The 53,227-nt window shown below is 49.3% G+C and overlaps 1 protein-coding gene across 9 annotated transcripts; it reads left to right on the forward strand.

The window, feature by feature from the left end:
* The first annotated feature begins 2,368 nt into the window (after nt 1–2,368).
* UBE2F (ubiquitin conjugating enzyme E2 F (putative)) lies at nt 2,369–46,955 on the forward strand. Of its 9 annotated transcripts, XM_081491234.1 has the most exons (11): nt 2,840–5,828; nt 6,037–6,070; nt 7,075–7,208; nt 15,955–15,984; nt 19,582–19,647; nt 30,927–30,994; nt 38,302–38,372; nt 40,238–40,295; nt 41,637–41,669; nt 44,206–44,268; nt 46,239–46,955. In XM_081491234.1, exons 2-11 carry the CDS (start codon nt 6,057–6,059, stop codon nt 46,287–46,289), a joined length of 588 nt encoding a protein of 195 aa, XP_081347360.1. In that variant the 5' UTR covers nt 2,840–5,828; nt 6,037–6,056; the 3' UTR covers nt 46,290–46,955. The 9 variants fall into 9 exon arrangements, with proteins under 9 accessions (XP_081347362.1, XP_081347361.1, XP_081347364.1 ...); XM_081491236.1 differs by lacking the exons at nt 2,840–5,828; nt 6,037–6,070 and adding an exon at nt 2,369–2,476; XM_081491233.1 differs by having other exon boundaries at nt 2,802–6,070.
* Nucleotides 46,956–53,227: the final 6,272 nt, after the last annotated feature.

Genomic DNA, 53,227 nt, shown 5'->3' on the forward strand with positions numbered 1-53,227 from the left:
GAAGCTGAAACTCCAATACTTTGGCCACCTGATGCAAAGAACTGACTAATTGGAAAAGATCCTGATGCTGGAAAAGACTGCGTGCAGGAGAAGAAGGGGATGACAGAGGATGAGATGGTTGGATGGCATCACCGACTCAATGGACATGAGTTTGAGTAAGCTTCGGGAGTTGGTGATGGACAGGGAGGCCTGGCGTGCTGCAGTCCATGGGGGTCGCAAAGAGTCAGACACGACTGAGCGATTGAATTGAAGAATCTAGAAATTAGAACAATTTGAAACAGATTTTTAAAAGTAAGAAAGATGACGCTGTGAAAGTGCTGCACTCAATATGCCAGCAAATATGGAAAACTCAGCAGTGGCCACAGGACTGGAAAAGGTCAGTTTTCATTCCAATCCCAAAGAAAGACAATGCCAAAAAATGCTCAAACTACCACACAATTGCACTCATCTCACACGCTAGTAAAGTAATGCTTAAAATTCTCCAAGCCAGGCTTCAGCAATACGTGAACCGTGAACTTCCAGATGTTCAAGCTGGATTTAGAAAAGGCAGAGGAACCAGAAATCAAATTGCCAACATCTGATGGATCATCAAAAAAGCAAGAGAGTACCAGAAAAACATCTATTTCTGATTTATTGACTTTGCCAAAGCCTTTGACTGTGTGGATCACAATAAACTGGAAAATTCTGAAAGAGATGGGAATACCAGACCACCTGACCTGCCTCTTGAGAAACCTGTATGCAGGTCAGGAAGCAACAGTTAGAATTGGACATGGAACAACAGACTGGTTCCAAATAGGAAAAGGAGTACATCAAGGCTGTATATTGTCACCCTGCTTATTTAACTTATATGCAGAGTACATCATGAGAAACGCTGGGCTGGAGGAAGCACAAGCTGGAATCAAGATTGCCGGGAGAAATATCAATAACCTCAGATATGCGGATGACACCACCCTTATGGCAGAAAGTGAAGAAGAACTAAAGAGCCTCTTGATGAAAGTGAAAGAGGAGAGTGAAAAAGTTGGCTTAAAGCTCAACATTCAGAAAACTAAGATCATGGCATCTGGTCCCATCACTTCATGGGAAATAGATGGGGAAACAGTGGAAACAGTGGCTGACTTTATTTTTGTGGGCCCCAAAATCACTGCAGATGGTGACTGCAGCCATGAAATTAAAAGATGCTTACTCCTTGGAAGGAAAGTTATGACTAACTTAGACAGCATATTAAAAAGCAGAGACATTACTTTGCCAACCAAGGTCCGTCTAGTCAAAGCTATGGTTTTTCCAGTAGTCATGTATGGATGTGAGAGTTGGACTCTAAAGAAAGCTGAGCACTGAAGAATTGATGCTTTTGAACTGTGGTGTTGGAGAAGACTCTTGAGAGTCCCTTCGACTGCAAGGAGATCCAACCAGTCCATCCTAAAGGAGCTCAGTCCTGGGTATTCATTGGAAGGACTGATGTTGAAGCTGAAACTCCAATACGTTGGCCACCTGATGCGAAGAGCTGACTCATTGGGAAAGACCCTGATGCTGGGAAAGATTGGGGGCAGGAGGAGAAGGGGACGATAGAGGATGAGATGGTTGGTTGACATCACCGACTTGATGGACATGGGTTTGGGTGGACTCAGGGAGTTGGTGATGGACAGAGAGGCCTGGCGTGCTGAGGTTCATGGGGTCCACAGAGTCGGACACGACTGAGCGGCTGAACTGACTGACTGACTTTACAAAAGTGTAAGCGATGAAAGAAGGAATAAAAAACGTAGAGCAACAGGAAAGGGCCCACCGATTCTACTGCGGGCCCCGCGAGCACCCCGGGGAGTTTGGAGGTTGCAGGTCTTACAGCCGCGCCCCCGGGTCCCTCCCGACCGTGCGGGCTTTGGGGGCGGCCCGCTCCTCTGCATTCTGAGCACGGTGATGGGCATACAGTGGGCGCCCCATCCACCGAGCAGTCAGCATCAGCCTGGCCGCCCCCGTGGACCACGCTGCGTGACGATCAGGAGCCGCAGGCCCAGACCCAGCACAGAACCAAATGAATGGAGGCAGGAACACAGCTCGGAGACCCAGGAGCTCTGGCGCGCAGGCTCGGGAACTGACTGGGCGACCCGCCTCCCACTGTCGCCACTGGCCAATCAGCGAGGGCCTCAAGATCCGCCCCGCAGCCAATGAGCGAGGCCCCAGCTGCCGGCCGCCGAATCCAGCCCCCTTTCCGGGTGCGCTCTGCTGTTCGCGTGTCAGGCTCCAAATAAAGTTCTTCGGGCCTTTGAATTTTTTTTTTTAAAGCGCCCGCTGCAGTCGCCGCCGCCCCCGCCGCCGCTGCCGTCGCCGCCTCAGGCGAGAGCGGCCGAGTCCCCGCCCCGCCACTTCCGGTCCCGCCGTCCGGAGCCGGTGCTGGCTGTGAGGGGCCGCGTCTCGCTGCCGCCGGCCGGCTGGGGCATGGTGTTGGGCGCCGGGCCCGCCTCGTCTCTCTCGGGGTGCCCAGGTGAGAAGAGCGCGGCCCTGCGGCGGGCGGCGGGCGGCCGCGGGAGGGCGGCTTGGCTGCCTCGGCGCCGGTACACCCGGCGGGCGGGCGGGCGGCCCCGGGGCCGCCTCAGGCCGCGCCGCCCCTCTCCTCAGGGCCGGGCGCTGTGGGGGGCCGGAGGGCCGGCGGGCGCCGCGGGGCGCGGTCTGGGGAGTGCCGGGCCGGGGCCCGGGCGCTGGGCGCCTCCGGGCTCCACGGACAAGCCTGCCCAAGCCCGTGCTTATGGGGCGCGCCGCGGCCCCCCTCTCTCGCCCGCCGTCTCGGGAGGGAAGCTGCGAGCCGTATTGTCCGCGAGGAAACGCAGCGCCGAGCGGGCTCAAGGTCACCGATCCAAAGTGGTTGGAGGCGGCCGGACTCGGATGCGGGCAGCCGGACTCCTGACGTCCGGGGGAATCGGACTAGGCCGAGGGGTTGGGGAGGCGTCCCTGAGGGTGCGGAGAAGCAGGGCGGCCGCCTCGCCGGCGTGCCTGCGGCTTCCGGCTGGGGGCGACCGGGGCCGGTTCGGAGGGTCTTCCCGGGGCAGAGGATGGGGGGAGGTCATCTTGGGCCCATCCCTACGCCGAGTCCCGGCTGCTGTGGAGTCTTGGGTGTGGCCCTCCCCTCCCCGGCTCTCGGTTTCTTCATCTGTCATACGCGGGATCGGGCCCGCCCCTCTGCCTTCCCTCCAGCTCCCTAGTGGGGTCGGGACGGTTTCGGAGTGGCCGGAGGCGGCTTCTTGGAGGAGGTGCAGGAATCTGTTGCATAGTCGTCGGTTACCCGAAGGAAGAAGCAGGATGAGGTGGTGAGGGGAGGCAGGGCATCCAGACCTGGATGTCAGGATGAGCAGAAGCTTCCAGAAATGGGCGAGGTGTCGCTGAGGAACAGGGAGGAGGCCCATCTATCTTGTAGGGAGGGTTCCAGGCTGGTAAGGGGGTGAGGCACGGGAAGAGCCCACGTGGGGGAGATGTTCAAAGAATCACTAGCAGGTTAACTGGTAAGGGGCTTGAGGACCTCCACCTGGACAAACTGCCCCTCAGGTAGTAGGCAGGGCAGGGGGAAGCAGGTTTACCGCTCCAGATAAAAGGCTTGTGCTCCAAAGGTCATCAGGCAGCCCACCACCGAGCCAGGTGGGTGGGTTCCTTGGGCCCTGGCCTTCTGAAGGAGGAGGATGGAGTGTGGACTTTTTTATGTCCTGGACCCCTTTTTGACTGTGGAGTTGGTTGACCCCTGGTGACCTGTGGTTCCACCTTTTACACTTAGATTGGAACTCTGCCAAGGCAGGAAGAATTGTAACTAGGGAGTACCCCACCCTGGGAGCTGACTGGCCCTTGTACAGGTGGCCTGGCCTGATTTTGCCACTGCAGGCCAGAACACTGAGTAAATACTTCTTGATGATGAGCCCAGTAAACGGCACAGGGGCTTCCCTGGTGGCTCGGTGGTAAAGAAAATGCCTGCAATGCAGGAGACTCAGGTTGGATCCCTGGGTTGGGAAGATCCCCTGGAGAAGGAAATGGCAACCCACTCCAGTATTCTTGCGTTGGGAGGTCCCATAGATAGAGGAGTGTGACCAGTACAGTCCCTGGGGTTGCTAAAGCATCAAATACAACTTAGCAACTAAACCACAGTAAGTAGCACATAAAAATCTTTGAACAGTTGCAGTGAAGCCCCACCCAGAGGAAGATCTTAAATGGGCCAATTACAACTTAAGGAATTTAGAGACTGAGTGTGCTCTTCAGTGTAATTGATTTATTACTGAAAATGCTGCCATAGTCAAAGTGTAATTTTTGGTAAAAGGGAAATTTTAGTTTTAAACCAGATCTTCAAAGGGTGAAGCATATCGGTAAAGGAAAAGAGAATTCTGAAGCAAACCGCAGGTGTTCAGTTAACCTGACAGCTTTAATAATTTATTTTCATTCAAATCTCTTTGCACAGAGTTAAAGTAACAGCTATGGAACATGCCCAAATTACCCCTTTGGTTTATCCCTAAAGTGGTGTATGAAAATGATGCAGATGATGGAGAAGTAGATGGTCATTATACAATTAGATTTCTTAGAATGTTCAGAATATGTCTTCTCTTCTGTGGAAAAACAGGACATCACAGTGTTTTATATCTTGCTTAATCAGAGCCCATGGTCCTTTATTAAGGGTCACAAACTTGTTGAATATTGACAGCCAGGAATCTGACTCTAAATGGAATTGTGTATGGGGCATACTCTGCCCACAGAAGAATTTAATGTGGGTAGAAGTGTAAGATGATTAAGCAGAGTCCATAGGCTGAGGCGACACAGAAACACCTTGCGAGTTGAGCCTTTCTTTGTGTCAGTCGGTCTTGCCGGGACCCTCTGAGCAGTCCCTTCAGTGCAGGTCTGCAGGGAGCTGGGTGTGGACCAGTCGTGTGCCCTGGGACCCACTCTTCCACTGGGCTCTTTATTATGACTTTCCTAGGGTACTGCCTACTGAATTCTCTTTACACAGGCTGTGCTTTTATTGTTTGCCATGTTTGTGTTACCAAGGTCAGCTAGAGTTTAAAAACCAAGTGGACTTTGTGATAGATGGAGATCTTGGCCCATCATCAGGCCGCCCTGTCTATGTGGCAGGACTGATGTCCTCAAGTCTGGGTGCCTGGCAGTGGGCTTGGTCGAGAGGCAGACACAGCTTTGGGATCCAAATCTGCTTGAGGGATTATTGACAAGCTGCCTGGAGCGGGACTGGGGGGAGGTGGGGGTGAGCAGGAGCCCCAGGCTGTATATGGTGCTGCTGTCCCTGGTAGCTTGTGGTCTGGAGCCCACAGGTATTCCTGACGCCACCCCAGCCCTCCCTTGTGAGATTGCTTTGTAAACTGAAGCTGTAGTCCCCCTCGCTGGGTGAAGCTGAGATGTGTGTTAAATGGTTATGTCTTCTCTGTAGGTCCACCTGAGGAGACGGCATGGTAGAGTGGGAATAAGGAAACTAGTGATGGCTTGGTATCACATTTTGACCAATTTTACTGAGATACAACTGAAGTCCACTATGCTGTACATGTTTAAATCATGTGATTTGATGAGTCTTGATGTGTGTATATAGCATTGGAACCATCACCACCTTCAGGATAGAAACATCCCCATCATCTACTCGGGGGAATCCAGTGTTTCTATAGTGACCTCTTCTAGCAGCTGAGTGGCCTCACACAGTCCAGATCCCGGGCCCCAGCTGTCCCAGAATCCACATCCATGAAAAAGTGGGGTTCAGGGGAAGGGGTCCTTCCCAGAGCTGACATTCTAGGAGCTCGTGAGTGCTGATGTGTAATAGAACTGTCTCTTGAAGCATTGAGACCAATGGTTCCTAAAGGGATTAGGTGAGTGATAGGTCCTGTGTAGTTCAGAAGAGCATATTCAATATATTGTTTTCATAATAGAAAATAAAATCTTACAGTCTTTGTGGGGTGGGGAGATACACAGATGATGGTGTGAAAAGTGAGGGGCCTGGATTAAAATGGCTAAAGATATCACTTAAGTGTTAGTTGCTCAGTCGTGCCTGACTCTTTGCGACCACATGGCCTGCAGCCCACTAGGCTCCTGTGTCCATGAGATTTTCCAGGTAAGGATACTGGAGTGGGTTGCCATTTCCTTCACTTGGGAGAGAGTTGTTCTTACAGTTTGGCTTTCAGGATCTTGGCCTCAAACTAAAAGTTCTTTCCTTACGTAAGTTTAAATTTTTCATCTGGAAGTTCTGGATCATTTTCTCTTGAAAATGATCAGAGTGATATTGCAAGGAAATGGTATTAAAACAACAGAGGAAATTATGAAAATATTGAGCTGGTGATCAATTTTTGTCCTCAGTCAGATGTTCCAGAATTCCTCTCTGACTGGTAAAGTACGCAGGAGGAGTCAGGTGGCCCGTCAGGACAGAAGGCGATGCTGGGGACAGTTCTGTCTGTAAACACTGCTGACACTTAAGTCCTTTCTCCCAAGCAGTCAGGTGCATCTCCTGTGCTTGGTTTTTATTGTCCTTCCCAGTGAGCGGTGGGGGAGGGAAGCTGAAGCACGGTGGGCTGGAAGCAGCCCAGTGAAGAGAATCTAGTTTGGGGCGTTAATTATAACTTCATTAAGTTGCTGTTGCCTTCCAGTGTGAGTACAGCACAACATGCACAAATGGAAAGATGCTTATTAAGGTTCTAGCCCCACTTTTATTAAAGGAGGGAAGAAAGCGTTGTGGTGCTCCCTCCTCACCAGGGGCGGACACTGGGGCCACACCCTCAGATGCACGGTCCCCGCAGCAGGGAAGGGCAGTGAACAGAGGTGGGCCTGTGTGGAACCCGTCAGTGGAGGCTGCCCTAGACATGAGCTCTACATCCCAGGGCCTGCTGCTCAGTGAGTGTTAAACGCTTGGCTCTCCTTTTAAATTTTTCATTCATACTTTAAAAAATCAGATTTAGAGAGGCATAGAGATTACCCAGATTCATTATGGAGGCATGCAGTCTTGTTAATCTATCTTACATGCTACATTTTTCTAGATTATGGGAAAAAAATTAAAAATCACCTCACATCATTGTCTCATTCAGTGTCTGGAGATGAGTGCTTAATCAGCCTTTGGCCTTTCAGGAAAAAGGCAGCAGTGATGCTGACACTGGCAAGCAAGCTGAAGCGGGATGATGGTCTCAAAGGGTCCCGGGCGTCAGCCACAGCCTCTGACTCCACTCGGCGGGTGTCTGTGAGGGACAGGCTGCTTGTTAAAGGTAAGGGCCACCGGGTGAGCTGTTTTTATATTCCACAACAGAACGATGTCTGGCGCATGGCTCTTTGGGGATATGAAGCAGCCTATCGCTGCTAAATAGAAATACCTGTTTGAAAATATGTTTAAATATAATTCCTCATCACTTACCACAGAAGGACTTTGCACTGTGCACATACTGTGGGAATGCCAAAGGCAAGAAAATGGTATTAGAACTGTGGTGTATCTTATATACTCGGGGTGTTCTCTGCAGGGGCCACCAGAGTGCTAGTGGAAGGAGTAAGGCGCCAGGCACAGCAGACCCATGCCTGGACTCAGTGCCCTCTTAGCTGGGGGCCGGGTTCATCCTTTCTCCCAGACTCCTTGGCACCAGAGGATCTCATCTGTAGAGGGAGGGTAATTTCTTAGGCTTCTTCTCTCTCTCATTCAAATCACAGCCTTAGGAGAGCCTTGTGCAACATTGATTCCCTTCACAGAATTAGTAAAGGTGTAGTGTTTGGAGAAGGGTTATCTAGTGTAGGGTGTGTGTGTGTGAAACTTGTGCAGTGAGTCATTGAACAGAGTTGCAACTATTGATTGCAAAGGCAGTTTCCCAGGATCGTGAGACCCACAGAAGAAGAAGAAACGGTTTCTTCTTTGAAGGACCTTATGGCTGGCAGCACTTTTTTACTTTAAGACACATGTTCACATTTTTTAAGTGTAAGGATCCAGAAAGCACACAATGTTAAGTAACTTGTTAGAACTGCCTGTTTCATTTTGTATTAGGTGGACACCATGGGGGGTCCTGGTGTTTGCACGTCCGGGAACAGATCTGATGCGGGGAGACCTGGCATGTATGAGTGCCCCGTGCTGGGCCTTCTCAGAAACAGCACCACTGAGTCTGTGAACAGAGGCGTCGGGTTCAGGGATACCGGTGGTGCCCTCGTTCCTGCTTTCTCTCTGCTTCTGAGTCCTGACTGAGCTCTGGTTCTCCGAGCCTGAGGAATGATGGGCTAAAGATGGAGTAAGGATCGTTTTTTACATTTTGACAGTACTTGTTATGTCAGGGAGAGCACAGACTGCATTCAGTTTGTTACAATGCAGAAAGTTTACCCTATGGGAACTGAGGGTGGGGCCTGGCTGAAGCCCCTTACTTGGAAGGCCTGGTAAGACTTTCCTGGCTGCTGGCTCTAGGGTTCCATCTACAGAGGAAGCCAGGAGCCATACAAACAAGCCAGGGAAGGGGTTCGATGCTTGAGGCTATGGTCCTTCGAGGGGAGGGTGTCCTAATGCCAGGGAGCTGTTATGAGGGGGGTTGTAGCTGAGCAGTTGTGGGTGGGACACTGGCACCATAGACGGTGCCATCTTCCCGTCTGCTCGTCATGGCTGACAGCAGCTGCTGCCCACCGAGCACTTGGGGCCAGGCCCTCTGCGGGGACTTTATAGGGCAGTTCTTGTTTGACTTTTGCTAAGCCTTGCCAGGTGAGTGGTTTATTTTACAGCTGAAGAACTGAGGCTTAGAGGGGTTCAAAAACTTGCCCAGGTTTCATCTTTATTGTAGCAAGACAGCCAGACCCACATTTTGGGGTAGGGCAGGCACTTGGGGAGCAGACCCTGTGAGCAGAACCTGAAGGAGCAGAACGGAAGTGTGAGTCCACAGAAAAGAGAATTCAGGGAGGCACAGAGGCTCCGCCACACCTCCTTCTGCTCAGGAATTCCCTTGGGAACTCTCAGGTGACTCCAGGGCCCGATACAGCCCAAGGGAGCCCATTGAGGCCCATAGCGCTGGACTCCGCGCCAGGTCCTAGGACAGGAGATGTCTGCTCTGTGTCGACCAGTCTGGCCTGAGGCAGGGGCTCTGTGCAGCTCACGGTTCCCGGAAGGACTGAGAGCCGAAGGCCATCTGCCGTCAGCCCTCACTGAGAGGGCGTCTGAGCCGTGTGCCCCATGTCCCAGAGGAAAGACCACAGACGCCTTCAGGCAAAAATATTGTTTTGGTTGGTCTTTTGCGCTTGGATGACCTTAGGGTAGGGTATCTGGCTCGGTGCAGCTGGCCGTGGGGTTAACATGGAAGGTTGGAGGTTGACAGGGACACTTGTCCCCAGTGGTGAGGGCCAGTGGTGGGTGCACAACTGAAAAATTGTGGGCCTGGTTCAGAAGGTGACAGGTGTAGCCAGCTGTCCCTGGAAGCACCGGGGCCTGCCTTGGAGCAGCTGGCCAGCATGAGGCCTCTGTCATGCTGGCCCCTGGACCACACCAGCTTTTCATTTGCACCCCTGAGGTCTCCCTCAAGGACATCCTCCAGGCTGGAACTGGAGAGGTGCTTGCAACAGCAGTCCGTGGAGACAGAGCAGCTGAGTGTTCTGGGTGAAGACTGAGGGCTGCTGTCTGTCCTGGGAGCTGGGGATGCTAGGGGGAGAGTGTTGGGTCTGCATTTCCTGTTGGCCCCAGCTCAGGTCTGGGCCCGGCTGGGAGCCATCATCTGTGTTCTCAACCACAGGGTGGGGGCGCTGCTTTCTGGTGGGCCTTTGTGGTTCCGCTGAGTCCATTAGTTCTGAATCTGATGATGCTCCCCATCTTCCAAAAAAGCCTCTGGGCAGAACGGTCTACTTTCTTGTCTTTCTGAAGCTTACTTTTCACATAATGGGAACATGTCAGTGTGTCTCCCTGTCCTTTGACTTATTCACTTGACAAAGATTTTAGTGCCCGGTGTGTGCCAGCCTCCTGTTAGTGACCCCTGAAGACCTCTCGAGGCTTCAGGCAGGCTGGCCAGAAGCTTTTGCTAAATGTGGAGATTTGGAGTTGAGCTGACTGAGCTCAGGGCCAGGTCTGGAGTAGGGAACTACAGGGACTGATTCTGTAGCCTTTGTCCCCTCAGCCCCTGTGCTCCATATGGCCCCTGCTGTTCTTGTTTCTGTGGCTGTGGTGGCGCTCTGTGCTCATGGCCTGGTTTGCCAAGCCAAGAGGCCTGGCTGCCCACCTGCATGGGCTTTCCAACATCCAGGGTGCGGGTGTCCCCACAAGGGGCCACATGGGGCCTCCCTGGTTGAGCATTTACGTGCCCACCGGAGCAGTCCAGTGCTATGGTGATATAGGGAGGGCTCTGGTCCAGGGGGCTTCCTGGAAGAATGGGCGAGAGAGAAGCATTTGTTGTTCTCCAGATCTTTTTTGTCCATGCCAGCCCTGCCCAGGACTCTGGAGGTGGGCTCAGTGTTGGCTGGCCGCGCTGGCAGAGTGTCCAGAGCATTTAGCAGTGTGTGAAGTTGTGAGCTACATGTTACAAAATGTGTTTAAAAAAAAAACTAGGGCAGTGGCCAGAAGGGAGGAGGCCTACTAACATGAAGTAAGGCGGCTGGCCCACAGCTCCCCCTTTAAATGCTTTCTTACCGGGTTTTAAACACCAGTGAAACCGCCAGGGAATGTGGTAGCCCCCTCGGGCTTGAGCCGCGGACCTGGGGGAGGCAGGCCGGCAGGGGCGGGGAGGATCTTTGCACGAAGAGTGAGGGCTCCAGTCAGCTGTGTCTGCTCAGGTTGAGAGTGGGTGGTCGGATGCCGTGGGGCTCTGCCCCATCCAAGGCAGTCTCTGCTGCAGACTCTGTGCTGCTTTCGGGGTTACATCTTTGCTGCCCCAGAGTGTGGAGTGGCCCTGACTCCACTCCTGTGGGCCTGCTCTCTGCAGTGTGCTGCTGGAAAGCCCTTAGACTGAGTGGAAGTGGCTTGTTGGGGGCTTGGCCTCAGCTGTAGTACTGCCATCTCTGGGGGTGGGATGATGCCCTTGGGGCAGGTGTCTCCCCATAAGGGCACTGTTCGTGGACGCTGGCAGTGCAGAAGAGGCACTTAAGGCATAAAGACAGACAGGAAGCTAAGAGATAAAGTTCTAGATTGAGAAACCTAAGAAGTAGGGGTAATCGAGTCTTCTGGGCAGCAGCTGCCAGCTCTGCCTGGGTCAGAGGGCACAGCTGCCCTGCATGGGTTTCCTGACAGGGCTCGGAACTGGCTCCTGCCCAGAACCATTGGCATCTGTGATTGGGCTTGGTCTTAGTCAGCTCAGACTACCATGATGGAACACCACAGACGTGGTAAGGGGGTACCTGGGCACGGGGAAGGCCAAGGCCAAGGCATTGGCAGATTCAGTTCCTAGGGAGGGCTTCCTGGCTTGTAAGCACCTGGGTCTTTTCCCATAAGGGCACTAATCTCATCATGAGGGCCCCACCCACATGACCTCATGTAACCCTAATTACATCCAGAGGCCCCACCTTATACCATCACATGAGTTTAGGGCCTCAACATAGGAACTTGGGCAGGGGACTCAGTTCAATCCATTACACCTTTGGAATGCTTTGGTCACCAACTGTATGAGGAGCAGGGCTCCTCGTGTCTCAGGATGTCCACACCGCAAGTACTGCCACTCTGTTGGCAAGTGTGCCTGTTTGTCAAGCATTTCCCAAGCACTCCATGTGTGCCAAGCTCAGGCCCAGGGACTGGGGTCCCAGGGCTGGATCAGAACGTACAGCCCCCACCATGGATAGCGTGCAGGTTCCAGGGGCAGGCAGTGCGGAAGCAGCTGGAGCGCTGTATTGTGAGCAGCCCACAGCAGGAGGGGGTCCGTGCTGTGTGGGGGCCATTGTGGTGACGGGTGGGTTTTGTATCTACTATTGCAGTGCAGTTGTGCTTCAAGTGGGCTCTGTGGTTTGGTCTTGAGTTAGAAAGGAAAAAAGTCTAATTTCTCAGAAGGAAGTTGTGCAGCCACTTAATTGTGCAAGGTACCAGGTATCTCTCCAAAGGCTGGGCTGGTGAGCCGGAGAGGTGTTAGCGTCTTTGGAATAGGCAAGACTTTGGCAGTTTAAAAATATCTAACTTGGTACCTTCCAGGTTGGGGTAGTGAGTGTCCTTCGAGCAGAGCAGGACTGCTGCTCTGCCAAGAGGCCTCGCAGGCATGTAAAGCAGATCGCTCGTTTCTTTGGTCATAGTCTTTTTGTAGGTGGGTTCTGATCTGAGTTAATTGGGCTTTCCTGCTGGCTCAGTGGTAAAGAATCCACCTGCAATGCAGGAAACTCAGGTTCAATCCCTGGGTTGGGAAGATCCCCTAGAGAAGGAAATGGCAACTCACTGCAGTATTCTTGCCTGGGAAATTGCACGGAGAGAGGAGCCTGGTGGATTACAGTCCATGGGGTCAAAAAAGAGTTGGACACAACTTAGAGAGTCAGCACCTTCTGAGTTAATTGCTGTTAATGAATTACTATTTGCCATCATTTGAAGTGTACAGGTGTCATTTGTGACCCCTCCCTGAGAGGAACACTGCGTTGTAGTTTGTTTATCTTCCATACTGGGGTGGACCAAAGTGTCAAGCTTCTTAAATGAAATCCTTCTGCCTCTAAGGTCGTATTTCTTGCACGCCCTGGTTCTTGGACCAGAGGCCCTGACTGTGGTTGTGGTCATCACTGGACTGGGTCTGGGGGCTTCCCTCCCTGGCCCTAATCTTCCTTCCCCGAGGGAGTTACACTGAATGGGGAAATGCAGGCGTAACACTGTTCTTTGGAGTTTGATTCTAGACCACGATGTGAAATTATTAAATCCGTCTGTGAAAATAGCTGTGTATAGGTATTTTAGCTTGGCAGTGGTTTCCTACACTTGGAGAGAATAATAAGGTTCAGGGGCCTTGGCCCCACCCAGGCTTTTCAGTATAATTGGTCTGGATGAGGGGGCGAAGCATTGCTCAGCAGGTACACGATTGTGGGGATGGATGCACAGCTCCAAATTTTACTACGAGTCATTGAACTGTACACTTGAGGTTGGTCTGTTTATACTATGTGGATTGTTATACCCCCGGTGATTGTGTGCAGTCAGGGCCGAGAATCCCTGCCCCTCGTGAGGCGTCCTCGGCCAAGAGCCTCTTGTCCCCACATCCCTGTGTGCAGGGTCCGGGACTGTCTCTCGGTCAACACGATGCCCTGGTCAGCGCCTCTCTGCCCTCCTGCGCCCAGACCTCACCTCTTCCCTGTTCCTTGGTACCAGCCTTCTTCTCAGATATTTCCCTTCTGTCATGTGGCCCCCTTTCACGTCCTCTGGGCACGGAAAACTGAACGACCAGACCTCTTATGATGGCAGTCAGAATAGGCCTGCCAGAGAAAACCGGGTCCCAGCGGGCAGCGTCAGTCTCTCCAGAGGGTCCTCAAGAAGGGTTTTTTGTAAATTCTTATCAACCAAAAGCTGCTGCTGCTGCTGCTGCTAAGTCGCTTCAGTCGTGTCCAACTCTGTGCGACCCCATAGACGGCAGCCCACCAGGCTCCCCCATCCCTGGGATTCTCCAGTCAAGAATACCGGAGTGTGTTGCCATTTCCTTCTCCAGGGCATGAAAGGGAAAAGTGAAAGTGAAGTCGCTCAGTTGTGTCCGACTCTTAGCAACCCCATGGACTGCAGCCTACCAGCCTCCTCCATCCATGGGATTTTCCAGGCAAGAGTACTGGAGTGGAGTGCCATTGCCTTCTACTCAACCAAAAACTGGTAGTATAATAAATATGTAAATAGTATTTGCCTTAAAACCATATAGATTTCATTATATGGATAATGTTTATTTAGAAGTGATTAATATGCATAACTCATTTGGTAAGATGTGCACTTTTTTGATAAAATGAATGCCCTATGTGCACTGTTGGAGCAGAGCCAGGTCCTTGACCCCGTCCTGGTCAGAAGGCCCATGTGAGCAGCATCAGAGCGTTCCTTTGCCCAATGCCCTGCTCTATGGAAGGCCTGGAATGGGTAGCCTATCCCTTCTCTAGGGGATCTTCCTGACCCAGGATTCAAACCAGGGTCTCCTGCATTGCAGGTGGATTCTTTACCAACTGAGCTCCCAGCGAAGCCCATGGAAGGGCTGCTGCTGCTGCTAAGTCGCTTCAGTCGTGTCCGACTCTGTGCGACCCCATAGACGGCAGCCCACCAGGCTCCGCCGTCCCTGGGATTCTCCAGGCAAGAACACTGGAGTGGGCTGCCATTTCCTTCTCCAGTGCAGGAAAGTGAAAGTGAAAGTGAAGTTGCTCAGTCGTGTCCGACTCTTAGTGCTAGAGTGGACCAATCAGAAAGATGAAACGAAAGATGCTCATGGTCATTATAAGGATGGTGCTCTTGAACCTTAGAGGATCAGCATCATCTTAAGTGCGCATATTCTAATGTACCACAGCACAGGACTGCCCAGAGGATAGACCCCCAAGCTTGCATTTGATCACAGACTGCCCTTTGTTCCGTTTCTTAACTCCTCCCTCCCCTGCCCCACCCCACTTTTCTGGTTACCTATCCCAAATGCCTGGAGCTAATACGACTAGTGGGCCAGCTGTCTCTACCCAGATCCTCAGCTAGCTGACACCAGAGGCCTGGCTCTTCCCTAAACCCTCGGCCTCGGAATGAGATGGTTGGATGACATCGCCGACTCAGTGGACATGAATGTTGAGTAAACTCCAGAGATGGTGAAGGACAGGGAAACCTGGCATGCTGCTGTCCATGGGGTCGCAAAGACTCAAACACGACTTAGCAACTGAACAGGTCTTCCCACAAATGCACTCAACTCTGCAAACATTGGGGCCCCTCCCGCCGCCTCACTTGAAGGAGTTATTGCTCCTTCGTGTTTTGTAGTCTGGTTTCCATCTTTCCACCTACCTTCCTGCTGGTTTGGATGCACTCCGCAGGGTCTGACCCACATCCTGGGCTCTCCCTCAGGCCTCATCCCCCTCGTACCACCGGACCAGTCTGCCCTCTCTGCTGAATCGCTCCTGCGTGTCCACTGGGGACTGTCTCTGCTGCTGTCCTCCACTTTCTGCTGGAGGTCTTTCTTCTCACCGGCCTCTCCCCTCCGTGGGTCTCATGCTGTCAGGTGGCATGACTGCAGGGGCTCCCAGCCCTGGTCATCAACCCAGACGTCACTCCCTCCGTCCCACCTCTGTTGCCCTCCCCCTCAGTGGCCCGCAGCCGCACCCCCCCACAGCTGGCCCATCCTTCCACCCGCCTCGCTTCTGGGTTTGCCGGCTCTCCCTGCCTGTCGGGAACACCCTCTCACAGGTCCCCGCTTTGCCCTTTCTAAAGCTGTCCCCTTGAGGCAAAGCTTCGGGTATGTCAGAGGCACAGGCCGACTTGCCTGGCTTGCCTGCCCAGTTGGAGGGGGCTCTGCAGCTTCATCCTGGCAGAGCAGTGCTGGGCCTGAGCGCCAAGTGAGTACCTGATGGAGAGCCCCAGAGGAGAGCGCTAGGGTGAGGAGCGTCACCCCAGGAGGAGGCTCCCTTGGGTATCGGCACACCCACAGATGACAGGGCCAGCGTGCGGGCCGGCGGAGGCAGAGCGTTTCCTCTCACTGGAAAAGTTCGAGCGCAAACTGGGCGAGCCCTCGCGGGAAGAGGAATCTGCAAAAACTGGAAGAGACAGAGTTATAAATATAAATCAGATTTTGAGGGCAGTAGTTCCACTACTTGGGGGAATGAGATTTTCAAAACCGCTTTAGTGACTGTTTATCCATAGGTAATTTCTGTTAATTTTGAATGATTCTCATTTGTACTCAAGTAAAATTTCAGGGGCCCTTGACTGCGCCTGTTGGCATCCTGCAAGTCACTGTGTGTATTTGAAAGCACCTTCATGGCTTAAAGTCTAAATGTCAGACCCAAGTGTAGATTTTGGTTAATTCTCTTTTTTTCTTCTTTCAGTGTTTTGGAGGGAATTGCCAATTTAGAGCAGGTGATACTATGTGGAGTAATTAACTAATATTAACAGTAATCTCTTTGTTTCCACAGAGGTTGCAGAACTTGAAGCTAATTTACCTTGTAAGTATAGCATCCCCAACCAAACATTAAATGCTATAAAATAAATTGCATGGAGAAGCTTGTTTTATGTTTTAATAACTTTACATAGCAAAAAGCCCATTTTATGTGTATATTAGGAATAAGCATGCATTTTGTGCAAACAGGTAGCAGGGTTTTTTCGAGGCCCTGGGAAGGAGAAAGAAGGTAGCCCGCAGGAGTCCTTCTCCTTACTGCCGCAGGAATGCGTTGGTCAGGCTCATTCCTCCTGCACGTATTGCGCCCCATGCCCCTTGCAGTGAAGGGGCACGTGACTCAGTGATGGGCACTCCTGTCTCTATTAGTGGCAGCACCACCGGTTTGGTCCGGAAAGTGCTTGTTTGTGACTGATCCTTGTGCCCAAGGTTGGCCAGCTGTGCTGCCTCTATGTCTCCGGGTCCCCTCCCCTTGCTTGGTGCTTCCTGCCCGACACGCGGGCCTGCCTGAGGGCCTGGCTCGTGAGCAGGCTCGCCTGCGCAGTGTTCGCTCCTGCGATACGTGTCATGCATGCCTTCCCAAGCCCCGTATGGTGTGCAAGACCATCAAAGTCTGAATGCTTTGACCACTGGAGTGTTTTTTGGAATTAGAACTTTTTATCATTACACTTGGTTAAGGCTGAGGACATTTACGATTTCGTTGAAATATTTTATACGTGGTTCTCCTAGTCTGGGCAGATGCTCGGGAGAGCTTGATGCGGAGGCCTGTCTCACCCAGGGTGAGAGAGGGCCTTCTCCAACCCCACCAAAAGTTGGAAAGATCCTTGTGAGGTGCAGTGCCTCAGTGGTTGTGCAATCAGTATGTAAGGGTCAGTACATACTCCTTGAAAAATTATTTTAAGTATATAACATGTACATATGAGTATAGTGCGTTGTGCTAAAATATATTTCGTAGTGTTGCTCAAGAATGTCTTAAAAGTGTCTGGATTACTTGACTTCAAAGTTTCTTTCCAGGCAGAACAAGAAGGAAATACTTTGGGATTCTATGAAAAGGTTATCTTTCCACCTACGGAAGTATTTACAAACGGTTCGCTTTAAAACATCCCAGGAGAACAAGCAAACAACCATGTGTTGGTAGGACAGGGAAGCAAGGTCGCCGAGACCCTGAAGCCGGGTGACGGCTGTGTTACACTGTTCTCACTCCTTTTTCCCCTATTCTTTTCAGATTATGTAATAATCTAGTAAAATCCAATTAAAGAGGAAAATGGCATGGTCCTTCTGTTCTCAGCCCGCATCATGTCTTCCCCTGGCCCCCAGCTTGAACATATATACTCATGCAGACATTTAATCAAAGACCATAAAAACCCAGAGATTGTCAGTTAGTAACCCATAGAGTATAGTTTAGCTTTATCTAAAAGGTTAGTTTGAAAACAATAAAACTATAATTGGCTTTCAAACCAGGATTTTAACTGGATATCTTAGCTTTGAAAAAGGCGTGACCTATCTTCCCAGGCCGTACAGGTGTGGTATCACATTAAACAAACCACATGCTGCATGCTTCTCTTCTCTCCTTCTTCCTGCCTGCTTTCCCAGTCATAGTGGATAAAATATAAATCAGTTTATACAGAAAGCCAGGCTTTCCCCAAGTACATAGCTCATTCTAAAGAGGAAACAAGCAGCCATGAAAGAACAGATCTTTACTGTCTAGTTCATAATCTTTCTAAAATATTAAGGCAAAATAACTTGCCATAGAGCAATGCTGCTTAGAAATTATTCAGAACTAGTTTGGAACTCTGTACCTGCAAGTTTATAGAGGTTTCTCTGTTTGCAAAAAATAAAAAAACATCTCTTTCAATTAGATAGAAATGCTGTGAAAGTCTTAGCCTATGTCTACAAACAGAGAAAAAGCTTAATTCTGGAGTTTTAATAATTAATGGTTTGCCATTCCCTTCTCCAGTTTAATAAAGCCCCTACACTGAAATAAAACCCGAACTAAAACAAAAACCTGACTTTAACCTTTTGTTGTCATTGTAGGAACTTAGACTTCTCTTTAGCTTTAAAAGGTTTGGTTCTTTTTAGGAGTTCTGCTGTTTTTTGTGGGTTTTTTTTTTAACCCATCTTGATAATTTCTTTATTCTTGGTGGGTCAGTCTGTATTAGAGGGATGTCCATATCTGTCCCTTTATTAAATGAGACTATGAAGCATTAAAGACAAATGGATGGTGCCAACTTTATCTAATTAATGAAGCATTTCCCGCACCCTTGTCATATGTTTTTGTTACATATATTTCACTAGAAAAATGGCATTTATCTTTTCAAGTTAAATTAGGAAAAACAAAGCCCATTTAAACTACTACGCGTGGTTCAAGTGTGTGTCTTGGGTGAAAACCTTGGATTCTTCAGTCCCTGGTTTCTTTGTTTCAAAAACAAAGAAAATGACAGCGTGATCTCTGAGACCCTGTCCTGCTTTAGACTAAGTTACCTTTCACTCTGCGTTGATTTTTCTGAAGGATTGGTCCAAAAAAAACCCCCACAAACAGTTCTGCATTGTTGGTGTGTGTCGTATCTGGCATGTTCACGGAGTAATGAAATGAGGCATAAACTAGTTTTAATTGGGGAGCTAAACTTCCTTCTGTTTGATAACCTGCGTGGTCTTGGGCTGGTCACTGAACCTCTCTGGGCCTTCCTGTCATCTTTCACAGTCGATGATGTTGGACTAGATGGTCTCTGAGGCTGTGTCCCAGGCTAAAGTAGAATCTTTCTCTTTTGGATGCAAATTCATACCGTGTGAAACTAGGTAGATATTTTCAGTAGGACTTGTAAGAAATTGTCAGTAGATGACTGAAGAAATTTAGCATAATACTTCCCAGGTTTATAAAATACCATTTTCACCTATATTCCCTCCACACTCCTTCTGCATTTGATCCCTTGGGTAGTTGCTCTTCTCGAGTGTCATGCCTTTGAAGGTGGCAGATGTCGGCTGTGGCCACCTTACCCTGTCTGCCCCAGTGCAGCCGTGCTCTCCAGGGGGCTCTCCGTGGGGCCTCCTAATCCAGACCCTTCTGGTGCGGCTCACGTGGGCCGAGTGTCACCATCCGAGTTAGCCGAGCCTCATTCTACCAGCAAACCAAGCTGAGCTACCGGTTGGGTTGTGAGGACTTAGGGAAAAAAAAGAACGCCGTGGCCTGGCTGTGCGCTTCCTCAGCTGGCACGGTTCTTTTTAACTTCTGTGTGCTGTGGTGGGTATAGACCAGAAGTGTGGCCTGGGCTCTTTTCCTGGTTTTTCTATGTTTAGCTCGCCTTTACCCACATACATTAATCTCCCTGAGGTGTGACTTCTCAAAGGAAAGGAGCACCAGTCTTGATATTAATGGAAAGAGCTCTGTTTTTAGGAACCATTTAAAGGGTGAAAGATAACATGGTCAGTTTGGAATTAACTAATAAAAACCTGTAAGGAGGAAAACACATGACGAGTATCAGTGGTTTGCAGTTTTAGCACATTGGCACGATTATTACCAAACAAATAGAGGAAATCTACTGATTTAGCCTGTCAGCTCCTCTGCAGTGTTAAACTTTCCATGTATTTCAAGGTTAGCTTCAACATAAGGACTGCTGCTAGCCTTCCTGACGAGCTGTTTCTTTTGCAGGTACGTGTAAAGTGCATTTTCCTGATCCAAACAAGCTTCATTGCTTTCAGCTAACTGTCACCCCAGGTAATATTCTTACACGTGTAAGTGTTAAAGTGATATTCAGACAGCAAATTGTAAAGATTTTCCAAGTCTGTAATCTTTGGTTTGATGTGTCCTCTAACATTTTGTAAGTTAGGACAGCAGTGGCCATTCCAGATGAAGAGGAGATGCATGCCGTGTGGTCAGATAAAGCACCATGAAGCAATCTGAGGCGTGCGGCATGTCCTCTAGTAACTGGTACAGACTTTAACAGCCCGAGGGAGTGACGGTGGAAGCTGCTGACGCAGAGTGAAGAGCACGAGCTCCCGGGCCACGACTGGGTTCAGACCCTGCTCTGCCGACCAGCAGCAGCGCGGCCACGCCTGGATTGTTCAGTGACCTCTCAGCTGCAGCCCACCCAGCTGCAAAGCGGGGATCAAATAGAACCTATCTCCTGGGACACTTGTGAGGATTAAGTAGATAATGTGTGTGAAGCACTTCAGCCCAGGTCTAGCAGAGGAAACAAGCAGATAACCAGCTGTCCTCGTAGCACTGCTAGGCGTCCAAGCCGGTAGATATTTCTCCTTGGACATACTGAGCAGCTGGAGAGAGAGTGTGGGTCTTTACTAGTTACGGTGCAGTTGGGGGAGTACAGCTTCCAACACTGCAGCCCACCAGAGTTCATGTTAACAGAGGGTGTTGTGCCGTGGCGGGCTGGTTGCGGGGAGAAGAGAGCAGGGCAGGGAGAATTAAGCAGGGGGAAGGAGTACTGTGGAGGAAGTGTTGGGTGGTGTTTTATTTGGGAGGTGGAAAGCAAGTGGGAAACTGGGAATCATGAGTCACTAGCTAATTAAACAGTGAAGGAGAATGCAGAATTTCAGTGGGTGATAATGAACCCGCAAATAAGCCCTCGCATTGTCTGCCTGCAGGTAGGATGGGAGGTGATGTGTGACAACAGGAGAAATCCTGCTTTCAAAATGTGCTTGAAATCTTTAAAAATGTCATGTAATCTGTGTGGCGCTTCTACAGGTGGCTCTGGAATGTATCCATAAGTTCAGTCTGGTACCATTTCCATTTTCTAAGTTGAGCGAGCACCAGGGTAGAGATCCTGGCACCAGGACACTGTCATCAGAAATGGGCCTGACCTCCAGAGAGGACGTTTACCTGTGAAGTGAGGGAGGCTCTAACCATCCTTTGGCCACCTTCACAAAGATGTCGCAGGTCTGCTGTGTTTCGCGAGAGGTACTGAGCACACTCAAATGTTTCCTGGTGACCAGAGGTCACCGTTAGGAACATCACTGTTACTGTTAAGCACTGCAAGGTATTGTGAGAAATGCTTGTGGTGATTAAGATTGGTTCTCTGTTTACTTAGTCTCACTCTTGTGTGTTTGTAGTAAAAATATTCTCTTCCCTCTGCCTTTTTGAGCATTTTCAGTGGCTCTCGTGGATTCTGCTATTCTGCCCAAGCTTGGGCTCTGTGGTTCTCAGCTCTTCAGAGACCTTGTCTGCTTTTGCCAGGCTTGTCGCTCTCTTGCGTGTGCTGAGTCCAACCTCTGGATAAGGGTTTCTTTTTTTTTTTTTTCCTTTTTTTTCAACTGAGTCTTTTTACTGAATGACATGAACGTTCTCACTAAGCTTATGTCTCTTACACCATCTTTGATGTTCTTATTATTCTTGGAACTGTAGCATGACTGTTAGGGTTTTTGTGTTCACTGTTCCATCAGGTAAAAAGAGTAATGTGTTTTGGTGCCTGTGGTTGCCTGGTACTGGAGTGCTCATACCTGTGGATGTGCACACGTGGACCTCTGTGCTGTGCTCCTGTTTTGTGCTGTCATTGGGGCAGGAAGCTGCTGTTTCTCTTGCCCTGGATTATTAAGAGAAGCATCACAGACATCTGCCAAACCCAAAAGCTTGCCCAGTATCATGGTTTTTTATAAAAACTCTTTGGAGTCATGCTGTCTTCAGTATTGAGAAACTATAGAGACAGGCCCGAGTAGTAACAGTGTATGGAACAGGTGGTTTTGAAAGTAGCTCCTCTGGGCCCGTCGTCTCGGGGATGAACACTAAATAGCGCACAGGCTCCGCATGTGTGGGCAGCCGGGGTGGGGGTGGGGGGCGCCTGCCCTCGGAGCTCAGCTCTCCTCCCTCCGGCTCCCGGCAGGACGGCCTCTGTGTGCTCGGCGCAGTGTTTATAGTTCTGTTTGTTTCTGGAACATCCCGCATGCTTGGGAATAAATGTGCTCTTCAGGGAAAAGATGGAAATGTGATTAGGTGATGGAGGAAAAAAAATCTCCACATTCACTCACAAAACAAGAAACAATACCAGAAAGGGAAATGAAATAAAGCCAACGTCTAAAGGCTGGCTGAAATACCTCCTGGTGTCGTCTGTGAGGTCAGAGGGATGGTTTGAAGAACTGGGCCTACTGACTTTGTGGAGGTCCCCCCAGCCTGCTCCCACTGTGCTATGGTGACTTGTAGGCAGAGGGGACCATAGACAGTGTTTATTTCAGTTTTTACTTTTTAAATAAATTTTACTGAAGTGTAAGATTATTAACAATAAAGTGTGCTAATTTGAACTGCAGAGCATGATTAGTTTTGCAAAATGGACCCACACCCTTGTGTAACCATCATCCAAGTAAAGATTTTCCAGCATTCCCAAAGTTCCCTTCTTCCTCTTTGCAGTCAATTCCTCACCTCCTGCCTACCTACCCAAAATTGCTTTCTGATTTCTCTTATTATAGTCCTTAAATTTCTTGACTTCTTGAATTTCATATAAATGGAATCATACTATGTACTCTTAATCTGTGGCTTCTTTCTTGTTAACATGTTTTTAAATTCATATGTGTTATTGTAGATAGCACTATTTGTTGTATGAATATGATGGATATAATTATTTTCATATTGATGGGCATTTCAATTCTTTCCAGCTTTTGGCTATTATGAGCAAGACTGCTCTTGGCATTTTCACACCATCCAAGTTTGTTCAGAATATTTTCTTATTAGTCTGATGATGTCTGTGGGATCTGTCCTGACATCGCTGTTTTTATTCTTGTTGTTGGTTTATTTGGATCTTCTGTTTTTTCCCTTGATCATGTTAGCTTGAGGTTTATCCAGTTAATTTTTCTGAGTTGTTTATCCATTTTATTGATTTCTGCTCTTTATTATTTCCTTCCTTATTCTTTGGGTTTAAATTGCTTTTCTTTTTCTGCCTTCTTAAGGTGGAAATGTAGACTGGTTTTAAAAAGTTCTTTAAAAGCAATGTTGATTGAGGTATAAGTTACATTATTTTACTTGGCATAATGCTTTTGAGTTTCACCTGTGTTGTATTTTGTGTCTTTTTATTGATGGATTGTATTCTACTGTATGGGTGTATACCAGTATTTATACCAGGTTATTGATGAACCTTTGTGTTGTTTCCACTTTGGGACCATCATGCGTAATAGCTGCTGTAAACCTGTGTGCAGGTCTTCACTTGCCAGTGTTTTTGTTTTTAATTTTTACAGTGTTGTGTTGGTTTCTACCATTCAGCAGTGCAAATGGGCCATGATTATACTTACATCCCTCCCTCCCCCACCCCTCCAGGCCATCATAGATGCCAGATGGGGCTCCCTGTGCTACAGCATCTTCTCACCAGCCATCCATCTTGCCCCTGATAGTGTGTATATGTTGATGCTACTTTCCCCATTTGTCCTACTCTCTCCCTCCCCCACTGTGTCCACAGGTCCATTCTCTACATCTGCGTCTTCCCTGTGAATAGATTCATTGATATTATTTTTCTAGATTCCATACATATGCATTAATATATTGTATTTGTTTTTCTCTTTCTGACTGACTTTCCTCTGTATAACAGGCTCTAGGTTCCTCCACCTCACTAGAACTCAGATTCATTCGTTTTTATGGCTGAGTAATATTCCACTGTATATATGTACTGCAGCTTCTTTATCCGCTCATCTGTCAGGGAACATCTAGGTTGCTTCCATGTCCTGGCTGTTGTAAACAGTGCTGCTATGAACACTGAGGTACATGTGTCTTTTTCAGTTATGGTTTTCCTCAGACTACATGCCCAGTAGTGGGGTTGCTGGGTCATATGATAGATTTATTCCTAGTTTTGTAAGGAATCTCCATACTGTTTTCCATAATGGCTGTATCAGTTTACACTCCCACCAACAGTCCCCTTTTCTTCACATCCTTTCCAGCATTTATTGTTTGTAGATTTTTTTGATGATGGCCATACTGACTGGTGTGAGGTGATACCTCATTGTACTTTTGATTTGCATGTCTCTAATAATTAGTGATGGTAAGAATACGTTTAGCTTTATGAAATACTGGCATGCTGTTTTCCAAAAAGAAAGTACATTGCATTTCTGGTAGCATGACTGAGAATCCCAGATAACCTGGATTCTTGCCAGCAGCTAGTGTTACCACTCTTTTCAATTTTAGCCATTCCTGTGTGTGTGTATATCATTGTGACTTTGATTTGCGTTTCCCTAATGACCAAAGATATTGAGCATCTTTTCCTGAGCTTGTTTGCTCTGTTTATATCTCCTTTGTTCAAATATTTTACCCATTTAAAAATTAGATTGCTTGTCTCATTATTGAGTTGGTGAGATTTATGTACCTGGGTTCAGTTCAATTCAGTCACTTGGTGGGTCTGATTCTTTGCAACCCCATGGACTGTAGCACACCAGGCCTCCCTGTCCGTCACCAACTCCCAGAGCTTGCTCAGACTCATGTCCATCGAGACGGTGATGCCATCCAACAATCTCATCCTCTGGGTATACGTTGTTTATTAGATGTATGGGAGCTTTTTTTTAATAGTGAATAATATCCTTTTTTTTATTGTTACATGTGATAAAAGTTCTGATTAGGGAATTACATAGTTACATTGTAAATCTTGTATATTTAGGTATACACCTAAATGTGTTTTAAATGTTCATTATTAGATTAGTCACGTTTTCTTAATTTGAACATATAATTTATAAAAAACTCCCTAATGATGAGCTTGATAATAAAAATGCACCCTACACTGAGTCGTGAAATTTAAATTATCTATTACCCCATGATGTTTGGTTCTTAGTTATTCTTAGCTTTGTTTCACAGCTTTGGAGTTATAGAAGGAAAAGCTTCTAAATGTGAAATAAAGTAAGAGCCCAGTTTCTTAGCAGAGAAGTGTGGTTAGTAAGCCTGAGGCACAGGTTTGGTCCCACACATGAACATTTTGGAGCGACATTTAAATGATCATGAACATGTTTAAAGACATGAAAATGGATCAGAGCACTGAAGCAGACCTCTGGCTTGATCACCACCACCCTGGTCTCCTGGTAGCTGGAGTGTAGTTTACTGTTACTCTGTCAAGGGTTCAGACACACACAATGTGTACCCTCCTCCCTGGTTCTTTCTAGGTTGATTTTTAGCTTTCTGGGAGATAACCATTGCAAGGAGAAAAATTTGAAGAGGAAGAGACTTTTTTCCTGATGGAGTCTTTTCTTTCAAATAACCCTAGAAATACAGTGGCAGTTATTCTCCTTTCATATGTAATAGAAATGTGGTGTCAGCGCTCAAGACCACCAGTTACCTCCCTTAGCAGCAGCTGACTTTTGCTGGGGAACCGTGCACGGCCCTTTCCCTCGTCTGTGCTTGGATCCTGCCGAGCAGGGGATGTGTGTCTGGCATCCACTGTGCTCACACTGATTTCTGCCCTCTGCCTCGCACGGAAAACTCTGAGGCAGAGTCTCTCCTGGGATGCTCAGATTTCCAGGAGTGGGTGTGGATTTAAATGTCTGACATACTGTTTTAAAAGCCATTATTACCATAGTTAAACATATATTCTGATGGTTATTGTATATAAAATGCTTTTTAAGAGGACACGCTGTTTAAATGTTAAGCTTTCTGGCATTGTAAAAATTGCCAGCACGCTTTCCTTTTCCTGTACCTCCTGATAGTGCCTTTCATGTAGCAGGCTTTATCTTTTTCAAAAATCATGTTTAGTGAGGCATAATTTTACAGACAGTAAATTCACCATTCTTAGGTGTAGCATTCTCTACATTGTGACAAATACGTCATAGTTGTGTAACCACCGACACAATCAAAATGCACGTAGAGTGTGTCCGTCAGCTCAGAACTCGGGCCCCTTGTTGGTGAGCTTCCTCTCCCCACCCTCGGCCTCTGGCATCTTTGGTCTGATTGCTGTCCTGCTGTGTGTCTTCTCCACAGAGTCACATAAATGGCCCCAACCAGGACAGAGCACTTTGCACACGGTTTCTTTCACTTACACATCCACTTTGTTGTCTGTAGTATTACTTCCGCTGGCCATTGGTGACTTTGAAGGTGGAGGAAAGGGCCCTGGGCCAAGGAGCACTGGTGGCTGCCTAAAGCTGGAGCATGAAGGAAATGGATTTTTCCTCGAGCCACCAGAAAGAGCTGCAGCCCTGCCGTCTCTTAGTCACTGGGACTGGTTTCAGACTTCTGACCTTCAAAAGATAATAAGTTTTTATTGTTTAAGCTGTTGAGTTTATAATAATTTATTTACCAGTTTATTACAGCAACAATGCAAAGCTAACACAGTGCTTTTTGTGTCCTAAGAAATCTTTGTCTAAGAAATGCAGATTTCCCCCCTTTTTTTAAAAAAAAAGTAGTTTTATAGCTTTGGGTTTTAAAGTCGGGTCTATGAACCATTCTGAGTAAATGTTTGCATGTGGTGCAAGATAAGGCTCTAGTTTCTTTCCCTCCCCTCCCTACTCTTCCTGGAATGAATGGGGAAGTGTTCCTTTCTGTTTCCTGGAAGAGTTTTATGTTGAGTTACTATTAATTCTTTATTAAATGGTAGAATTCACCAGTAAAACCACCTATGTCTACCATTTTGTTTATTTGTTTTTGTGGTAGGAATTTAAGTATGAATATAATTGGTATGAGTTACTTGGATTTCTTATTTTTGGGTGAGGTTTGGTGATTTGTATCCTTCAAAGAATTTGTTCATATCATCTGCATTCTGAATTTATTGGTGTAAGGTTGCTCTTAATATCTTCTGACCCCTTTAAGTTCTATAGAGTCTGTGTTGATATACCTTCCTTAATTCCAGGCGTTGAAAATTTCTGTTTTCTTGATCCAGTTAGCTAAAGGTTATCAAGTTTATTGGTCTCTGCAAGGAACCAGTGTTTGGTTTCATTGATTTTCTTCCAATATTTTTTAGTTTTCTGCTCATGTATCCTTTTTTCAGTTTAATTGGCTCTTCCTTTTCTATTTTTTAAGGTGGAAGTTTAGCCAGGTTAATAGTGAATTTCCACTTCCCCATTCAGACCTTTATTTTATAGTCACATTTACTTAACAGTGTATTCTGGGTTATAAAAAATGTAATTACCTTTGTTTTAGATAATTATATTTTCCTTATATATTTATTGACATATTTACCACTTACAGCTTTCATTCCTTTTGTAGTTGTGAGTGCCCATCTGTTCTTTTCCTTCTGCCTGAAGAACCTCCTTAAATTTTTTTTTTTGATAATGCAGATTTGCTGATGATGAATTCTGCCAGCTTTGCTGAATGTTGAATTCTTAAGTTGACAATATCCGCATTTTAAGGATATCATTCCTCTGCCTTCTGACTTGTTCTTTTTCCTCTGGTAAGAAGTTAGTGGTGATTCTTTGTTTCACTTTCTGTGATGTGCATTGTCTCTTTGTCGCAGTTTTTAGCGGTTTTATTATGATGTGCTTTGATGTGATTTTTTTTCCTGTTTATCTCACTTGGGGTTTACTGATCTTTTTGGATCCATGAGTTACAGTTTTCATCAAGTTTAGAAATAACTGACCAACATTTCTTTGAGTATTTTATCCATAAGCCCTTTATGGGACTCCAGTTATGTATATGAATGGTAATATCTTGCCTGTATATACCCTCTACGTATGAACTGTGGGCCACACGGTTCTGTTTACTTTTCTCTGTGTGCTTCGCTGTGGATCTTCGCTATTTCTACCCAAAGTTCGCAGCACCTGGCCCTTCACAGAGAGATTGCCGACCTCCTATCTACAGGCTCATCTTGGCAGGGATTGTCTTTTTCCTTCAAGTTTAAAATTTGCATAGCATGTGATTCCAGTATGCTGTAAATATTGACATTTAAAGAGGGGAAAAAGTCCTGTGTTACTCTTTAAAATATTTCCAGTGGAGTCTAAATACCATGGATATACCTACCATCATGCATTTAAAAAATACATGAACAAGCTCTACTTTAATCGCTGGGAGATGTTCATTGCTACTTTTTCTCCATGCACTCATATTTTTATTTGTCTTGTCTCACAGAATTTTGGGCTTCCCTGTTAGCTCAGATGCCTGCAGTGAGGGAGACCTAGGTTCAATCCTGGGTTGGGAAGATTCCCTGGAGAAGGAAATGGCAAACCACTCCAGTATTCTGGCCTGGAGAATCCTCATGGATAGAGGAGCCTGGTGGGCTGCAGTCAGTGGGGTCGCAAAAAGTCTCACAAGACTGAGTAACTAAGCACACACACAAAATTTTATCCTATAAGGATATATATCCTATAAGGATTATAGGATATAATCCTATAAATTTTATATTTTATATCCTATAAAATTTTCTGCCTATAAGAATTTTTTCACCCTGTCATTCTCTTTTGTAACTGTTAAATTCAGTTGTTAATAAGTTCTATAATGTAAGACCCTTGGGTATTGAGCCTGTTCTTATGACCGTTTGCTGCAGTTGTCTGTACCAGCTCCTAGATCCTGGTTTTCCTCCATTGCCGCCACTGACCTTCTTGTCCTGCCGACCCCTCTAAGCAGGGGGCTCCTCAGGGCTTCATCCTGTCCTTGGTCCACCATAGTCGGGTCCATGAGGACCTCACCAGCTCTTGAAGTCTGAATGCTTCCATGCACAGCTCCCCACTATGCTCCTGCAGCCCCGACTTCTCCCTGACACTCCCATCAACGTCTCCACTTGGATGTGGACATGAAATCTCAGATGGCTCTCACGTCCGATGTTAAACTCACACAGCTGTGCCCTCCACAGGCTGTGTCTCTCTGAGGTGACCGTTCTGCCCGTTTCCTTTGCGCACTCAGAGATCCTAGCACTTTGGCTCCTTTCTTCGCCACCCCACCCTTCTCTGTCCGCAGATCCTGGTGGTGTCACTCTCACGGGACCTCTGCTTCAACAGCTCTCACCCGGTCTTAACCAGCACAGTCTCTCACCTGGACTGTTTCTGTGGATCTGCTGCTCCTCTGCCCAAGCCCCCCTGCGGCCTCACTCTGAATAAAAGCCGGTGTGCTTAACAGTGGCCTGCGGGCGGGCCTGCTGCCTCTCCAGCCTCAGCGCCTCCTTCCTGCCTCGCCTTCTGGCCTCTGCCAGTCCCTGGAATGCACCAAGTCCTCTCAGGGGTCTCACCCTGCTTTCCTTCCTGGGCTGTCCCTCACCTGGACACCCTCCTTCTTTAAGGCTTCGCTCTCAGACCCTATTAAAACTGCGGTTCCTCCCACCTCCTAGCCCCTTAGCTCTTGTTCACTTTCTGTTGTATGATTTACTTATTTACTCTGTCTCCCTTCCTCTGGAATATAAGCTTCACGAGGCCAGGAAGGTCTCTTACTGGTGTGTCAACCCCTATATAGAACAGTACCTGACACATGGTAGGCACTCCTCAAATGTTGTAGGATAAATAATGACTTTAAACAACATGTTGCAAGCTTTGATGGTTATTAAACCAAATAGCAGTGTATCTGAAATGTATCTGAGAATGACGAGGTTACTGTTTGCATTTTCCTCTGATTCAGTTTAGGTGTTTGTGAACAGTATCACTTAATGCTGGAAAGAGGGTCCGTTCAGTGTCAGTTTTCTTCCTTTTGTCTTTCTAGGTGTAGCCACTGAGCACCGTTTGTTTGTGTGAGTAAAGGCAGGCACAGAAGGCGTTTGTTGTCACTGTCAGCGTGTCACTGGACTTCAGAGTTAGGGGCCAAAAATTATATAAGGTGTTTGGTAAGTCGTCATCTTTCAGTTGACGACTAGGTTAGATTCCTTCTGTTGTGTTGATAGCAAGAGTTGAAAACCAGCTGGTTGGAAATGGCTTTCAAACCTGGTCGTTGGAGTCCCTTTGTGTCACATTTTCTGAGGTTGCCCCAAAACCAGTTCCTGACACCAGCTAGCTTACTGTTCATCATACCTGTCCGTCTTCACTTGACAGCCTCTCATTTTACATGAAATACTAGGAAGCACTGAGAAAATTGTGATACTAATTTTATCATACCCTTGCAGTATTATCATACCCTTACAATATTATCATATCCTTACAATATTAAACACATGGGCCTTACAAAAGCACGTGGCTGCAGATTTAGCTCATTCGGTTTATCAGAAATACCTGCATCAGTAGACAGAACCAGTTCTTTCAAATCACTCTCTCGGGTGAGGTCTTCACTTTTTAAAACCTTTAAGGTGTCCATCTGACAGCCACCCCATTTCCAAGTCCAGTTGCTAGTGGCGAGGTGAGGTGTGGTGCTGATCACCATGTGGAGGACGCTGCCTCTCTCTGCTCCTTGGCACCCTCTTTGCCTGCTCCTCACAGGGGTGATGCTTTCTTCTACAGCAGTCTTAAGACTGAAGTGACTAAATGAAATTTAACCATCCCTGCCATCAGGCTCCAGAGCGTGTCTGAATTCAAGACAGTCCAGCGTGAACCGTGACATCTTATCTGTAGTACTGCACTGTGCCCTGAACAGAAGCGGCTGTGAGATGGAGAGAAGCACAAGCCCACACTGGGCCTGGATTCAGGGTGCTCCGCTGTGGGCATGCATCACCCCTGGTGCAGCGTACCCCAGGGAGAGGCTGGACGAGCAGCGTGCCTTCTCTTTTGAGCGGGAGAAAGGTCGTGAAAGAGGATGTGGGAGGGGACACGGACATCTGCCCGCCTGCCCCTTGGACCTGACTTCTCATGGGGAGACCGGCAGCAGACAGAGGCAGGGCAGAGCTGAGGCAGGGCAGCAGCCTGTCATGAGATGTGCTGGAGGCTTGAGGGGAGGCCCCAGGCACTGCGGTTCTGGATGGGATGGGCCAGGTTCGGGCTGGGCTGCTCCAGGGACGGAGGAGGAGGGGAACCAGTCTCCCAGAAGATGCCACCCCTTTTCTGAGGGTGCTGCCCGCCAGGAGGAGAGCGGGCAGGCCAGTAACATCAGCTCAGGGGCGAGCCTGGTGCAGTAACAAAGGAGCCTGGCAGTCCTCTTTTTAAACTCTTCACGCTCTGTATATGCCATATCCTAACATAGTGCTTGCCTGTTGTTTCCTTTTTTTTTTTAATTTAAAGGATTGTTTTGTTTTGTTTTGTGTTTTTTGATAGATGAGGGTTACTACCAGGGTGGAAAGTTTCAGTTTGAAACTGAAGTTCCTGACGCATACAACATGGTGGTGAGTAGCCTGCGCTTGAGTAATTGTCCCCCCTCGCGTGGCGGTTGGCTGTCTCAGGGCCCGGCGGTCCCGTCCCCAGCGTCGTGTCCACATGCTGCCCACCCAGTCCTGGAACTGAGCATGAAATGGCCGGTGCTTCTGTGGTTAATGCCCCTCACCAGCAGTGTTTAGAGTTTTAGTAGAGAGGTTCATTCTCAGTGCACATTTGCAAGTACTGTGTCCCGGGCAGTCTGTGCCGGGTTGCAGCTCTGCCGAGGCTGGAATTACTGTCCTGAGGCCACACATTTACAGGGATCTACCCGTGTATTTCATGCAAATCTTGTTAAATTCTGACACTGGAGGAAAGAGCATTTTATTTAAAACTGTACATTTGTTTATGGTATAACACAAAAATTTGTATAAAACGTGTGTTTTAGATTTTTGGAAAAGGATAACAACACATGGTTTTAAATTATGAGTGTTTGTTTACACCCCAGTAAACATGTCGGATCCTTCAAGGACCCTCCAGTAGTAACTGTGCCCAGTGCGGTTACATTCTGACTTTGCTTTTAGGAACGTGCTGACCAAGTAGGAAAGTGAGAGAAAGGGTAGAAAATTAATCATAAAGTGCTGAAAGTGGTAAGTAGCAGACAGTGATAATCAGTCAACGATAGGAAACTGGAGAATTCAGAGAAGGAAGAGAGAAGGTCACGTTTGGAAAGTGGTCAGGGCCAGTCAGGGGTCTGAGGAGAGCTGGAATTGGGTCGGCTCGAGCACAGTTGGGGCCGGGGTTCTGGGTGCCGAGACGTGTCTCCTGCTGTGCTAACAGCTGTGGCAATGAGAACCGGCAGCCTGTGTACCGGGCAGGTTGACCAGGTCGACTGGAAGGAAGACTTGGGGTCAAGAAATAGTGGAGAAGTGAGAACACTCAGATGTGGGGTTTGGGGGGCATGCTCACTACAGCAGCGAGAAATCCATGAGGGCTCCGAGCAACCTCACGCCCCTGAGCAGGGGCGAGGAGCGCGTGTGGTACGCCCGCCCAGGCTCGGAGCCTCCGGCCGGGCACGTGGCCAGCTCTGCCGATGTTATAGATTTTGCATATTGATGCGTCTATTTCCCGCCATGTTTCTTGACATTCTCTAGGCCTGTTGAGCAGGAAAGAAAAATCTGGTGGTAAAATTCCATCTCCTGTGAGCCCGAGGCTGAGGGAGTTGGCACCGCTCGGGACCCTTGTTCCCCTCGGTGACAGCTCCCTCCTCTCTGACAAGTGGGATTGTCCCCCTCCTCCCGTGCTTCCTCCCCACCCCCTCCACCCCTGACCCCCGACCCCCGACCCTGGCTCCCACCTCCACTGCCCGGTCTGTCTAGTTCAGTGGCTCTAACACTTGTCTATTTAAAGGCAAACTCTTCTGGATGGAAATTGATCTCTACTAGGCTACTATGTTCAAAGCCCTTTTGGAGGATGTGGAAAAGTTGGCAATCTAAGAAAAAAAGGAAATTTAAATTTTAAACAAAGATAGGAAGATACACGTTCCAGGTCTTTGTCGACCCATCCCTCCAGCTACCCGCTGAGACTTTTCCTGTTGCCCTGATCACTGACAGGGGAACCTGCACTCCCTCAGGCAAGAGCAGTGTAAGAACTTTCTTTATGAGCACATGTTTAGAATGTGGGGCTATTTTGATGGTTTCTGGAAACAACCAGACAGGCAGTACTTAAAACTCTAGGCTCTAGCTTCCTGGACATACACCCTCTCTCTGAAGTGGGTTAAAGGTGGTAGGTTTGTGATACCACCTTCAGAAAAGCAGGGAATTTCAAGGGAGGAGGATAGATCACGGGGTTTAGCGTAAGCTGGTGAACTTTCCAAATAAGCCTCGAGGAAGCTGGGAACTGCTGTTGGCGTGCGTCGGGCATCACTTGGTGCAGGGTGTCTTCTTCCCGGTGTAAGGAGAGAGCAGAGTGTCAGAACAGGAGGGAGGAACAGAGGTGTGTTTCGGGCTTCTGTGTGTCAGGTGCTTCCACTCATTTTGCTTAGGTCACACTCCAGTAGTTGGGGTGACCTCAGTATTCCTGTCTTTACCCATCAGGAAGTTAGGGCTCAGAAAGGAAAGGTAAGAACTTACCTAGTTGGCCTTGCCAGTCTCAGTGTCTCCATTGCCAAAGCTGATTCTTGTCAAGAGCTGCCCACCTTCCTAACATGTGCCCTTCCCAGCACACCTGGTGGCCGCTTGGTAGTGAGAAGTGTTTGTCATACTCCCCTGACCCTGTGACTTCTTTAAGAAATGAAGTCAGAAATGAAATAAGTAGCGAATAGAAAACCATTGAGCCTCAAAGACACATTCCCTCTAGTGACTGGTGGCTTATAAAGATCTCACGTTTTTCTATTTTAGTTTCTGCCTCCTTTGGAAAATTTCTAAGCGACGGGGCTAGTCCTCTTTCATGGGGAACAAAACCTGTGTTCTCCAGCCAGGAAGCACTGAGGGGCCAGGCCATCTGGGTGTATCCAGACCCCACCCTGCTGCCGGGCAGGCCTCTCTGCAGGCAGGGGCCAGCCAGAGCCGTGAACTCATGGCAGGGCGAAGAGGGCGGCCCTGTCCCCAGAGATGTGGGGTGTCGTGCTTTGCAGATACAGAGGTGACGGTGTTCCCCTTGTTAGTAGTTCATCTTTATGTAGTTCTCCTCACTGTCTCTCTTCACTGGACTGTCTGCTCCCCGAAGGAAGAGTCCAGGGATGCCTTGATCTCACTGTATTTCCAGTGCTGGGCGGGGGTGGCCACACCACGCGTGTGGCTCACATTTGTGTGTTCTCTGCCCCCCAAAAATTTGTGGTGTGGAAAATAAACCAGCAAATGAAAATATAGAGGTTCCAGGTATGTGGAGTAGCGATTCTGAGAGCAGACTTTCAGGAGTTCATGTTTCACTGGAGTGAGGAGACACAGCCGGTTTTCAGTAAGTCAGCCTGAAAGGGCTTTGTGGAGCTTTCTCAGAGCTCATTTGCTTTTACATCATCGTTTACAGGATTTTTCTACTTTGTAAGGACTTTTTTCTTTTTAAACCCCTTACACTTATGGTTCCTGCAATCAAGGTCAGTTTTTAAGATTGTGAATGACGCTTTTAATCAGTTAAGCATCAATAGATCATTATTTTCGAATAAACTTTTTAAAAAAGAAAGAAAACACCTATTTGGTATCCCCTTACCCCCGCCCCACAGCCCTCCACCCCAGCAGCTAAAATGCAGATATTTCCTTTGGTTCTTTGTCCTTTGATCCCTGAACTTTATGTCACAGTCTCCAGTTGCTTCGCAGTCTCTCTCAGCCCTAGAAGTTAGCTGAAAGGATGAAGTGACGTTTAATGAGCTCCTAAAATGCTCTGGGTTCTGTGTCAGGCCTTGTGGGCTGGAGATGAGACATCAGGTGGCCTTGAAGAAGCTCAGCCTCTGGACACAGAGATGGTGACAAGCCAGGGCGGTGACGTGGCGATGGGGACGCCCCAGACTGTGGGGACGCGCAGAGCAGGAGGAGGCCTGAGAGCAGATAGCAGCTTGGCTGTGGTCTCACACTCTCGGGCCTCACGCTGCCCCCCTGGCGTGTCACCTGAGCTGTGGGGGGAAACCGGGTGCTGAAGCAGGAGACAGGAATGGGGCTTTTCTCTCTTCCTGGAAGTGAGGTTACGTGATAAAAACCACATCAGGTAACATGATCGCGAGCAGTCCTAAAGGGTCAGGAAGGGCGGTCCTGCCACACTTCCAGCAGGAGCACAGGAGGTACCACCAGTAACACCTGAATGCCCACTTGCCCCTCTTCTTTTTAGGGTAATTTATTATACTCCATGGAAAATTGAGAAAAAATCACCATGCAAAAATAGAATATTAGTCATCTGTTGTCTTTCTCCATCATCAGAGATGATCACCATTAACTTTCTGATGGATGTTATGCATGATATCTAATGATACATACAAGTGGCATCATGCTACACATAGCTTGGTAACTTGGGGTTTTTAACATTATAGTATAGTACAATATGGGCTTCCCTGCTGGCTCAGTGGTAAAGCATCCACTTGCCAATGCAGGAGATGCGGGTTTGATCCTTGGATAGTGAAGATCCCCTGGAGAAGGTAATGGCAACCCACTCGAGTATTGTTGCCTGGGAAATCCCACAGACAGAGGACCCTGGTGGGCTACGGTCCATGGGGTCGTAGAGTCACAGCAGCAGCAGCCTAATTCAATATATCATCATATCATAAGAATGTATGTTCTCTTGTCAATTAGTATATAATTATATCCTCCTTAGTAGGAGCACTTAATTGTGTGATGTATCATGGTTTTAAACTAATCCTTTATGGTTGATCACCGGGTGACCAGTGTTTGATAATATGAGCCAAACTTTTGTAAAGGGCCAAACAGTAAATATTTTAGGCCTTGTGGACTGTATATGGTCTCTGTCATATATTCTTTTTTTAAAAAAAAACACCCTTTAAAAATATGAAGGCTGTACTTAGATCACAGAGCACTTGAAATCAAGCTTGGCCTCATTTGGTCTGCGGGTTGCAGTTTGCCGACTGCCAGAGTGAGCAGTGCTGTGACGGAGGCCCTGGACGGCAGCGCAGGCGTGCCTGCTGCCTGCTGGGTTTGGATAAAGTCTTACGAGTGCGATTACAGGTGTTGAGTCGTTGATGCTGATTTCAAGGCTTTTAATCAATATGATTCAGTTACCTTCCAGGGGAGTTTCCATTTGGCACCTCCACGGTCAGTGTGTAAAAATTATTTTTCCTAAACCTTGACCAACATGGGATGTTTCCATTATTTTTTTCTTTTTGCTCTTTTGTAAGGAAATAAATAATATCTAAATGCCATTTGAATTTTCATTTCCTAAATAGGATGCTAAATTTTTTTTCCTACTTATTAACTGTTTATGTCTTTTATGGGCTATTATTATGTGCTTAGCCCTTTTTTTTTTTCTGTTGTGGTGTTTGTTTTTCTTATTATAAGCATTCCTATATAGACATTATATGAAACTTTTTTCCTCGTTTACTTAGCTGTGTCATAAACATTTTCCTGTTTTCATTTGTCTTTTTGTTGTTGTTCTGTAAAAGCTTGTGGCTTTTTGTTTCAAGGTGTAGCCAAATCTCCTTTTCCTTCTTGAATTTTTCATGTTGTGGAATGCTTATAAGAGGCCTTCAGACCCCAAGGTACCTCATCTGTGTTTTCTAGTACTCTTAGAGTTCTGTGTTGTTTATGTTATGTAAAGCTCTCAGCGAAGATCTGACTGTACTTTCTGAATAGTTAACCCCTGAAGCGCCCGTGTCCCCACTGATTTGCAGTATGGCCTTTGTCATGTACAAACCCTGAGCTGTGTGACAGGATGGCTAGTGATGCCAGCGCCTGAGGTAGGAGCTGGAGCTGGGTGCGCCCTGTTTGTCTGGCTTTGGAGGTGGTAGGGGTCTGTGAGAATACTTCAGCTTGGAAAGTGTGTGTCAGAATCAGGTCCCCAGTTGTGGTGCAGAGGTCTGCTCTCTCTCTGGGGCACTGCTGTCAAGAGGGCCATTGACAGCCTCCAGCTGTGGAAGGTGTGAGGGGATGAGGAGGAGAGGGCAGGTACGGTCCCACACTTGGAGCTGCAGTGACACCAGGCGGGCGACTGCGTCAGGGCTTCAGAGGAGGGAGGGGGCCTTCAGTCCTTTCAGACGCTGAGTCGGTTATGCAGTCTACCCAGCAGGTTACTGTGTTCAGTAGATTTACCACATACACAGTGCCATGGGGCTGACCTTCGTCTTGAGCCTGAAGGCCTTTCCGAGAGGGCAGGCTCTGCTAGTATTCGTTCTGTCAAATGCATTCCTGTTTACCTGCAGAAGAGCAAGTTAGAGAATATTCAGATTGATTTCAGCTCCCGCTGATCCTAAATTTTGTAATCCTCAGATACCCACCTCTACTTGGTTGGATTAATCATTCAGAGGAATCTGTTGACGTCATGTTGCTTTGAAATCAGGAAGAAAACTTACCAGGGTACTGAAAAAAGTGTTTAAAAATGTTTGTTTTATACAGATTTAAAAGGTGAAATTGTTGGAGTACTAGAAAAAGTACAAAAGATTTGTATGGTGACATAGTCTCTAGATTTGGTTTCAAAGATAAAAATTTTCATTACAAAGATTTTTGTATCTGTGAGATGACCTGTCTGGTGAGATTCTGAGAGACGACTGTCATACTCCTCAAACCAAGGTGACCTTGCAGTGGACTGGGTCTGGGGAAGGGGCCACCCACTGTAGGTGAGGGTGGGTGTGTGACCTCCCTGGAGGCGAGAGCGCTTGGCACTGGATCCGCAGCAGTGCTCTGGCCAGAACCCCCTGCCCAGGTCCTGGTCTTCATCCCAGTGAACTATTTCATTCCGATGTGAGTGAAGTTAGCGTTGATTTAGCAGTTTTGTGGTAGAAGTGGGAAGAACCTAAGTGTCCAGTCACAGGGGACTGGCTTGCTAAATCCTAGTGTTTGTGCCATGAAATCCATAGATGCCCAAAGTCATCTGAGATGATGACAAGAATAAATGTGAAAAAATGTACAGCACGTTTCACAACTTCTATAAAGAAAAATGACTATGCATCACACACACCTGTGTGTATGGCCTGGAAAAGAAGCTCCAAAATATGCATCAGATATTAATAGAAATTATTCTGGGTAGAGTTCTATATCTCTGTCTACACACATATTAGTATCTTTGCTTTGTGTTTTTGTTTTTTCTTAGATGAGTGTGATTGGTTTTAAAATAGAGTAAGATTAATAAAAGAACGTCATCCAAACACGCTCCATTCTAAGTGATGTTGATGTGTCTTATTCCCACGTGATCTTTTTCATTCTCTCTCCCTCTTGTAAGTATTAAGTGGACTAGGACTTGCATCTAGACAAGGTAAATAACAGTAGCGTCTCCAGAAGCATCCAGAGGGCACCAGCGCTGCTGTGGGGAGCAGCACTTCAGCCGCTCAGCCACGTGGTGTGAAGGCGTCTAGGGGCTCCTGGTTCACAGCGGGGTCTGGGGGTGCAGAGCTCCTTCCCCACGCCTCTGCGGCTGCTCCACCACAGCCGGGGCCCAGGGAGGGCCAGGGTCAGGAGCCCGGTGGCCAGCACCATCTGCCGTCAGCCCCGGGGTGTGGAGGGGTCCTGTGCGGGGGCAGCAGCCCCCCCCCAGCGAGACCAGCGCGGCACATGGTCTTGCAGACACAGCCACAGGGGCCGGGGCTGGGGCCTCTGCCTGACGAGCTGGGAGCACGTGGTGAAACGGTGCTGGATGGGGGACGCGGAAGGCTCTGGAGCGCCTGTGATCTCTTCCTTCTGTGTTGCAGCCTCCCAAAGTGAAATGCTTGACCAGGATCTGGCACCCCAACATCACCGAGACCGGCGAGATATGTCTCAGGTAAGTTCTGTCCGCTCCCGTCTCCTGTGCTGTGAGCGCTGCCCGAGGCTTGGCTTCCTGGGGGTCATCTCCCCCGAGAGGACACTCTGAGGGTGGGCTTCCCCGGGGGTCATCTCCCCCGAGAGGACACTCTGAGGCTGGGCCCGGAGTAGAGAGACTTTGGAGCGGTCTCTCGGCTCCCCCATCCCAGCCTAGCCTCTGCAGTCCGCCCAGGACGCCCCCTCTAAGGGCCTTTACCCCGTCCCCTCTTATTTTAATGAGGCATACTCCCGCCATGTGGCTGATTTTAGATAAAAGGAGAAACTATGATTAACAGGATTCAAGGTGGGGGGATACTGTGGATGGCAGGCTTCAGAGGACCCCCCCCCACTTATATTTAAATGTCCTCTCTTGTGGTTTTTCTTTTCTACCTTTTTTGGCTGCACACACGTGGCTTATGGGATCTTAGTTCCCTGGCTAGGGATCAGTCCTGGGCCCTGGCAGTGAGAGTGCGGAGTCCTAGCCACTGGACCGCAGGGGAGTCCCCTCAGCATCCTCTCTTTACCAAAACAGCCTCGATGTGTGCGGGAGCACATCCCTGGAGCTTTCTATCCATGGCGCCCGGGGCCCTGCCCTTCCAGGGGGCAGGTGGCCGGGAACCAGCCGTTTCCTGCTTCTAGAGCTTGCTGGTCAGTAACGTAGAGAACCGGAGAGGTTGTGTAGGGTGGTGGTGGAAGTGGTTTTCCAGTCAGTTTAGCTTGTGGGCTGTGTCTGTCTTGTGTCCCGCATGTTCTCTGGCCGTGCAGTGAGGTCAGCTTGCAGGGCCCTGGGCTGGCTCCCTGGCCGAGTCCTGGCCCACCACTGGCAGCCGTGTGACCTGGGGAGCCCGGCCGCTCCGTCTGGAGAGTGTGTCCAGCGTGGTGTGTGCTCCCTTGCTGTGAGCTCGTTCTGCTCAGGCCCTGCCTCCACGTCCTGTCCTCTCACCCTCTTCTCCCTGCAGAGAACGCCGGCACCTGTGAAAGGCTGTGTGCAAACTAACCGTCCTCCCTGCAGGCACGAGGATACCCATTTTCACATCCACTTTGGCTTTTGATAGTGAAAAAAATACATTTTATGAAAGTGTATTTTTTTAAAGGCATCTTCCCTTTTTAAGTGTCTGCCCTTTAAGTGTTGAAACTTGACAAATCTGTGATCTTCAGTTTCAGATCCTAAGTGTCTTGTCTCCTCCAGTCAGAGTGGGTCCAGAGAGGGCGTTTCTCTGGTCACTTCTACTGTCTTCTGAGAAATCAGATTATTACCAAAATATAATAGGAATTTAACAGATGGTCGCCTGCTACAAAAGCTAGAAACCGTGAAGAAAAATAGTTGTAGATTAGCCACGTTAAAATTAAAAACACACAGTTTGAAAGAGAAAGTATCAGCAGGATTGCACCCCTTGTATATAAACAGTCCTTTCAATCAATACAAAAAAGATGGGGAACCCCCCCCCCCGCCACTGGAAAAATGAGCATCGGCTCCAAGTATCCACAGGAGGAGGAGCACAGTGGGCGGACAGCGTCTGGGGCTGCTTGGTCTCCATGGTGATGGGAGATGAGCTCGTGGAAGCAAGGGGAGGCTGCTCGCTCCTCCTCAGGCTGGCAGACAGCGAAGCGTGCGTGCGTGCGTGTGCGGGCGTGGGGACAGGCTCCTGTTCCACTGGAGGATGCGTGTATCTACACCTTTCCCTGGTCCTTCAGCCATAAGGAGACTGCAAAGCCACAGAGGAAAGAAGGGCCCGGCCCGTCAGACAGGAGCCGCTCCGTGCCACTGGGCCCAGCTGCAGACCTGCGGCTCACGGGCCTGTTGGCCGCTCCTCACTCACTGCTCTGCTTTTCTGTCTGTTTCAGTTTACTGAGAGAACATTCGATCGACGGCACCGGCTGGGCCCCCACAAGGACGCTGAAGGTGAAGTGTGGGCCTCTGCCCAGAGCCTCCCCGGGGCCTCCCCGTCTGGGAGCCAGCCTCCTGTGAGGACAGCAGTGTCCACACTGTCCCGTCCACACGGCGGGCCACCCACACTGCTCCCCTCACCACCTGCCTGCCCTCCTGGGGCTGCTGGCCAAGGGTGGGCCCACTTGGTTTCCCTGCCCCAGTTCTCTGAGGGGGTTGAGGGGGTGTCAGGTCCTCTCTGCCCTCTGCCCTTTACCACGGGCACAGCAGCGGTTTACTGTTCCTGCTAGTCCTGCTGTTCCCCAGGCTAGCACAGTGGTCTCCCCCTAACAGTGGAGGCTTGCCAGGAGTGGGCAGGGACAGGAAGAGGAGGCTGGAGGTCCCGTGTCTGCTCTGAGTCACCTCGGACAGAGGAGGGGTGGCCGGACGTGGCCAGGTGTGCTGGAGGGGGCGCCTCTCTGGGGCAGGGGGTGATCGGGGAGCCACAGAGACTAAGGAACTGGCCCAGTTGTTTTGCCAGCGTGGCTCGAGTGGGCTTCGGGAGGTGTGTCCTGGGTGCCCACGTCGTGCCACTGGCTGTGTGTCATCTCCAGGCTTTCCCATGGTGCTGCCCCTGGGCCCCCTGCCTTTCTTCCCGGGCCTGACCCTATCAGAAGGGTCCGGGCTTTTGGCCAGTGTTCAGTGAGTGGCAAGCAGCTATCTGACTTCCACCATCTTCTTTGAGTAGTGAAGTGGCTCCATGGTGTCACAGCCCCTGCCTGTCTGGCGTGGGGTCGGTCCTGCCCAGAGGAGCACTCACCTCAGACTGGGTCTGTCTGGAGGCAGTGGTGTTCCCAGCCTGCCCTTCGCTTCAGCGCAGAGATGTGGTCTTCTGAGCGAGGCCGTTTTCATGGTGACTGTCCCCCTCCTCTTAACCTGAAGGGCCGCGGGCAGCACGTCGGCCCATCTGAGGCTCTGGGCTACCTGGTGTAGCGCACACGCTGTCTCCCTGCCTCTCTCTCCCATAACGTTTTCCACACACAGCACCTTGGCTCAGTCAGGTGTGGATGATAAAAGCTGTCCTGACTGAAGCCACTCAGAGGCCTCAGTCTGCGCCGAGGTCACAAGAAGCAGGCAGCGGCTGGTCGTGGAGCTGCCGCATTGGCTGCTGTCCCTGGGTGGCAAGGCTGGGCCTAAGAGGACTGGACCTGCGTGCAGGCTCCGTTTCCCCACGGTTTTTTGCTGATTAACTCTCTAGGCCCTGCCTTTTAAAATAACTTTGCAGAAAACTAACCTTCATAATACACTGACTTACTGGTTCATCTCTTGGAGACCACCCACACCTAAAACTTGTTTTTTTCTTTCTTCTCATTTCAGGATGTTGTTTGGGGATTAAACTCTTTGTTTACTGTAAGTATGTTGACCAAAATTCCAAATTTTTTAATTCCTCTGTCTGCTGGTTTTAAAGATTGCATTAAGAATAACACAAGGGAATTACTGAACCCCTCTCTTCTTTGGCACTTTTGTGAGTCAGAAGAACAGTGAGTTAAGAACTGAGGGTGCTTTGGAGTGACCCATGGGGAGGTCGTGGGAACAGGTCCAGAGAGAGCAGAGGGAGGGGAAAGGAGAGCGTCCCCACTGCCTTGGGAGCAGCACGGGGCCAGCTCTGTTCCCTGTGGTCTCCTCCATTGGGTTAGGCTCCCCTGGGGGCCTGGCCGCCCCACACTCCACTCTGCTTCACTCCCAGGTGCCCTGGTTTGGATGAAGGAGCATGTAGTCACCAACATTTAGGCTTTCCACAATTAGCTGTTCCTTTGAGTTTTGACTTTTTGATCATCATTTCAGTTCAATTGCTCAGTCGTGTCCGTCTCTTTGCGACCCCATGGACTGCAGCACGCCAGTCTTCCCTATCTATCACCAACTCCTGGAGTTCACTCAAACTCATGTCCATCGAGTCGGTGATACCATCCAGCTATCTCATCCTCTGTCATCCCCTTCTCCTCCTGCCCTCAGTCTTTCCCAGCATCAGGGTCTTTTCCGGTGAGTCAGTTCTTCACATCAGGTGGCCAAAGGATTGGAGTTTCCACTTCAACATCAGTCCTTCCAATGAACATTCAGGACTGATCTCCTTTAGGATGGACTGGTTGGATCTCCTTGCAGTCCAAGGGACTCTCAAGAGTCTTCTCCAACACCACAGTTCAAAAACATCAATTCTTCAGCGCTCAGCTTTCTTTATAGTCCAACTCTCACATCCATACATGACCACTGGAAAAACCATAGCTGTGACTAGACAGATCTTTGTCAGCAAAGTAATGTCTCTGCTTTTTAGAATGCTATCTAGGTTGGTCATAGTTTTCTTCCAAGGAGCAAGAGTCTTTTAGTTTCATGGCTGCAGTCACCATATGCAGTGATTTTGGAGCCCCCAAAAAATAGTCTGGCACTGTTTCCATTGTTTCCCCATCTATTTGCCATAAAGTGATGGGACCAGATGCTATGATCTTAGTTTTCTGAATGTTGAGTTGTAAGCCAGCTTTTTCACTCTCCTCTTTCACTTTCATCAAGAGGCTTTTTAGTTCTTCACTTTCTGCCATAAGGGTGGTGTCATCTGCATATCTCAGGTTACTGATGTTTCTCCCAGCAACATTGATTCCAGCTTGTGCTTCATCCAGCCCAGCATTTCCTATGATGTACTCTGCATATAAGTTAAATATATTTGATCATAAAGGAGCTTTAAAAGAAATAAACTTCAAGGACCTGTCCTTGGGCAAAAAAAAAAGCTGTGCTACTTTGGGTAAAACCTCAGGTCCCGCCAGGAAAACGAGCCCATGCTGGACAGCCCACAGCACAGCCCTCTGCTTCCTTGCCCTGTCATCTTCAGCAAATAAAACACCCAGAGCCTCACAAGAGACTCTTCCATGCCTTGTATATTCACTTTAGGTCAGATACTAATACATGGTCAAGAAGACGAAGAATTCTGTGTGTCTGGTGTAGTCTCCTATAATATGTGCTTCATACTTTTGCCTGTTTCTAGGACTTGGAATCTAATTTTCCAGCTGTAAATGATCACAGAGAGTTACAGATTTTCCTTGCTATATTTGTGACATATTGGTCACAGCCATATTTATTTCCAAATCAGGAATACAGTCCCCAGATTAAACATTTCTCCTGAGGAGAAATACAGTTTCTTTACAGTGAAACATTGATGGCTTTGGAAAGCAATGACTCATCATAAGAACAAATCTTTCTACCCTGGTCTTTAAGAAGTGGAATAGATAGTATGAAGATAAGATGTGGCCTTGGATCTGAGATTTGTGCTTATTCTTGGTGGGGAGGTGGGGGGTGGAAGGATGGGAGGAGGAGAGCCCTCCCAGGGCTTTTCTGAGGTGGGAGGGTGCTTCCTCCTCAGGCCGGGGAACGCTGACCTAACAGTACTGTCCTCTGTTCACTTTGGGTCCAGACATCATTCCTCCTGGGTTGTGAGTGCAGTGCTTGTGGAGATGAGTTAAAGATAAAGGGGAAGCCCAGGCAAGGCCAGAATGACAGCATAGAAGGCACAGCTGTTAATCACAAAATCAAGGAGAAAAGTAGTTTCTAAGGAAAAATAGGATTTTTATTTATAAATGCTCATATTGCGAGTGGTTTGTCATCCCCCAATTATAAGAAATAGCATTAGAAATTAATGTGATGCTATTTCCTCACCAAACTTTGGAAAATCATGTGTACACACATTCCAGCCTTCTCTCAATCGACCATGAATCACCATTTTGAAAAAAATGTCTCACGTTGAATGCTTCTGCATCAAAAGAACTTCATTTCTCAGCAATTTTCTCCACTCTATGGGTCACTCTAACATTTGCTGATTAAATTTCTGTTGCCTATTTCATAAAATGAAGACTTGTAACAGCAGAAAAACAGGTTTTTCCACTGTTTACTCTTTCTTTTTAAGGATCTGTTGAATTTTGATGATCCACTGAATATAGAAGCTGCGGAACATCATTTGCGAGACAAGGTAAGCTATTCACAGAACATTCTAGGTTGATGTGTTTGGTGAAAATATAATTGTGTGTGTGTGTGCACGCGCACACACACGCTCAGTTGTATCTGACTCTGCTCCTCTGTCCATGGGATTCTCCAGGCAAGAATACTGCGTGGGTTGCCATTTCCTTCTCCAGGGGATCTTCCCGACCCAGAGATCAAACCCGAATCTCCTGCATTGGCAGGCGGATTCTTTACCTGTTGCCACCTGGGAAGCCTAAAAAGAGAATTACTGCCCCTTGAGTAGATAAGGATGAAATTGAGAATGGTGGAACCCAGGATTGGAGCTTAAAGCATTTATAATTGATGTGTTATAATCAGTGTGCGTGGTCTTAGGAAAGTGTTTGACCCCAGTTCAGACAGGAGTGTTCCTATAAGGTGTGATTTCCTAGCAGAGTTCAGTGTGAGTGACTGACAGCAAGCAACTCTTGCTTCACCCCGTGAGAGTGTAGGAATGCAGGCAGGAGGGTGGAGGCAGCCCCCTGCCCCCACACCGCAGGCTCTGTCCCGCCTGCCCCGGACCCATTCGTTCTGCCCACAGCTCCACATGGGAGGGGCTAACCTTGTCCCTCATTTGCTGCAAGGAAGCAGGGCCACCAAGAAGGGAGAAGACCCGCCAGGAGGGGGCAGAGCTCAGGACCTGAGCCCGGAGTTCCTGGCCTTCTCAGGCGTCCTCAGACAGAGGAGCGAGGGGGGACTGCTCACCTTCTGGAGGGGCATGGAGACCAGAGGGGACTCTGGCTCAGCCGGGGCACCTGTGGTCCCGGGGTCACACCGAAGGCGAGGCTGCCTGTGGGATCGTCACTCCACCCCAAGAGCTTTGGCCCTGGGAGCCGATGGTACTGTGGGCTTCCAGGCTCTGTGGACATGACCTTGTGAGTTTTGCTGAAGGCAGCCAGGGCTTCTGTGCAGCCCACGTTGGCTGTGGGCAGGGGGCTGGTGAGGGGCTCCATGCGCAGCCCTGGGCCAGCTGGTGGCAGTCACAGCTCTCCCCTTCCTCAGCTCGGAGCCCACCCCCATCTGCAGAATGAATTCAGTGTGGTTCTGCCCACGGCCTCCCTCGTGGCCCCTGAGGGGGTCTCGGCTCCCGGTCACCAGTAGAGGGCGCACATCAGGCCCCCGGTTGTGTGTGTTCCTGGATGCGGGTGAAGGGGTGACCCTGTGGGCAGCAGTGCAGGGAGGAGAGGGGGGCTGAGAACCCACCTTCAGCTCACATGCTGCCCCACCAAACGCGGGCAGGCCTTCTGAGGTGGACGAGCTCCAAGTCCCTCTTGTGGCTCAGACAGTCCTGGGGTCCTTCCCAGTCCTGCAAGGCCAGGGAATTCTGCTCCTAACCTTAGACAAGACCTGGGGACACACTTGGGGCGCTGGCTCAGATGGGAGGTGGCTCTCCTGCCCAGGCTGGCCTGGGAGGGGCCTGCATCCATACAGCCTGTTTACACCTGAGGGGTCAGCCAGGTAGCTTTTGCTTGTTGCCCAAGGAGGTGGCTCTGTTCAAGCCCCCCTCTCCTCAGGCAGGGTGGGCAGATGGCCCGCCGCACCCGGGCTGTAGGTAGCAGGGTCCGGAGAAGGCGGATCTGGACACAAGGGCCTTCCTGAGAGCAGCAGCCGTGACCCGGTTGCGGTCCAGAGCCCTGGCCTGACCCACGTGGGGACCTTCACCACACTGTGCATCTCTCCCGTCTGCAGAACAAAGGGTCTTCAGTTCCCTTCCGCCCAGAGCGTGTTGGCATCCCCACCCTGGCACCCCAACACCCCGAGTGGCAGGGAGGCGGCACTCTGCCCGTGGGTCTCTGCGCGTCCTGCCACTTGGAGACCGGGGGATGAGGCCGGGCCCTCCACACACTCCCCAGAGCTCATGGGGGTCCTTGGCTCGGGGGAGCCCCACTTGTCCCTAGAGAGTCGCTCTCCCGTGACTCACGGCCCTGATCCCCGCCCCCGCAGGAGGACTTCCGGAATAAAGTGGAGGACTACATTAAGCGCTACGCCAGATGATACGGGGAGAGGACTGCAGGGCCGCGGACTGTGCGTGAGAAAATGGGCTCCACCCGCAACCAGAGGGAGCCTCTCCCTAGTCTCGCCGGCTCGTCCGAGTCCCGTGACCGTGTTGTCCTGAGGAAGAATCTCTTCACGACCGCCCATTGTAGCCGGAGAGTTCCCCATAAATACAGCCAGAAAATGCGTCTGGGGTTCTAAAGAGTTGTCTGCTTACCTTAACATGTTTACTTTTTTGAAACTGTACTGTATAGGCTGTTGATGAGAATGAACTCAGCGTCGAGGCTAGAGCTGCTTTTCCCCTCCCCCGTCAGTCCCGCGCAGGTGATGCTCATGACGTGCTCAGTGTAGCTCGCAGACTGGCCGTCAGAAACCCGCTGCAAACAAACTGTGATTGGTGCGAAGTCTTTTAGCTCCTCCCACGAATGTCGGCCCTGCCTAGGTGTCGTGAAGCTTCCCAGAATGCAGAGTCATTCACTGTAGATCTCTTACTGAAATGCGTATTTTATTTAATGTAAGTATATTTTGGAACAGATTTGTAATTTGTACAATTTAATGCTTTAATTATTTTTTTCTATTCTCATTTAGTTTGTATTTTCATTGTATAGAGCAGACAGATGTTGGGTCAAGCAACTATTGAGAAATACAAAGAAAATATGAAAGGCACAGTATTCATTGTGTCCAAATACACCAAGAATCTGGGTTTTATAAAATCAGCTCGTTTCCAGGTCCAGATGGGGCAAAGAAGTTTCAGAAGCCCTTGCAGCTAGATCTGGAAGATTTAAAAGAAAAGCAAAGCAGGGAGCCCTTCCTCGTGTGCTGCCCAGAGGACACTGGCTGCAGCCCAGCCCACCCAGGGGCTTGGTGTTCCTGCGTGGTCACACGCCTGTGAGCCAGTATGCAAGGGAGCCTTATGTTCTGGGGCCAGGAGAGAGACCTCAGGCAGCAGCCTGTGGCCCTCTGAGTTGGCAGTGTTCCTCTGCTCCCGGGCCTCCTGGTCTCGGGGGCGGGTCTCCTAAGCCTTGGTGGGCCAGGAGTCAGAGGCGGCACACTTTGGAGTAAGAACAGGGAAGAGAGGTGAGTGGGTTTACTCCAACGTTAGACATCGGAGCCATTGGAATCAAATGGTTTCCTCTGCTGCCTGCCTGACATGCTCAGGTTTAACTGACAGCTTCCTCAGGCTTCTGGACTGCCCTGTCTGCCATTTGCCCAGTCTGGTTGGTTCCTCTTAATTTATAGCATTATATGATTATGAGATCAGTCTGTCCAGGAAGGAATTGGGGCCACACTTCCCATTGGTCATTAGGAACCCTGCCCATTAGACAGGAGGGTGACCCAGCTACTGGGCCGCTGTGTCTGGTGCACGGAGCAGGAACGGGGGGTGGAGGGTGGCATCTCTGACCAGGCCTGTCAGGACAAGCGTCTTGGGAGAGGCACCCCAGTCACATACTTCTAACGAGCCCAATGCCAAAGTGTCATGGGAACTCCCCCACAGGCAGCAGAGCCACCCTCTGCTAGGTGGGTCAGGAGAGCAGCAGCTGGCAGTCCACACGCCCTGGGGCACACTGCTCCCTGCCAGCTCCAGCCTGACTCATTTCACACCCCCTGGCTGTCCAGGCAGCCCACCCGGTGGTGCAGATGAAGGTGGAAGAAATGAAACATGGGTGATGCGGGGCAAAGACTGCTCGCTGGACAGAGTGAAAGGGATAAGGCTCCCTGTCGGTTCTGACTTCACACACAGGTCTCTGCTCATCAGGGGTCAAGCAGTTCTTCAGAAGTGACATTCCTACGTTCTGGATCATCCCTTTCTGTCCGGTGGCCCTCCCTCAGAGGCATCTTGCCCCCCACCCCATCTTGTTAAGGAGCCCACCCAGCTTGGCCCCTCTCCGTGGCCCATGGTGCTGCCCTGGGTGCCTGCCCAGTGGGCCCCGCGGCAGTTTTTGGTGGCTGTGGGACACTGACCTCTGGGACTTCTGGTTTCTTGGGGTCTTTTTCGCACTCTTAGGCCACAGTAACATTTCTGGCCATAGTGTCTATACCCGCCAACCCACGACAGTTGGCAATGTCTGATCTGCCAGGGGGTGGGGCTGCCAGGCCTCTGGGCACGCCAACCGCCCTGGAGCTAGCTAGGGTGGTGCCGTGTCCCCATGCCACTGCTGCTTAGAACTGCATGCATCAGCTGCGTGGTTTTCAGGCACACTCTACGTGGAGACGGCTCCAGGGTAGCCCTGGCAGGAGGAGAAGCTCGCATCTCCCCCCTTTCCTCCCCTCGGACAGACCACCTGCAAGCTGCCTCTGGGAAGAGCCAAGGCCAGCGTTACTCAGGTGATGGGCACTGACCTCCTGGCTGTGTCTCTCCCTGCAGCCCAGGACGTCGTGTGTCCTGCGTGTGCTTTTCAGCTGCTGTGTCTGGGTTGTTGCCCAATGCCGGCCTCAGGGAGCAGGGTCTTGGGTAACTTAATGAGATGCCCTGCTTTAGCCACCCTCCTCACCAAGCCCTGAAAGCCTCAGAGGGCTGCATGTCTGACCTCTGGCACTCAGACTAAGGCGGGTGGTGCACGTGCTGGAGAAGGCTGCAGTACGAGACTTGTGGGAAGACTCTGCTATTCAGACTTTGCCATAGCCAACACTTTGAACGTCGTCTTTGAAAGGAACACATCCCTTCATATTTGCCAGTCTCAGTGTTCCATGCATATTTTTCTCCGCCCTTATTCCATTCCTGGGGACTCAAAGGAAGACTTCATGTCTCCAGGAGGTAGCAGGCCTTCCCCACAGTGTGGCCGCAGTCAGGCTGGTCTCAGCAGAGTCCCAAGTCTGCTCTCAGGACATCTGGTGGCAGAGGCAGCAGAAACAGATTGAACTGACCTGCTGGGCTCTGAAGCTTAGCAGAAATATCTCAGAGGCCAAACTCCCAGGCGGTGGTGACCACCATGATGTGTTACGTGTCTTCAGGGGACAAAGCCTGGGTTGCTCTGTTACCGCACCCTTCTTTCTTTAAAGAACTGTTGTGGGGAAAGAAGTTCCTGTTGCCATCGCACCTTTTGCTGATTTGATGATCAAATCAAGCAGAATTTTTTTCATATAAGAAGTCCAACAAGGCGTTAACCACCAACTGCAGCTTTAACAATATCCTTTCGCAGCTGGTACAGTCTGTTCCGGGGTCATTTCACTTCCATCCACTTAAGAATGTTTAATCTTGGAAAGTCAGGTTTGCTACAAGTTCATTTTCTTCATAAAGTGTGTGTAGTAAAGTGCTACTGATACATAGTAAAATAATGTTTTCCTTTTCCTTTGCCGAAGAACTTGGAAAATGGGAAAACCGTTCACACCTCTCCTTCCCTGCTCCTACAGCCCTGCCTCAAACAAATCCAGCAGATTGGAGGGGCCAGTTCAGAGGAATCCACATCACCTGCTGAAGTTCTCGCTCACACCTGGGGGTTTCGCAGGTTACCAAAGTGACTTACCGAAAGAATTGTGGTTGGGCAAATGTTCTTCAAAAAGCCCAGAGATGGAGGCATTTGGGGACCTTGCACGTTAAGAATATCTGTTTCCTTGTGTCAAGCTGTATAAAGAACTGAGTTATCATCTCTTTTTTAAAATCCATCTTAGGGCTCTTTCACTTTGATCACCAGTCACACTGGGCCGAGTTCTTCCGGTAAATTCACTGGTGTTTTGGTTTTTTGTCTTTTTTTAAACTTACAGGCAGTTACAAGAAATCATTGGTGTTGCAAGAGTTCCCAGTGCTGGAGGAGAGACTACGGACAGGCCTGTGCTCTGCAGACCGGACCAGGTGGTGGTCAGGGGCCCGGGGAGAGGGTTAGCCTCCCCACAGCTCATGGCCCGGGATGCTCTCCCCTGCGTAACCCCGGGGGAGGCCCTGCAGTCGTTCCCACAGGCCACACATGGTGCTTGATGGCGAAAGATCATTTTACTTAAACCATTCATTATCAGACAGCTCTTTTTGAAATGTATTCTGGGACTTCCTTCGTGCTCCAGTGGTGACGACTCCACGCTCCCAGTGCAGGGGGCCTGGGTTCGATCCCTAGTCAGGGAACTAGATCCCACATGCTGCAACTAAAGGTCCTGCATGCCGCAGTGAAGATCAGAGATCCCACGCGCTACAGCTAGTACCCAGTGCAGCCAAATAAAAAAATAAAAATAGAATTTACTCCAACGGCAATAGCCCTCTTCATCTGTGTCCTCCCATCCTCTCACCTGGATGAGGGTGGGTGCCATGAGCTAGGTGCGGCACTCCTGAGAAAAGAGCCTTGCTTCCTGCTCCTACACGGCTTCAGCCTCAAGTTAGAGTCTGAGGAGTGACGCCTGTGTCCCGGGTGAGCACGGTGTCACAGCCACGGGCCTGGCGGGACCAGCGACCAGGGTGTGACACAGACCGCAGTCCCCGCAGAAGAGCAGCAAGCGGCGGGGGCGTGGCCAGCCACACACCCTCCCCACGCGTGGCCACAGGGCTTCCTACAGCCTTCCTGAGCCTCCAGAGGAGGCGCCGGCCTGGCACCCAGAGCCCACGGCCGCTGGGCCTGTCTTCCCTACCAGCCCTGCACCCAGGCCCCTGGCTTTCCTGCTGTGGGGAGGCCTGTCCCACCCCCGGCCTAAGCGTCCCTTCTGGGGCTTCCTTCTGGATTCAGTTCAGGTGGTGCCCCCTGTGAGGCCGGCTGGTCTCACAGGCCATTGGACAGTCCTGCAGTGTCCTCACCTCGCCCAGGCTTCCAGAAGCACCAGGGGAGGCCTCCGCCTGCCCGCGTGTCTATTTCTGCCTGGCCGGGCATCGGTCAGCGCCTGGAGCACAGGGCCTCATCTTCACCGCAGGCAGTAACTGAGTCAGTTCTTACAATGTGATGATTGATGGCAGGTAGGTTGTAGCAGGAGCTTGAGAGCACCAGTCCTCCAGAGACAAGCCTGCTCAGGACAGGCCCCTGCCTGGGGGCGGGAAACTCCAGCCAGCCCAGGCCACCCGGGCCAACAGACCCCACACCCTTCAGTGACAGGCACTGCATCTCGACAGTTTGCTTTCCTTGAGTAAATGGGCCTCTGGAAAAATCCTGCTGAGAAAGAAGGAATGATATCCAGCAGACGCAGGATAAACATGATGCTGGGAACGAAGTGTAGGATTTAAAGAAACTTTTCCCGGGGGCAAAAAAATCCACATGCTTAGGAAAATGCAGTAAACGGCACCTTTGACCCCAAATCAAAAAGTCCTAAGTCGGCCTAGTGGTTTAGAATCCACTTGTCAATGCAGAGGACACAGGTTCAATCCCTGATCTGGGAGTATTCTACATGCAGCAGAGGCACTAAACCCTTGCCCCACAAATACCGAGGCAGCGCTCCAGGGCCTGCAAACCACAGCTACTGAGCCCGTGCACCGCAACTACTGAAGCTCGCACGCCCAGAGCCGGTGCTCCATAGAGAAGCCACTGCAGTGAGAAGCCTGCACGCTGCAACAGAGGAGCGTCCGCTCGCCGCAACTAGAGAAAGCCTGCCTGCAGCAACGAAGACCCAGCACAGCCAAGATAGATCAAAGTAATAATAAATGCACAACAGTACAGGGCAGGATCGATGCTGGGAAAATAGATCAGTGATGTGGAGACAAACTTGGTTAACACTCTAGGAAAGGACAACAAAGAGACAAAAGTCATCCGTAGAGAGGACAACAGGGCAGAGGGCACTGGTGCGTTGGCTGAGATGGATTAACCCCCTCTCTGCCAGATCGGGGACATGGCTGAGATGGATTAACCCCCTCTCTGCCAGAACGGGGACATGGCTGAGATGGATTAACCCCCTCTCTGCCAGAACAGGGACAAAGGTCAAAGCACAGTATCTCAGTTAGTCACTAGGGAAATACAATCAGGGCCACTCCACACCCATGAGGACAGCTAAAATAAAATTCAAAAAACAGACATCAGATGTTGCTGGGGATGTTGAGAAACTGGAATCCTCATACACTGCTGCTGAGAATGGCAAATGGGCAGCTTCTTTTAAAAACATTCTGGAAGTTCTTCAGGTTAAATATACAGGTACCACACTGAGACTTCCCTGGTGGCCCAGTGGTGAAGAATGTGCCTGTCAATGCAGGGGTCTCGGGTCCGATCCCACGTTGGGGAACTAAGATCCCACATGCCAAGGGGCAGCAAAGTCTGCACAGCAACCACTGAGTCTGCACGCCCTAGAGCCTGAGCATAGCCACTAGAGAAAGCCCGTCAACGCAACAAAGACTATTTATCATAGTCAAAAACTAGATACAGAGCAAATGCCCATCAAGTGATGAATGGGAAAACGAAACATGGAATAGCCAGGCAAAGGAACAGTGAGCATCAACAAACAGGAATTACTGATACATGTTACAACGTGGGTTGGAACCTTGAAAACAGTATCCTAACTGAAAGAAGCTAGACACAAAAGGCCACATGCTTTATGATTCCATTTATATGAAATACCCAGACAAGGCAAATCTATAGAGATAGAAAGTAGCTACTTGTTGCTAGGGCTGTGGGGAAGAGGAGATGGAGACTGACCGCTAATGAGTACAGTGTCTCTTGTTGGGGGTGATGAAAATGTGCTGGGATTGGATGTACTTAGTTGCATAACCTATGAATACATTTTAAAAGGGTTAATTTTATGGTATATGGATCGTATCTGTTTTTAAACATTATGAAGAAATGAAGGTGTAATACTGGAAAATGTTCAAATTATCCACAGGAAGACAAGCAAAGAGAGTTGAGAACCAGATGAAACAAATAGAAAATAAATAATAAAATGGTAGATTTAAGATTTATTACCATTTAATAATTATATGTAAATAGTCTAATACACTAAAAGACAAAGATTTGCAGGGTGGGTTACTCTGGTTTGGAGAGATGTTACCATTGTGGAAAACTGAGTAAAGGACTTTGTATCAGTTTTACAACTGCATGTAAACCTAT

The sequence above is a fragment of the Giraffa tippelskirchi genome, chromosome 5, assembly GCF_054371585.1.
Source record: "Giraffa tippelskirchi isolate mGirTip1 chromosome 5, T2T-mGirTip1v1.2.pri, whole genome shotgun sequence".
Taxonomy (NCBI): Eukaryota; Metazoa; Chordata; class Mammalia; order Artiodactyla; family Giraffidae; genus Giraffa; species Giraffa tippelskirchi.

What these genes read in the sequence shown, in the direction of transcription:
- UBE2F (XM_081491231.1), top strand. An exon ending in ACTTGAAGCTAATTTACCTT is followed by an intron (nt 15,985 to 19,581) that starts GTAAGTATAGCA and finishes TTTCTTTTGCAG; the next exon opens with GTACGTGTAAAGTGCATTTT. An exon ending in ACAAGGACGCTGAAGGTGAA is followed by an intron (nt 40,301 to 44,174) that starts GTGTGGGCCTCT and finishes GCAGAAAAACAG; the next exon opens with GTTTTTCCACTGTTTACTCT.